The sequence below is a fragment of the Gopherus evgoodei genome, unplaced genomic scaffold (genome assembly GCF_007399415.2).
Source record: "Gopherus evgoodei ecotype Sinaloan lineage unplaced genomic scaffold, rGopEvg1_v1.p scaffold_129_arrow_ctg1, whole genome shotgun sequence".
NCBI classification, from domain to species: Eukaryota; Metazoa; Chordata; order Testudines; family Testudinidae; genus Gopherus; species Gopherus evgoodei.
The window spans coordinates 38,372-109,416 of NW_022059792.1; the positions used below are offsets into that span (position 1 = coordinate 38,372).

General features: G+C 42.2%; 2 protein-coding genes and 1 non-coding gene across 7 annotated transcripts; 2 read left to right on the forward strand and 1 right to left on the reverse strand.

Moving 5' to 3' along the window:
• Positions 1–1,704: 1,704 nt before the first annotated feature.
• On the reverse strand, positions 1,705–1,786 carry TRNAS-UGA. Its single transcript has one exon. It is a non-coding gene; the product is annotated as a tRNA-Ser (tRNA).
• Positions 1,787–23,821: 22,035 nt separating this feature from the next.
• Positions 23,822–55,141, forward strand: LOC115639804 (splicing regulatory glutamine/lysine-rich protein 1-like). Of its 3 annotated transcripts, none has more exons than XM_030542779.1 (9): positions 23,849–23,955; positions 32,459–32,582; positions 32,874–32,989; positions 38,337–38,501; positions 39,846–40,024; positions 40,664–40,794; positions 41,913–42,027; positions 46,660–46,779; positions 54,573–55,141. In XM_030542779.1, exons 3-9 carry the CDS (start codon positions 32,927–32,929, stop codon positions 54,886–54,888), a joined length of 1,089 nt encoding a protein of 362 aa, XP_030398639.1. In that variant the 5' UTR covers positions 23,849–23,955; positions 32,459–32,582; positions 32,874–32,926; the 3' UTR covers positions 54,889–55,141. The 3 variants fall into 3 exon arrangements, with proteins under 3 accessions (XP_030398641.1, XP_030398639.1, XP_030398640.1); XM_030542780.1 differs by lacking the exon at positions 23,849–23,955 and adding an exon at positions 28,673–30,134; XM_030542781.1 differs by lacking the exon at positions 32,459–32,582 and having other exon boundaries at positions 23,822–23,955.
• A 3,936-nt stretch (positions 55,142–59,077) lies between these two features.
• LOC115639806 lies at positions 59,078–65,947 on the forward strand. Of its 3 annotated transcripts, XM_030542784.1 has the most exons (5): positions 59,078–59,196; positions 59,289–59,343; positions 59,426–59,479; positions 59,796–59,894; positions 65,553–65,947. In XM_030542784.1, the coding sequence occupies exons 1-5, from the start codon at positions 59,179–59,181 to the stop codon at positions 65,561–65,563; spliced, it is 237 nt and encodes a 78-aa protein (XP_030398644.1). In that variant the 5' UTR covers positions 59,078–59,178; the 3' UTR covers positions 65,564–65,947. The 3 variants fall into 3 exon arrangements, with proteins under 3 accessions (XP_030398644.1, XP_030398642.1, XP_030398643.1); XM_030542782.1 differs by lacking the exon at positions 65,553–65,947 and having other exon boundaries at positions 59,796–60,708; XM_030542783.1 differs by lacking the exons at positions 59,426–59,479; positions 65,553–65,947 and having other exon boundaries at positions 59,796–60,708.
• Positions 65,948–71,045: the final 5,098 nt, after the last annotated feature.

A 71,045-nucleotide genomic window follows, 5' to 3' on the forward strand; every position in this document is an offset into this window, starting at 1 on the left:
GCAGGGCAAGAGGAGGGGAGGACCATGCTTATGCATGGCCAGCAGACAGCCACAAAGACCCCCGGCAAGGCTGCTCCCTGCCATGCCAAACACCCACTGAAAGTGACCCACAGACCAGCATGCAGGGCGACTGCTGATGCTCTGTGGCCAACATCAGAAGAAGGTAGGAAAGCAGTGCCAGTCCCCTGGTGTGGCCTCTGTCTGTTCCCACTCACAGTGCTCACTTTTGCAGTGGGGCAGGAGATTTTACCCCAAGAGGCTTTTCCCCAGCCGGCGAGAAGCAGAGAAACACCCAGGCTCCTAAGGTGCTATTTACCAAGCCCCCTCAAGCACAGGGACAGGCGCACACTTGGAAGAGGGAAACTGCTCTACACGCCAGCCCGGGCAGCCGCCCATTATCTTTGGCAAGTCAGGAATGGCAAGGGCTTGACTAGAAGCACCTGTGGTTCATGCCCAAGCCTTTGTGACACCCAACCCCCAACTCCTTCCCAGGACTCTAGCTGAAACCAGAGCATTGGTCTGAGCGGCCAAGAAGAGGTTCCAGCCCTGAAGGGAGCAGGACTTTCAGCATGAAGGTAAAACTGCAGCAACACAACCATGAAGAGACTTAAACCCTAAATCTCCTGATTTGAAGTCAGACATCTTATCCATTAGGCCAGGGAAGAAAAGCCCCTCCAAACACTTCTTTAGGAAAGGCAGACACTGTGTTTCTCAGGTCTTCTACTGAGTGGGGCCGAGACTCTCTGGGCACAAGAAGTAGAGTTCCCAGCGACATGTGAGAATTAATTCTATGGAGCCAGGTGCAGGACTTTAGCAGGGAGGCTCAGGCATGGGGGATTGGGGTGCAGTGGACGGGCTGGCTGTCTAGGTGAGGAGATTTAGTGACCCTCAGGTGCAGGTTGGAGAAAGAGGAGGATGAATTGGCAGTGGTGTGGAGAAGAAGAGAAGGGGTGGAGGCTCCTAGCAAGCCTGGCTAGCTCAGTCAGTAGAGCATCAGGCTCTTAATGGGAGGAGCCAGGGTTTGAGCTGCTGTCCAGGGACTCAGCTTTTAAGTTGCCTTGTGTGCCAGGAGCCAAATGATTCCTGGTGGTGCCCAGAGCCATGTGTGGGACAGAGAGGCTGAGACTTGTGGCACTTGCTCTGCGGCAGGGATCCTGGCAGCTCAGACTCAGGGAAAGCTTCTGCGCTCAGAGGTGCTGACTTTGAGAGTTCCCGGGCAGTGCTCAATGCCTGCTCCACCTCAGGCCCTGCCCCCAAACCATCAAATCTCTTCCTACCCAACCCTGCCCCACTTCTTTCTCTCCTCACTCCTCCAGCACACCCCATCAATGGCCAGTGGGAGGCGCTGAAGGAAAAGAGGAGGAGCTTATCAGCCAGGCCTGCCAGCAGGTGGGAGGTGCAGGGGCAGAGATGGCTGCTGGGCACCTTTTTTTTTTTTTCTCTCTCTGTTGCTTCTGCAGCCCCCATGGAGTTGCTGACTTGGCTCCTTTCGCACGCTAGAGAGAGAAGCAGAACCAGGGCTATGGCTGATCTATGGGGCACTAGGTGAGTGCCAAAGGCTTCAGGTGCTGAGAAGTGGTGTCCCAGGCATCTCTATGAAAGGAGCAGAACAGGATTTACTTGGGGTGGGGAGAGAATTGAGAGTGTCTCAGGGGGTTGTAGAGAGGTATTGCCCGGGTTAGAGAGTAGCTAAAACACAGGCCGCACTGTGAGCAGGATTTGAACCTGCGCAGGGGAACCCTATTAGATTTCAACTCCAACGCCTTAACCACTCGGCCATCACAGCTGTAAGCACAAAACTACCCCACTGCCAGAGAAACTGGTAAAGAATCACAATGCCCAGGCATGAAGTCATCTGAACTACAGAATTCCCACCGCAAACCTGGTTCCCAAAGCACGGGGGGGGATTTTGGGTTTGTTCTCTTTGCTTAGCCAGGTGCAGTCGCACAGAGAGCGCGTTTAAAAGTCTCCCCTCCCACAGAACGGGAATGGGAAATGATTCTCAACTTCAAGCTTGATGTGAATGAGGATGTCTGGGCCACAGGGCCAGGGACTGATCTTTGCTAGAGAAACCAGTGACACACAGAACCAGGCTAAGGAAAATGTTTCCTGGAGTCAGTAACTGGAATAGCAGCAGTATTGTGCAGAGAAATGTCTCACAAGAGGAGTCAGCGCATTGGTGGTTCAGTAGCAGAAGTCACAGATACAGCGGGGGAGGTCTGTGGATCGGGAGTGAGGGGCACTGGCAGAGCAGTGAGAGGGGAGCCCAGGGCTGGGATAACAGGGGATGCAGGTCAGGACAGGCAGTTCTGCGCTGAGTGTTTAGAGGTGCCCTGTATCTGCCCTTTCTCTGCACCGTCCCTGCTCCCAGAATGCACCAGGTCCTGGACTGAACTCTTCCGCTGCAGGCTGAGCTGGTTTCGTTTGCTGTGATCCTGTTGGATGGGCAGGGGGGGAAGTGACAGTCCCAGCCCAGAGCCAATGCCGCCCTGTCACCCAGCACCTTTGGCCCCAGATCCACACAGCCTAGTAGAGAACTCAGCAGGGCAGGTCAGCCAGGAGCTGTGCCCTGCCAGGCGCTCAGGGGCATCTACCCTGCAGCTGGGGGATCTCCCCAGCGTGGTCCATGGGAGCTCACGCACTAATGGGGTAGCGGCAGCAGCCGCGTGGTGGGTTGGGCTGGTGACCCGGGTCCATCTCCTGGGGTTGGCTGGGTTCATGCTCAGGCGACTGGCCCCAGTCACCGGCCGAGCCCCCCAGCCACGCTGCTGCTGTTAGCACACTAGCCTTGGGTGGAAGCTGCTGGCTGGCTGGACCCTGAGGGTGGATCCGGCACTAGGGCAAACACTCCGGCCTGGAGATTCGTTGCTGAGATTCCTGGGAGCTCTCCATCCCCATGGCTTGTGTGGCTGCCCCCCGGGGCCCAGCAATGGCTCTGGAGGGCGACTCGCATCACCTGGGGGGAGGTGATCCAGGCAGTGGGCAACCGGGGGGGGGCTGACTTACTGATAAAATTGGTCTCTTCACTCCATGGTGCTCGGCGGCCTGGGTCAATACCGACACCTCCCAGGAACAGGTCGGGGTTGAATGGGGTTAGAATTTCCCTCCAAAGCGATTTTAGGGTCTGATCCTGCAAGTCCGCCATGTACCCAGTACAGGATGGGTCCAGACACCTCACTCGATCCAGTGCTGACATGTACAGCAGAGAATTGGAAGCGGCAAATCGGGGGGTCATATAAAGAGACTAGAAATACAAGAAATTACTTTTGAAAGGAGAAAAGAAAAAGACGACATTCCCAAGCTGTTTAATAGGGCGAACTGCCCCTTGCAGGCTGCAAAGGGAAATCTCAGGGGTTGTGTTCACCTGTTCCCAGGGCTGTGTCCTAAGACAGATTTGTGGGAGAAAGGAAATCACCACCGAGAGAGGGGTTGGGCTCAGTGTAGATTTTTGTGCTTTGGTAGGAAATTTAGGACCTGGGACTGGAGCCTTAAAGAGGGAGCGGGTGAAGGCTCCCCTTTGCTTTCAGGCTGAAGGAATCCTGGGTTTGGTCAGTCCATCCAGGGGGTCACATCGCTCCCAGGCAAAGAGAGGAGGAGAACTCCCCCCACAATGACACATGCAGATCCGGAAGAAGAAGAAAGAGACAAGAGACCAGCAGCAGGTGAAGGTGACTGAGGAGGGGAATCCCTTGTGCATGTTACAGAGCACTTGGGAAGCTGTGGCCATTCAAACACACTGAGCTTTACTAACGAGCAAGGCCAGACTGCTGTGACTCAGAGAAGGGTTTAGGTGTCATAATGGACAAGCAACTCAGCATGAAATCCCCGTGCGATGCTGTGGTCGTCCTTGGATGTACAGGCAGGAGAACAGTGACTAGATATAGGCACTAGTGTTATCTCTGTAAAACATTGGTCAGACCAACACTGGACTTTTGCACACAGTCGTCCTGGCCACATTTTAAGATGAAGAATGAAAAATTGGACGGGGGTGCAGAGAAGAGGAAAAAAAGCGCTGAAAAGTTGCCTTCCAGTGCGATACAAGAGCTAAGTCTGCTCAGTTTATCACAGAGAAGACCAAGAGGTCACTTGATGACAGTGTGTAAATCCCCTCCCAAAGAGAAAATTCTGGGTACTGAAGGGTTCTTTAACCCAGCAGCAAAAGGCAGAACAAGAACCAGTGGCTGGAAGTTAATGGCAGAGAAACTAAAATGAGAAATAAGGGACACATTTGCAATCGGGTGATTAAACATTGGAACAAAGTACCCAGGGCAATGATGGATTCTCCACCCCACATGGGGGTGGCAAGAGGGGACAGGGGGGGCTGAAGAAAGTGCTCTTGGGTGAGATAGAACACCATTTCTCTCTGGTGCTTGGCTGGTGGTCTTGCTCTCATGCTCAGGGTCTCCCTGATCTCCATTGCTGTGGTCAGGAAGAAATTTCCCCCAGCTCACACTGGCAGGGATGTTGGAGTTTTTGTCATCCTCTGTGGCATGGGGCACAAGTCACTTGCCCAGATCAGCTGGGTACATCTCACCAATCAATTCCAGTGCAGGGGCCTCCAGTATTGGTACCCCTCTGCCTCTCCTATGCTCCGGCCTTGGCTACACTACAGAGTTGCAGCGCTGGTGAGGGGGTTACAGCGCTGCAACTTAGGATGTGGCCACACTTGCAAAGCACGGCCAGCGCTGCAACTCCCTGGTTGCAGCGCTGGCTGTACAGCCGGTCGAGCCTCGGGTGTAGGGGATCCAGCGCTGGTGATCCAGCACTGGTCAGCAAGTGTGGACACCCACCAGCGCTTTTATTGACCTCCGTGGCATAAGGAGGTATCCCAGCATACCTTAGAAGCCTCTCTGGTAATCATGCACACTCCACTGCCCTGGGCTCAGCTGACCCCTCCTTTAAATGCCCCGGGAATTTTAAAAATCCCCTTCCTGTTTGCTCAGCCAGGTGTGGAGTGCAATCAATCATTCAATCAATCAGCGACCATGCCTCCACGCCCCAAACGAGCCCCAGCATGGAACAATTCAGAGCTGCAGGACCTCATCAGTGTTTGGGGTGAGGAGGCGGTGCAAGCACAGCTGCGCTCCAGAAGGAGAAATTATGATACCTATGGGCAGATATCGCAGTTCTTGCTGACAAGGGGCCATGAACGGGATGCGTTGCAGTGCAGGGTCAAAATTAAAGAGCTGAGGAGTGCTTACTGCAAAGCCCGTGAGGGAAATCACCGCTCAGGAGCTGCCCCCACAACCTGCCGTTTTTACAAGGAGATGGATGCCATACTTGGGTGTGACCCCACTGCCAATCCGAGGACCACGATGGAGAGTTCAGAGCAGGGAGAAGTGGGGGAGGGTGTAGAGGAAGCCGACAGTGAGGCTACTGGCGTGGAGGGAGACACCCCGGAGTCCCAGGAGGCATGCAGCCAGGAGCTCTTCTCAAGCCAGGAGGAGGCTAGCCAGTCGCAGCAGCTGGAAGTTGTTGGTGAGGAAGAAGCTGCGGAGCGTGTTCCGGGTAAGCAGATTTTATGTTTTGGGAGAGGAGGGTTGGGGTTATGGCTGCCTGCATGCATGCCTAAATGTGGAATAGCCCATTGATTTGCTCTATCACGTCTCTGTAATCGGTCTCGGTAATCTCTTGAAAACTTGCAGCCAGAGCGTGGGCAATGTGCTTGCGCAAGTTTATGGGGAGAGCCACCGTGGTCCTTGTCCCGGTCAGGCTAACTCGTCCGATCCACTGTGCAGCGAGGGGTGGGGGGACCATGGCTGCACACAGGCAAGCTGCACAGGGGCCAGGGCGGAATCCACATTGCTGTAGAAGACCCTCCCTCTCTTCCCAGGTAACACGCAGCAGTGATATATCTGGCAGTAGGAAACCCTGTTGAGAATTTAGGGATACTTGAGTGCAGGGCGCCAGGTTCGCGGTCCCACCCCCCAGCCCCGCGGTGCACTCCGGTCACCCCACCACCTTTCCCAGCATGTAGCTATCCCCACGGTGCGCTCCGGTCTCCCCTCCCCCTTCCCAGCAGGCATCCAGCCCCGCGGTGCGCTCTGGTGTTCCCCCCACCCCTCCCAGCAGGCATCCAGCCCCGCGGTGCGCTCCGGTGTTCCCCCCACCCCTCCCAGCAGGCAGCCAGCACAGCTGTGCTTCCCCCCCCTCACCAGCAGGATGGCATTAACGTGGCCCTCCCCCGGCAGCAGCTCGCCACCTTCCTGTTCACTACTGTCCCCTGTGCAGGACACCAGCTACGTCCTGTACCCAGTGCAGATAAACCCCAGTGACCCATCGGTCAATTCCCCCTCCCAAGGGGAACTCGGGGGAAAAACACTCACCCCATTGCTCGCCATGACTTAGCTTCCCTGGCCTCTCTGTGTTATGTGAGGTATGTGCGAAGGATGCTACCAAAAGTCTAAAAACTCCTTCATTGTGTGATAATAAACAATGTAGCCTCTGTGTATTACATGGTTCTATCTTTCTTTTTTCTAGTGACCTTGACTAATGCAGCCGGATCACCGGCCTCACGTCGATTGCAGAACTTGAGAAGAAATCCCAGAAAATCAAAAGAAGAATTGATCAAATCAGTTATGAATCACTACAACAGAGAAAGTAGGAAGACACAGGAATGGAGAGAGAAAATGTATGAATGGAGAGAGAAAATGCATGAGTGGAGGCAAACAGAAAGCAGGAGAAAGGAATTGGCTAGCAAAAAAACCTCAAAGCAGATGATAAGCCTCCTGGCTCGCCAAACTGAGTCTTTCGAGTCTCTCGTAGCCATGCAGGCAGATATGTACCGTGGTAACCCACAGCCCTCCCAAAGCTCTCTTTCTTGTTCCCCAGTATTTGCACAAAACACCTTTCTCCAGCAGCCAGTTTCTTATTACCCCCATCTGCCCCCCAACACCTGTACGATCACCTACCAGCCCTGATAACTATAATTCTTACCCTGTGCACTCCACCCCCATTACCCTGCAGCATAGTAATCCTGAAGTGCAGCAGACATTAAACAGTAATCCAAATAGGACATATTCAAACCTCTGAATGTACAGTCCACCACCCTAACTCCCCTTGCCTTTTATGTACTGTATGTTGAATAAAGGATTTTATGTCTTTTTCAATACGTTTTATTATTGCAGGAAGTGGTAAATTTTGTACCCCAAGGTAGAACAAAGCACAGCAAAGGCACCAAACATTACTGTTGGCTCTCAGCATCAAATTGCTCCCTTAAAGCATCCCTAATCCTTGAAGCCCTTTCCTGGGCCTCCCTATTAGCCCTGCTCTCTGGCTGTGCAAATTCATCCTCTAGGCGTCGAACCTCGGAGGTCCATTCCTCACTGAATCTTTCACCCTTCCCTTCACAAATATTATGGAGGGTACAGCACGCGGATATAACAGCGGAGATGCTGCTTTCCCCCAAATCTACCTTCCCATAAAGACAACGCCATCGGGCTTTCAAACGGCCAAAAGCACACTCCACAGTCATTCGGCACCGGCTCAGCCTGTAGTTGAACCGGTCCTTGCTCCTGTCAAGCTTCCCTGTATACGGTTTCATGAGCCACGGCATTAAGGGGTAAGCGGGGTCTCCAAGGATCACAGTGGGCATTTCGACGTCCCCTACCGTGATCTTGCGGTCTGGGAAAAAAGTCCCGGCCCTCAGCCTCCTGAACAGGGAGCTGTTCCGAAAGATGCGTGCATCGTGCACCTTTCCAGGCCATCCTGAGTAAATGTCAGTGAAACGCCCACGGTGATCCACAAGCGCTTGCAGAACCACGGAGAAATACCCCTTGCGGTTAACGTACTCTGATGCCAGGTGCGGTGGTGACAGAATAGGAATATGCGTCCCATCTATTGCCCCTCCACAGTTAGGGAAACCCATTTCTGCAAAGCCATCCACAATGTCCTGCACGTTCCCAAGAGTCACAGTTCTTCTTAGCAGGGTGCGATTAATGGCTGTGCAAACTTGCATCAGCACCATTCCAACGGTGGACTTTCCCACTCCAAACTGGTTCGCCACCGATCGGAAGCTGTCTGGAGTTGCCAGCTTCCAGATTGCAATAGCCACCCGCTTCTCCACTGGCAGGGCAGCTCTCAATCTTGTGTCCCTGCGCTGCAGGGTAGGGGCGAGCTCAGCACACAGTGCCATGAAAGTGGCTTTTCTCATCCGAAAGTTCTGCAGCCACTGCTCGTCATCCCAGGCTTGCAGGACGATGTGATCCCACCACTGAATGCTGGTTTCCCGAGCCCAAAGGCGCCGTTCCACGGTGCTGAGCACGTCTGTTACTGCCACAAGCAATTGAGTGTCTTCAGCGTCAGGCGTTTCAATATCATCGTCTGACTCCTCACTGTCACTTTGCAGCTGAAGGAATAGCTCCACTGCCATGTGTGATGTGCTGGCAACATTCATCAGCAAGGTCCTCAGCAGCTCAGGCTCCATTTATAACAAAAATCTCAGAAATCGCGCTGCAGACTCACAATGCCGCCAAACTGCTCGGAATGTGTTGCAAAGCACCACGGGGCGTTGGAACAGGAAGCGGAAAGACCCGCACACTTCCTTCCCCTTCCCACAAGCCACAGTGTCAAAATGGGACGAGGTGCTCTGTGGGATAGCTGCCCACAATGCACCACTCCCAACAGCGCTGCAAGTGCTGTAAATGTGGCCACACTGCAGCGCTGGTAGCTGTCAGTGTGGCCACACTGCAGCGCTGGCCCTACACAGCTGTACGAACACAGCTGTAACTACCAGCGCTGCAAAACTGTAAGTGTAGCCATACCCTCCATCTGTGGCACACAACGGGATATTCTCCTAAAGTCTGGAATATTTTGGTTTAATCCCGGTGGTTGGGTTCAGTGCAGGGGTGACTTTGTGGCCTGTCACGTGCATGGGGGTTAGACAGGATTATTTAGTTGTCTTGACTGGCCTTAAAATCTAGACATGGATGTTCTGGCTACAATGTTGCAGTGTCTGACCCGTGGTCTCTCCAGCTCCCAGGGGCCTCGTTCCAATCGAATCCCAGGCCAGGATTCAGAGACTGGCAGCTGCAGGGCAAGGCAATGGGGGCTGGTGGGAGTCACTTTGGGGCTGTCACTAGCCGCAGAAAACAGAACCTCTCCAACATCCCGACTGCTGCCATCAGGACATATGGCCATAGAGGAGCCGGGTCAGCGCCCCCCGTGGAAGGAATCAGGGAGGATGGAAACCCCCAGGATGGGGAGTTGTGTGTTTCAGGCATCTTGGTATCACTCAAACACATGCATTGTACCCACACGCAGAGCCAGTTCATGCTGTAAAACCCCCAGACCCACGAGGGACGTGTTAATCTCAGCACAAGTTCTGCTTTAACCCATTAGAAATAACCCTGTAATTATTGTGGCGTCTCAGTGCCAGAGGACGCCAAACCCCTGAGCTGTCAGTAGAGGGCCAGGTGTAGCGTCACTGGACACTGTCAGTGCTTCGGCAGCGAGGCCTTGTACGTGCTGGCCCTGGTGGCTCAGACACATGGCTAGGGAAAGGGGAAGGTTACACACATCCCCAGCCGGAGCCCTCACCCCTTCCTGCACCCCAACCCACTGTCCAGCCCGGAGCCCCTTCCCCTACCCTGAACCCCTCATTTCTGCCCTTCATCCTGTTAGAGCCCTCACCCCCTCCCGCATCCTTACCCCCCTGCCCTAGCCCAGAGCCCCTTCCCATGCCCTGAACCCCTCACTCCTGGCCTTCACCCCCCTTTAGAGCTGCTGTGTCACTCTACTGGCTCTTTACCTCCAGCACCCACACTTGCCTTGCGAGCTTTGGCGCTGGCAGGCAGATGCGCACGCTGCTAGGTAGCAGCCTTGGTAACAGCAGACGTGTCTCTGTGGCGCAACGGGTCTTTGTGTTTTGCTGTTAATTGAAAGGATGGTGGTTTGAGCTCCCCCAGGGATGGCGGTAACCCCTTGCTCCTCAAGACCTGCTGGGAGCCTCAAAGGCTACCTTAAACCCATCTCTCTTGGCCCAAGTGGTTTCAGCTCAGGCCCGAAGACTGTGCTGGATGCAACTCAGAAATCCATCTCCCAGCACCCATGCCGGAGGCTTAGGCTTAATCCTCAAAGTTGAACGCAAAACCTTCAGCCAGGCGTGTTTTGCTCCATTCTCGCCTCCGCCCAAGCGGCAAGGGAGAAATGTAGGAGAAACACTGGCTAGAAGATGCCTCCCTCTCACTTCTCTGTAGGCTGTGACATTATTAATATCAACTGGGACCATATAGATCATTGCTGCCACCACTATTATATATTTGCAACAAATATTGTGCAAAAGTTGTAGTGTGAGGTGTCTATGAAAAAGTTATGATTTGCTGGTTATAATTATACTAGTTGTATGTGTGTACCATTTTTGTATTTGAAATTATGAATATGGGCTATGTACTTGTATCTCAAATGTATTTGATTTCAAGTAGCCTGAGTAATGCATTTGGTCAGGTTCTTGAGAAAGGACTATTCTCAGTAAGTGCCCAATCAAGAAACGTTTCACTGACAATGGACTTTGGAAAATGCCAATCCACATCTGAGCTTTCCTGGGAACATTCAAACTAACATGTAAACAATGGCCTAGGCCTGCAAATTGAATCATGCATGGACATGTGACCTGCCCATGTGACCCCAGACTCCATCTTGCTGCTGTCATTTTCCTAGGTCAGCCCTAGGACCAATCCTATTCAACTTATTCATAAATGATTTGGAGAAAGGGGTAAACAGTGAGGTGGCAAAGTTCACAGACGATACTAAACTGCTCAAGATAGTTAAGACCAAAGCAGACTGCGAAGAACTTCAAAAAGATCTCACAAAACTAAGTGATTGGGCAACAAAATGGCAAATGAAATTTAATGTGGATAAATGTCACGTTGGGAAAACATAACCCCAACTATACATACAATATGATGGGGGCTAATTTAGCTACAACTAATCAGGAAAGAGATCTTGGAGTCATCATGGATAGTTCTCTGAAGACGTAGCAACAAATTGACACATATGACCCCAAAATGAGATCATTAATACACTAACCTGAGGAGAAGGACACTCCAACACTAGCAGGGAGAGGAAATACAAAAAGGGAAGAGGGGAGAAACCCCTACTGAACATGCATTACACCTAGTGACGGCAGCAGAGCAGATTATCGGCTACACAACCCAAGAACGGGATCTGCATGTTGCTGTAGACAGATCAGTGAAAAGCTCCCCTCAATTCACAGCCGCCAGCAAAAAAGTTAACATCAAGTTAGTATTCATAAGGAATGGGCTGGAGAATAACACCGAACATTTGTATACAAACCAAGGGGGAAGCCTCCAATACCCTTGGACCACCCTGCCTACTAGAGCGCTGCACACAGGATATTTTATATCTATCTTTGAGAACTGGGGAAGAAATGGGTCTAAAAAGAAACATTTGCTAATGAGAGAAAACCACCCGAATATGAAGAGATTTTATATTAAGTGAGAGTAATGGGACAGTGGAAGTTCAATTAACAGACAGCAATAATTCCCCCACACACACACCCACACCCATACCATTCACATGGCAGCAGGGAGCCCTTTGAGGAGGTGCTTTAAGAGGGTATGTGAGGGGAGTGTGGAGCAGGAAAACTTCCTGGCAGCGGGAAGGAGGCAGAAGCAGGGGCAGGCAGGTGACTGGCAGTTGGGGGTAGCAGTAGCCAGGACTGCATAAGCTTGTGCTGGACAGTCTCCACTGCAGACTTTTTCCTCCTGTCCCCTTCCTCGCCAGCAGAGAAAGGCCACCCCAGCCCACCCCCGAGGCAGCTGTGTCTCAGGGCTCTGCAAACTGCACCCATTAAGCCCCTTCTCATTTGGGGAATGATTCAGGACAATTTCCCAAAGAAAGGAAGAAAATTTGCTGCAGGTCAAACGGGTGTGAAAATATCCCAAATCTGAGATTGTTAAATTAACATTGGAGAATTAAAGAGAAAATGGGGCAAAATCTGAAAAGGAGACTAGAGAAAGTGTCAATAATTGCTCCACCAGCACCGACCACTCATGGAGCCCTTGCTGCTTTTACAGCTGAGAGGAAACTTTCTCTCTCTGATGCCTGGCCATGGTGGAACTGGTGACCCAGTGAAGCTGACTTGAGGCTGATGCAAGGTAAGCAAAGCTGAACCAGCTGCCCAGGGTACGGGGTTGGAAGTCAGAATGGGGGGCTGGGCCTGGGTTCCCCTTGTCAGGGACTCTAACCCCAACGGCAAAGTTCGTTGTCTGACCGCAAGAGAGACAGGCAACACCAGCAAGGTCCGATCAAAAGCTCTTTATTGACAAGTGCACGCATCAATAGAGAGCAGCTCGTCTCCAGAGAGAACCAGCCCCCTCTTTACATCTTAGTATAAGCCTATATAGACAGTTCCATCGCGTCATAAATTATTCACTGGAGCAACCCACCCCCTTCTTCTAACAACTAGAAACTAGACACCTTTAGTATACATGCATGCCTAAAGTTAGAGATGTAGGGGAGTTAAAAACAAACAAAGAACAAAACCAGGGAGTGAAAACAAGGAGGCTGGGAAACTAGGGCTCTTATCAGTTCTTCGAAGGAGCTGCTCGAACACAGCACATCTGGTACTATGCCAGGAATGCAGCTTCTCTTTTATCTCACTTTTTCCCAGCGCTTGTGAGACATGCTGCTGCTTCTCAGTGTTTTCCACTCAGGGATTACCCACAAACCTCTGTTAGCCTGACTTTGGTCAGGTTGGCATACCTGGTTTTGTCTGCTATATCTTTATTCAGGCCTAACACCCTACATCAGTGGTTCTCAACCAGGGGTACGTGTACCCCTGAGGGGACGCAGAGAACTTCCATCAACACATCTAGTTAATTGCCTCATTTTACCACAGGCTACAGAAAAAGCCCCAGCAAAGTCTGTACGAACTGACATCCCCGCACAGAGTGACTCGTACACACGGCTCTGTGCCCCAGGCACTGACAGGGGAGCGCAGGGCTCACACCCCCGGGGTGTATGGATAATTCTCAGGTACAAGGAGACGGTTGCCAGCCCCGCGCAGTCCCCGGGCGTGGGGACAGGCAGCTGTTTCCAGATCGGACACTCGGGGCCCACAAGTGACCTGCTGCCTGACACCAGCTCCTGGACTTGCCTCTTGGGCAGGAGACCCCCCAGCCCCTCCCCCACTCTAACCCCTAGCCCCCCTTCCCCGAGCTGGGGGAGAACCCAGGAGTCCTGGCTCCCAGCCCTGCCCACCCCCGTGTTTCCATAGGGCTCCACCCAACGCCCCCCCCCCCGAGCGGGGCAGCCCCGCGGGGCACATCGGGGGGGCACAGACGAGGCCGGGGGGAAGCAGGCGCCCGGCAGCCCCCACCGCACTGGGGGGCGCCGCGCTGCGGGGGGCGGGGCCAGGCCGAGACCCGGGACACGAGAGTTCGCGTCAGGAGCCGGAGCTTGGGGAGGGCGGGGCCGGGGATCTCTGGGGGCGGGGCGGGAGGTGTCCGATTGACCCAGGGACCCGCCCTCACCTGGGCTCGAGAGGACGGAAGCGCCCCGGGGCAGGCTGGGAGTTGTAGTTCCTGGCTTGTCTAGCAGCGGAAGTGACGAACGGTTGCTCGGCAACGCGCCCCCTCCCGGTGCACACTGGGAAGCGTAGTTCTCCCTCTCACACGCGGCCTCTATTGGAGGAGGGGCCGTAACTCGTCAGTTCGCCGCGCCCCTCCTCGCTCCCTGATTGGCCGAGAGAGCGCGGGACAGAGACTCGGCGCGTGGGGTGAGCAGGACAGAGTTCAACCTGCCCCCCTAGTGCCTACTTTCTATGTTGTCTCCGCTCCGACCCAGAGCGGCCTCTGTAGCCTGGTAACCGGAGTCGGGGCTGCGGGCTCCCGACGCGTCAAGTCCCTTGGGCTCAGCGACTATAGGAAAGTGAACCTGAGTCGTCCCCCGCCGACTGTCCTGGAGCCTGACACTTCCCTGAGCTCCCCAGTGAGGGGAATTTCCTCCTCCCTGCTCCGCCTTCGCCTACTCTGGTCTCAGTCCTGAACCCCCCGGGAGGGGACTCTCCTCTGAACCTACCCCCAGTGATGGGAGCCTGCTCCCACTCTCATCCCTCAGTGAGTGGAGCTGTTACCCCCCAGTCCCTGCACGATGAGGAGGGCCTCGTTTCTTACCCTCTCTCTGGGACTAAACTAAAGGCCACCCCAGTGGGGGAGTCTCCTCTCTACCATCCAGCCCTAAACCTCACTCTGGTGATGGAGTCTCATCTCTGTTTATAAAGAATATAAACTCAGAAGTAGTTCCAGGTTACCAGGTATCATATCTGTCCCTAAGCCCACCAACCACTTTTTGTTGTTTTACAGTCTTGCTTTCCTATTTTTTTTGTGTTGCTCTGTAAAACGTGTACACAAAGGGGAAAGTGATTATCACTTTAAATAATGAAACTGGCCTTACACTAAGTGTTGTGAAATGATTACAGAACACAAGGTTGAAAAAAGAGGAAAAATAACTAATCTCTTCTAACTATAATAGTCTTGAGTTCTGTGTGAATGTGTAACCACAGTACGTAAAACATTTTCACACATTAGCTTGATTTTTTTGATGGTTTGAGTTTAATGTGACCCTTTTAAATATTTGCTGGGCTTATGGGTGGGACTTCACAGCAGCAAATAGGAAAAGGAAGAAGGCACTTTTTCTAGATGACATCTCTGTCCTTTGAAACTGAAAGTATATGTATCACTGAATGTTTGAAAGCTATAAATAGGGATAGAGGGTAGGGAGAAATAAGGATACTTCCATCAAAATATATTGGACTAGGAAATTTCTAAATGAGGAATGTTTAAAAAAAATCCAAAATGAGATTTAAGATCTTATTGACTGACACATACTTACAATACAATCTTCTATATTCACAGGGAGAAACTTAAAATAGCCTTAACGTAGCATTTATATGCTATATTTTATTTTAAAATTGCTCTACAGATATTTGCAAATAAGCATGAGTTTTCTTCCAAATGTAAGGTTGGATGCAGTTGTTGATCTCATTTATTATTGTTTTATATTGTAAGATTTAAATAAAGTGGATGCTCCTTTCACACTATAGAGAAATCTGTTTATGCAATAAATAGTATATATTTAAAACTTAAATTGAACTGAAATCCAATACCACAGCAAATCTTAATTTACATGTGCATGTTAAAAGGATTTAAACCTCAGCTATGATGGATCCATTCTGTGTTCAGAAATGTTGTGGGATAGAGGATATGTTCTCATTTTTCTGTAATTTTATTTTAGATTTTATTTTATTTAAACCTCTTTTAAAATAAAAATAAATACATAATCTAGTGCCAAATGGTACTGGAGTTCCAATACTTGACATAGTTTGAAATTAATATTTTAGATAAAATTGAGGCATTAAACTAATTTCTCTTGTGAACCAACAATAACATACTTGTTGACAATTAAAATTAAAATAAAAAGTAGGCTTTCTGAACACAGCAGTCATTTGAAAAGCACTTTTTTAAACATTAAGACAAGCACAGGGAATAATATATATATGCATTAGTAGCAAAAGCATATTTAAGAAAAAGTCCTTTGAGTTAACAAAGTGACAGCAACGAAGGTCAGACAGGAATTGAGTACAGATTGTTAAGAATACTTTTCTGATTTGTTTTTGTTACACATTTATTGGGTTTAGATTTTAGAATGGAATTACATTTCCAAGAATCTTCCTCCAAGCTTTTAAGAACAAAAAAGTACACATTATGAATAGTAAAGGGTCACTGTTAAGCAGTTTGGGTTCAAAATATAAGACTATTTTAATATTTTTTAAAACTTCAAGTGATGTTAACTTTTATTTGAATTTACAAATTTAGGTGTAGGAATTTCAACTGCAGTGTGGCAGCATGGTACTGCACCTGAAAAGAAGAAAGTGAAATTGACTCAAAAAAGTGGAGCTGACTATTTTGTCTTCAGTTTCCAAGTAAAATAAATAAATCAAACAGAAATGATGATAAAGTTAGATTTTAAAATTTTATCTGGTTTTAGTTATCTGAGCTGTTGGTGCATAGATAAAAAAATTACTTTAAAAAAAAAGTTTCATTGTTTTAATTTGACAGAGTCCGTTTGAATTCCCATACTTTCAGATGGAATTCACAATATTGGTTATCATTGGCATAGCTGCAGCTCTGCTACTGTAGTGTTTATAGTGTAGACATACCCTTGGTTCAAGTCACATCTTGTGTAGCAATATGGAAAAGATTGGGTGGCATATTGCTGAAATCTCTGAGTGAGGCTTTTTCAGATTTTATTTTAGGGGAATATAATCAAAGTATTTTTGTTTAAAAAATAAATATGTGAATGCTTGCTGGCAGGGGAGTAGAGAAGTGGGGGGGAATAAGGGGAAGATGAAGGTTTGGAAGTGCAAGAAGAGGTGGATAAATGGGGATGGGTAGTATGGGATTTGAGAGTGGTTGAGGGCTTTGGGGAGTACGCATGGGGGTGAGTGGCAGAAGGGCTGGGGGAAAACAGGTATAGGTGACTGCTGAGCTCACATTTTCCCCTTCTGTATATGTGCCAGGATCTGAGTGGTCTGAACCCCTCTTTCTACCCCTCATGTGAGCTGGAATCTGGGAGTCTGCTCCCCAGTGGGCACTCTCTGCCCCCTTTGTCTGCCAGCACTGGGCCTCTGAGAGTAAATATATATATATATATATAATTTTCCTTTTAACATCATCTGTGGACAATATATTCCGCGTACCAGGACTTCTTGTGCTAATAGACTATTTATGGGTCCTAGCATCTCCTTCAGTCCAAGACTGTGACTTTTCGTTTTTTAATGCCAGTACAGTTTGTACCTGTCCACAAGACCCAAAGGCTTGCTCACACACCACAGACTGGCTGTCAGCACTCCTCTCTTACCCATTGAACTCCCTGCTTTTAAGCATTGGTAGTAGTGAGCAGAATCTTTTTACCTCATTCCATTGTCTGCCTTAGGGGACCAAATGGCTTCAGGGGCTTTACTTCCCAAACAGGACCATCCACTACCTTCCTTCTCTCTGTTTCTTTCCTCCTGCGTTATTATGGCAGAGCAAGCCAAAGGTTAAGAGGTCCCTATGTGAGGAGATCCCCAGAAAATACAGAGGAGAAGCTCTGCCAGACTTGGTCCCAACCCACTGTTGCTTTGCTAAGGCTCAGTGTTTGTATGGCTTTTAGTAACCTCTACATTCCCTTGCAGCAGCTGAGATTCCTCTGGAGACACCACTACAAAATCTGTTAAGTCTTCTTTAGCTCTTGAGTCTCACTAAACCAGACCATTCACACCAATCACGACTCTTTGGGGTGAATCTGAAAAGCTACCTGATCCCTTGCTCCAGTCCACCTCTGTAGGGCGTCTGGTCCCATCCTAACCTCTTAAGGAGGTAAATGAGTCACTTGGCAAAAAATAGAATATCCTTTTTCCCCATGAGAAAGATCTGGGCTTTTAAGGACGTTTCCTTGTTCTTTCTCTTCACTTACATTTCAGATGATGATTAGCCTGCTTAGCTGAAGACCCCTCTGACAGCAAGCTAGGTCCTCTAAGGTAATACAAGAACATCTTCCTTATGAGTGTGACTACACTCCCATAAAAGACAAAAGTAAACTCTAAAAGCCAAAATGTCACCTCCTTCCTTCAGTTCTAGCTCTTCTCCTAAAGAATTGGTTTTGGATCACAATAATTCTGAGAAGCAGGAGTCTCTCTTTCTCTCAGCTGTTTGTGACAATAGGGAAGAAGGCAGTAACTCCATAGAGTAAATGTGCATGTGCAGGCTAAAGCAAATGCATAAAATTAAATCAGAATTCACCTTCTTCCTTCTTTCTTCCATTTGGGAAACTCCTGACAAAGGAGAAGTCTCAGTCAAAAAGTTCTTCAGTTCTTCAATTTCTTGATCTTCCTTAAAGTTGATGCAGCAGTGACGTCCCTTGCAAAGATTGTGGTAACTCCTGCTAAGGGGAATTTCTTCCTAACCGCTCTTCAACAGACTAGGTGATAGAAGAAACACTTAGAAAGAAACTTCTTCATTAACTCTTAAACTGATATTTTAAAAATTGTCCGATGGAGAATCTTGGTAAATTACTCTTACTGTTAAGAATTTATGCCTTATTTCCAGTCTGAATTTTTCTGGCTTCAGCTTTCACATACTCCCCTGACTCCACCCTGCAGAATTCCTGTGCTTCCCTGCTGAAAATGACAGGGAAGCAAAGGGAAGCCGCAGCTGGGGGAGGAGATGACTATGGGTGCAGTTTTGTTTTTTTTGGTGGGGAGGGGACAGGTTGTCCCCCCAAACAAAGGGAAGGCATGGGGAGGCACACAGGTTTATGTGCCACTGCCCCTCGCCCCTCCAAAAAAAATTCTGCAAGCGCAGAGCTGCCCATCTGAAGGAGGCTTCCTCTCAACTCCGCTGACTCTGCTGCTCTATGCCACCTCTGCAGCTGAACGCCGCCTCTGGGGTCCTAGTGCCAGTTGTTCTCTCCTTCTGTGTGCTGGGAGCCTTCCTGTTTTCTGTGCAACAGTGAGTGTCCATGGTGGGGCTGGGTAAGGGAGGTGAGATGAGGGAAGAGAGGGTGGAGAAAAGAGGCAGTGGTGAAGGAAGGGGAGAGGAATGGGGAGGAGGGGGATGGAGAAAGGGATAGGGGAATTGCAGGAGAAAAGCGAGAACCCATCATGCAGCGTCCCCTCAGCAGCAACTGGGCCTCACCTGTTAAGCAAGCCCATTGAACCCTCTACACTTGGACTCTTCTCAGCCCCCCGACACCCAGACTCCCACCCCACTGATCCCCAAGCAGCTGCAGCTGGACTCCCACCCCATCAAGCTCCACTCCCCCAGCACCTGGACCCCCCCCATGGAGTTCCCCCCACCTCCTGCTGAGGCCCAATCACCTTCACCTGGATCCCTTGCAGGGTCCCATTGCCCCTGCACCCGGAACTGCCCCAACAAGCCCTTGTGCATCGAGATTGCCCCACATAGAAGCCTCTCAACCCACACCTGGATCCCACCCCACTAAGCTCCTCCACACTTGGATCCTGCTGGGCTGAGCTTGCCTACCCAAACCTCATGCACCTGGCGCAGAGCTGCAGGCCCAGCCTGCACTGTGTCTGGGTCAGGTGCAGCCTCACTGCCAAGTTCCTGCACCGAGGTAGGTGAGGGCTTCAGGGTGATCTCCCACCTCAATGCAGTCAGTGGCCTGTGCTCTCCACTGCCATGCTGGAACCACATTTATTTATTGACAAATAAAATTTGCAGAATTTTAAAATATTGTGTGCAGAACTTCTAATTTTTTGGCACAGAATTCTCTCAGGAGTATTTTCCATAAACCCGTGTTGATTTACATTAATTACACTGTCTTCCTTTAGTTTCTTACTAATCAGGTTACAGAATCAACCGCTCCATTATCTTGTTCAGGATCGATGTCAGGCTGACAGTTCTGTAATTACCTGGGTCATCCTTTTACCCTTTTTAAAAATCAGCATAATGTTACCTTTCTTCTGATCTTTTGGAACTTTTCCAGTGTTCCAAGGCTTATTGAACGCTCCTCAGCAAGCTCCCCAGCCTGCTCTTTTAAAACTCTTGGATGCAAGACTTTAAAATGTCTAAATGAGTGAATTGGCTAGGGTAACCAGACAGCAAATATGAAAAATCGGGACGGGGTGGGGGGTAATAGGAGCCTAAATAAGAAAAAGACCCAAAAATCGGGACTGTACCTATAAAATCGGGACATCTGGTCACCCTAGAATTGGCTTCTCTATCAGCTTTCCTATCCTTTTCTCTATCAGCTTTTACTCTTCTAATAAGAGTGATTCAGAAGATAAAAAAGGAGGTGGCAGTGGTCATGGATCAAATAGTCCATTGTACTCAGACCTAGTGGAAGATTGCATGGAGGTTTCTGGGACATCATCTTTCCTAGAGGCCTGCTTATGTATTCCTGTCAAAACTACATGAACCTAACAGCGTGGTGTTAGCAACAAACCCTAAACAAAATAAGAGAGTCCTCTAAAGCAGTGGTCTCCGAAGTGGGGTGCATGCACCCCAGGGGGTGCGCAAAACAATCCGTGGGGGGGGGTGGCAGGAGGAGCGCTGCCGGGGGGTGGGGAAGGGTGGCCGGAGGAGGGAGAGAACGAGCAGGAAAACTTCCCCCGCCCCGACAGGGCCACCTGGAACACGGGCTTTAGAGCCCTGGGCTAAGGGGGCCCCAGGGTCATGGCCTGCAGCTCTAAAGCCCCTTTCGGAATGCGGCCCTGAGTCCTCTGGCCCGTGGAGGAGCAGGGGCAGCCGCACAGCCAGCAGCCGGAAAGAAGCAGCGCTTTCCCCTACAGCCCACTTCATCAAGAGCTTATACTCAAATAAATTTGTTAGTCTCTAAGGTGCCACAAGTTTTCTTATTCTTTTTGCAGATACAGACTAACACAGCTGCTACTCTGAAACCTGTCAGAGTCTACTGAATCTAAAGCATTTTGGGGTGGTGACCCAACCCTCCCCAAAAATCCAGTAAATCTCTAGTCTTTAGGGGTTCAAAGTTAGCTGTTTAAATGTGAAGCAAGAATACACTGATTTCTTATCAATTTCATTCCTTCCTTAAATGCCTTGGTCACCCAAATTCTCCATAGCCAGGTGGTTACATATTGTGTCGCAGAAGCTTACTCAGCTGCAGATAAACCAGTTCCAATAGAGCTCAGAGCCGAGTCCACATGTTTCTCTGTATACAGTAACTCCTCACTTAACAGTGTAATTATATTCCTGAAAAATGCGACTTCAAGTGAAACGATGTTAAGCGAATCCAATTTCCCCATAAGAATTAATGTAAATAGAGGGGATTAGGTTTTAGGGGGAAAAAATTGCCAGACAAAAGGCATTATATACATTTTAAATAAGCAATTTAATACAGGTACTGTACAATAGTTGGGAGGTACCCCTGCCTTATCCAACACAGGCACAGCCCACTGGCACTGGAGATGAGGCAGGCAAGGAGGCTGAAGGTGCTGCAAGCTAGGAGAAGCACGTTGCGCAGCAGCAGCAGCTTCCCCTACTCTGCAAGCACTGGGGGGATGGGGGGCTCAACCCTCAGCCCACCCACTCCCCCCTTTCCTCCGAGTCCCCATCCTTGACTTGCCTCTTCTCCCCCCCCACTTCCCCTTTCACTTCCCACACTGCGTCCTTGCTCCTCCCCCTTCCTCCCCTCCATTCTAAAGCCTTAAGCCAGCTGGTTGCCTGGGGCAGGAGGGAGGGGGAAGCCTGCACACCGAGTCCTCACTCCTCCCCCCTCCCTCCTGCCCCCAAAATGCTGCAAGCTAGCTTATTACCGCAGGCAGAAGGCAGGGAAGGGAGGGCGAGGTGCACTGAGTCCTCGCTCCTCCCTCCTGCCTGGACAATCAGCTGGCTTGCGGCATTTAGGGGGTTGGAGGGGGAGGGAGGAGCAAGGACTCGGCACTCAGGCTTCCCCTCCCTCCACCCGGTCTCCTGCCTGGGGCAATCAGCTGGCTTGCGGCATTTGGGAGACAGGAGAGGGAGAGGGAGCCTGTGTGCCAAGTCCTCGCTCCTCCCCCCCTCCACCTCCTGCCCCCAAAACGCAGCAAGCCAGCTGATTGCTGCTGGCAGGAGGCGGGGGAGAAGGAGGAAGGTGCTGGGGTCTGCCAGCGAGTGGGAGGCACTGTGTGTGGAGGGCGGGCAGGGGGGTGCATAGGGAGGCTGCCAGCTGTGGAGAAAGCAGGCAGCCAAACAACGTAAGAGTGGAGCATTGCACAACTCTAAATGAACATGTTCCCTGACTGTTCAGCAATGTAACAATGAAACTATATTAACCGGGACGACTTAAAATGAGGAGTTACTGTATACCATTCTGCTTAGGGGTATGCATTTTTCACAATCTGAGCAGCATAGTTATGCTGGCCTAATTATCTAGTGTAGACCAGGCCTACATTGCTCCGCAGGAGCATTCTTTTGTGGGAAGAAGGGGAAACGTGCTTTTTTCTGTTCTCCTAATCTCTCACTCACATATTTATGTTTTCTTCCCTCTTGCGGTGTCCCAAATGCCTCTGACTGGGGAAGAGATCAGATCCAGAATGGCAAACTTTTCATCTAATGACTATCTTTCTGGAAATGACTCCTCCACTCCAATCTACTCATGCTCTGAAATTTAAGTGCGCCTGGGTCGCTATGTAATGATTCTTCAGGTTCATTTACATAGTTAATATGGTGAAATAAGGCATTTCTGTTGAGAACTTTATGTTCTGCTAATTAGGATTTAATAATTGCACACAGTTCTGGAAGTACTCAACTGGAGTGAGGACTTAAGGGGTGTAAGCAACCTCAAGTGCCTCATGGAAGGTCTGAACTGTTCCAGTATTTGCAGGAAGAGAACCACTGTTTAAATATATCTGACAGGGGTAGAGGCCAGTCTCAGAAAGGAAATAATCAAATAGCAAATTTTTCATTGTTGGCTGCTTTATTAAAAGACATTATCACATGAGCTTCTTCTGGGTCTTGCTGAATGCAATTCGCAAATCCCAGTAATATCACATTTTGTGCCTGTTCTTAGTCTTTTAAAAGTCTGACATACCGCTAATCTACTTTTTACATAGAGAATATAAAGTAAATATTTGTACAATGGATATAAACCCTGTTTAGACAACGCTTCTGACAGATATATTTTAAAATTATTTTAACTGATTTCATTGTGCATAGTTAGGCTTAAAGGATTATATTTTTTTATCAGTACATGTCGGCAAATGTCAATTTCACCCTTGGCATGCAAATATTTTCCTTAATAACAATGAACATGTACAGATAAGCAAAGTTAGAAAAATGCTGCTTGAGAACTTATTAGAGTTTGATTTAAGAATATTTACTTTGTCAATATTACATGTTAAAATACACAATTTGTTTTTTCATTACTATAAAGTTTTATCTTTTTTAATATTAGCATCTACTAAAATTAAATAAGTATTGTCAACCACCCTATAATTTTCCCAAATTGCAAAAATTTTAATAGATTAACATTAAAGAAGCTTAAAAATTAACATCAATATTATCCCTCAAAATTGTTTTTTTAGAAACTTTAATTTCTGGCAAGTCTATGCATAGTATATGGTATACAGATATGAACTTGACTGGTCAAGACCATGGCATTTAGAAGAAATAAGGCTAAAACCTTGATTAATAGGGTGTCTAATGAATATGCTGACAGATATTTCTTGTTTTGTCTTCAGTGTTTCACCTTAATCTGATCTGTGAGTTTTTTCATGACAAGGTTATTACATACTTTAATACACCGTGCTAAAGTAGCAGATAGAGCCCTTCTTTCCACCAGTAAGCTAAGACCAATTTTCCTGCTATTGTAGAACATTTTTTTATTAACAAGAATGAACAGGGTCTAATTAAGGGCATAGACACAAAAGTCAATTAATATGTGCTGATGTCTGGAGGACCCACTACAGATCACTTAATTTTGTGCTCTACAATAAGTGAACAAAGGCTATTTGGGAAAAGAAAGATTAAATGTTCTCCATGTATTGACAAGTGTGCTATAGTTCAATTCACATTATGATTTTTGGATTATATTGATAAATGTTTTATAGCAGGTTTTCTAAAGGCACTAGTGCTTCATTAATGGAAGACCTCATAGCTATACTCTGCCACTATTAAATCCTTTCTAAGAGGAAGATAGTTCAATTGTTGTGTGTGTGGATGAGAAATGAGTGATTCAGTTAATTTTTTCTATAGATGTCTTCCTGTGAATGTGTATAAGTAAACTAAAAAAGACTTTTGAGGAAAACTAAAATCTGTGTTTTCATAACACTAAGTGATTTTTCCTTTTTATTTTGCAGCAACGCTCCTCTTGCTTTTTCCTCCAAAGTATGTTATATTAAGTTTCGTGAAGCATCAAGTGTTGGTGTGGCCCAGCATCTAACTAACACCGTTTTTATTGATAGAGCTCTGATAGTCGTACCCTGTGCAGAAGGTTGGTATTTCAGACATTCTTCTGTAATGTTGGTCTTTGTCCTATATGTTAATTGCCTTTAGCTTTCCCAGAAACTGGCAAGTAACTGACGCCCTTCTTTTTATTTTTCTCCCTCATCTTTTTGTAAGCAAAATTTTAGATTTGAAAAAGGTAAAAAGTATAAACTGTTAAAAGAAAACGTAGTAAAATATGTTGGCTACACTTTTAAACATCTTTTGTATACATTTAGCAGTAACTATGCATAAGCAAAATTAATAAATTAATTTAAATTAGTAGTTTTTCCATACTTGTATATGGAAATACTTGAAAAAAATTTATGAAATCAGACTGCTATCCTCCAGTCTGATCCGCATGAGTAGACCCTCATGCCTATCCAGAGTCTTCATTCACGTCAGTATGTTCTTGCAAAGGTGAGGGAGTCTCCCTGCACAGATCAGATTGGAGTTCAGGGGCTAACTGTGCTTTGCTTTATTGTTGTTTTTAAAAAGTTTAGTAATCCTTTTAGTATATCTCTTAAATTATAACATAATAAGTTAAACTGCAACTTCATTTGAGACTAGATTTGTAAAGGCGTATATAGGAATTGTTGCACTCAGCATTGCAATACCTAACTAGTTTAGAAATCAGTCTCTTTCTCTAGTGAGATTTAGGCACTATGGAGCCCAAATCCTTCAGAAAATGAGACTGAGACTTCTAAATGAGCTAGGCATTGTAGTGCTGAGTGCAGCAATGCCTGCATGCATTTTAAAATCTGAGCTTTAAGCTAAATTTAGATAAATTATTTAATCAAATCTTTAAATAAAACTTCAGAACTGGACTACCTTCAGGAATTCCAGTTCTAATGTTAAGTACAGACATGACTAAGTATTTTGTCAGTTTAGGTTTCTCCAGTAGAAATATTTTCAATGTTTATGGTTCCATTTACTACTTGAATATAAAATGTTCAAGTTATTAGTTAAGCGCTTTTCAAATTGTGGTCTTGATACTGCAATCTGATGCACATAGACAGATCCGTGCACATATGCAGTGCCCCATTGACTTCATTGGGATGCCATGTGGCATTTAGGCCAGGCCTACACTTAAAATTTATATCAGCATAGCTACGTTGCTCAGAGGTTTGAAAAATCCACTATAGCTATGCTGACCTAACCCACTCTGACGATGCAGTTAGGTTCCATCAGTCTAGTGACTGCCACTCAGGGAGGTGGATTACCTACAGTGACAGGTAAAACCCCTTCCATCGCTGTAGGAAGTGTCTACGTTATGGTACTACAGCAGCATAGGTATAGTGCCATAGCTATGCTGCTTTAGTGACTGTAGTATAGGCAAGCCCTAAGTGTCTGTCCACAGAGATCAGATTGTAGGATCTGGACCATAAATCCATAGAAATCACTTTCTTAAACCAGTGGAATGCAACGATCTTTAGGTGTACATACCAGTTGTCTTCCCTTGCACAGGAAATCAGAGTGAGCTAATGTTAATCTGCAAAGCTAATACGTCTGTTGAATGCCACCACTAACCAAATAGTCAGTTAAGAAATCTTAATTGATCTTTTAAAAAAAATACCGTTTGGCTCCACGAAGTCTGTTTTTTGGTTTCTTTGGGTTTGTTAACAATACCCCCGAGAGAGCCTTATTTTGGCACAGCAAACATACCAAGAGTTGTTTCTTGAGTTCTGTGTCTACAGCAGGGGTGGGCAAACTTTTTGGCCTGAGGACCACATCGGGATTCTAAAACTGTATGGAGGGTTGGGTAGGGAAGGCTGTGCCTCCCCAAACAGCCTGGCCCCTCCCACTTCCCTCCCCTGACTGTCCCCCGCAGACCCCTGACCCATCTAAACCCCCCCCTCACTCCTTGTTCCCTGGCTGCCACCATCTTCCCCCCCCCCGGGGACCCCTCGCCCCAACTGTCCCCCCCGGGACCCCACCCCCTATCCAGCCCCCCCCGCTCTCTGTCCCCTGACTGCCCCGACCCATATCCACACCCCCACCCCCTGACAGGTCCCCCCGGGGACTCCCATGCCTATCCAACTGCCCCCTATCTCCTGACTGCTCCTCGGGACTCTCTGCCCTTTATCCAACCCCCGCTCCCTGCCCCCTTATCATGCCACTCAGAGTACCAGGATTGGCAGCCGCGCTGCCTGGCCGGAGCCAGCCATGCCATCATGCTGCCCAGCAGGAGCTTGCAGCCCCACTGCCCAGAGCGCTGGCAGCACTGCGAGCTGAGGCTGTGGCAGAGGGAAGACATCTGGGGAGGGGCTGGGAGCTCAGGGGCCAGGCAGGATGGTCACACAGGCCAGATGTTCCCTGCGGGCTGTAATTTGCCTATCTCTGGCCTACAGAAATGATCCATACTGGGATGTCTGTAGCAATCTGAGCAGAGCAAGCAGACTTTCATGGATCCCTGAAAGTATTTTTTTTAAAGGTTATTTAAATCTTATTTATGTGCTACAATGCCCACAACCATGTTAATTTGGGCATACAGCACATATTTCTGAGCTTCATGGAGTATAGATTTTGATTTTTTACATTTACCTTTAAGTCAGGGAGAAAAGAATAATACTGTATCCAATTGAAACTGCAAAAGGAATCCAGGTAGGCAGAAGATATCTGATGAGCATTGATACACTTGAAAAGGTCCCACAAGATCATTTGTGAGGATGATCGGGAACAATTTTAGTTTTTGTGTCTCATCTAGAAAACTCAAACACTGGTTCAGTACTGCCAGAGAGGGAAGATTTCTTCCTAATGAATCAACACCACTTCTTGGGTTTTCCTTGTGATGGGGTCACAATCTAAGGTGGCATGGCAGCAGGCAGGTAAAGGTGAATTTTTCTGTGTCTCTTGGTGATAAATAATATTAGAGGAAGAATACAACAGAAGTTAAGAGAACATATTTTTTACCTCCCCAGTCATGTTCAAGCCATTTCATAGCTGACAGAAGCAATGTGAAAGCAGGACTATTATTGTATAGCAGTTTGTTTACAAGTCACTGTGGACTCTACAGAAAAATATAGAACTTGTGTACAACTAACTGAATATATGATTGGGTTGTGGGACAAACCCACTTGAAAATTTCACATCATAAATATGCTGTTTCTATACAACTTCATTACAGAACCATTCATGTTAGTTTGTAATACTATCTGTATTGACGATAGTTTAACGTTCCAAGGAGATGTGTGCTGATATAATTGGCTCTGGAGAACACAGTGCAATTTTTGGTGATATAGCTGTAAACGTGATTGATACTATGGGCTGCTGAAGCAGTATCAGCCGTGTTCTACTGCAAAGTTTAAATTCTGCCGTTGGCCAAAAGTGCCATTTCTGAAAGGCTTGGTGTACAGAAACAAAGCTTTATGAGATGGATAGAAAAGAGAAAAGGATGCAGAAAGCTCGGTTTAAAAAAAATAAACAAATATAGAATGCCTTTCAACATGCAACCTTAGTAGTGTGTGAAGAGGGAACCCCTAAGCATTGAAAATAATGTTCATTTTATAACATTCATATATGTACTTCACCATTGCTACTTTATTAACCAAAAATGATATTTTAAATGAAGTAAAATTCCATTTCACTGTCAAAATGTTACCCTTTTCTTTGTTTGTGCATCACAGGTTTTCTGGGGTTATTTTTGTTTATTTTTTTTGTTTTTGTTCTGTTTGTTTTTCAAATGTTATACCTTCAGAAAGCAAAGGTTGAAACGTAACAAAGATGTTGCCCTAACCATCATTCTAAACTTTATGTCCACACTTTCTGGTAGATGGATTTTGACTATTAATTTGGTTTTGTATGTTTTCTCTGTGTGATATTTGTGCATTATTAGATGACTAGACTGGCCAAGGCAGACCTGTTACACTTGCCTGAGTTAGGCATTGTTTGCCATGCCACTAAACCTGCCGTCAAGTGAAACCTTCATGGGGGAAATGAGATCGAAGTCTGGCCCGCTGAAGATGGACGCCCTGTCTCTGTTTTTTTTTTTTTTTTTTGCTTTCCTTTCTTTTTTTTTTTATTTTGTCCCTTTTTTTGTTTTGTTTTTTGTTTTTGCTGAATCTCTTTCACTTCTACTTGTGAACTGGTTCTTCAGTTCTGTAAAAATGGTGTTTCATAAAGGGTTCATGATGTTTCATTTTAAAGTTGACTTTCTGAAGCTGTTTATAAGGGTGGTGGATGGTATATACACCAAGTGTTGAATTAGGTCAGCTAAATTCTCTGTTGTAAACTAGGGATAAACACTGCGTTAGAGATATGTTTAAGCATCTTAATTCAACTATGACAGGCAGATCAGTATTTGATATCTGAAGACTAAAATAGTGATGAAGATATATCAGCTCTCAGATGTGTGTGTTCCTTCTTAGACCATATTTTCAAAAGTACTTCTCTGAAAAAGCCAGCTGAAACTTTCTTTCTTATTACTTCTTTCTTAAGAATCTAGCTTTTCCAAACAAAGTCGTGGCTCTTAATCAGTCTCTTTCTCATGATCAGAAGCACAGTTTTATTTTAAGCTGTATAACCAGCACAGCATAAGGTTTTTGTATTAATTTTTATTATGAAGAAGTTAAGATATCTGTTTTGGAATGACTTGAGAAAATTTCGAACATTCTAGAATTTTTATTCACTGTGGATGAAATTCTGACTCCATTGACATTAACGTAGGTTTAGCCATTGACTTCAGTGGGTTTGGGATTTCATGTATCACTGTTATTCAAGAAAAACCTTTACTACATGTTAGTGTAAATGGATTATGAGGCTTTGATGAGAGAGTGTTCTGTCAGATATGTTGTCTTTTAACCTTGCTATATGTGGGAAGATGGAAACAACTTTTTGTTTTTGTTGTTTTTTTTGTTGGGGGGGAGTGTTTGTTTTTTAACATTTACACATTAGAATGGCATTTTCATTTAGATGCAACAGGAAGGAATTTTCTAAGAAATGGTTTCATTCATAAGTTTGTATTTCCCAGTGATTAAATATATTAGGAAAATAATTTATTCTTCTTATCTCCAAATTAGATATAAGCATAAAATGTCTTTGACTGAACATACTTGTTCATCACTGAAGCTAGTGTGTTTGTTTTTTTTTAATCATCCAGCAGTTTATAGTACAAAACACAAGGAAACTGATCCCTTCTGAACACTTGCACAAGGATGGAATCTTGTGACTAATACACTATAATTTTACTGATATCAGGCCTAATTGTCATTTACACTAACACCACTTTACATTGCTCTGGCAAGCCATGTCTACACTACAGAGCCAATGTTATCATAGCTATGCTGGCATAGCTCTTAAGTGCACTTGCAGAGCACACTGATAGGAGTTTTCTCCATGTGTGAGAGCGCCACCTTCTTGAACAGCAGTCTAACTAAAGCATTTTTTGGTCAGCATAATTGTATCTACACTGGGGCTTTTGACAGCATACCTGTGTCGCTAGGGGATGTGAATTTTTCACACTTCTGACACATATAGCTATGCCAGTATAAATTTGAAATGTAGATCAAGCTGCTGATCCACTGAAGAGTCTTAAAATGGATGTAAAAGTAATTTACACCCCACTTAAGAGGTCTCTTTGTAATGCTAGAACAGTGTAAAGGGGCCTTATTGCAAATGAAAATCAGATCTGTCATTTATTACTGAACACCCAAAGGTCATTAAAACTATTTTAAGGCACCAGCATAAAGTGAAATAAGTCAAGAAATAGATCTATGAAGTTGAAATGATACACTTTTTAAATAAATACATATATTTGGGGAAAGCATTTCAGTTCAACTTTTAAGGCTTGACTTCACCCATCCCGTAGCAATATGTATTAAGAAAAAGATGCGAGCCTTAAACTTAAATGTCTTAACAGACATCAGATTGTGCAATAGCCTAAATGTTGTTTATATTTTTTCTGGGTTTGTATTCCATTTTTATAAAAAAGATTAAGAAAGGTAATAAAAATATGTATTTACTCAAGAGCATAGCAGGTTCCTTTGGAGCTCTTAAATTGGTTTTCAATGCTAAATAATCTGATCAGCTTTTTACTAGAGTTCACCGCGGTGGGGAGTGGGGGAAGAGGAAACCTTTTTTTTTTCTTTTTTTTCTTTTTTTTGGTGGAAAATTTCTGAAATTTCTAAACTGTTTCCATTTTTCAGGGTTCTAAATTGATTCATTTTTGGGGACAGTTTCCACAGCATTTTAGTATGTGAAATTTTTGTTGAATATTTTTGAGCATGAGTTTGATTTTAAAAAATCAATAAAAATATTGAAGAAACATCTGCAGAACCCAGATATTGATAATTTTTCATGAAAAGATCTTTGAGAAAAAGCCACTTTTTTAAGTAAAATTGTATGGAAAAACTTTGACCAGCTCTACTTAATTTTTTTTTAACATAGATGAGAAACCAAAAATATTAGGGAAATTTCAATAAAAAATTTCAATTTAAAATGCATGTTATCCACCTGGCAGACTGCTATAAAAGTTTACCTAATGCAGTTATGAGTCAGCAAGTTACTTTAGCATGCACCTAATTGTAAATGTATGAATAGCCCCATTGACTTCAGTGGCATTGTTCTTACGCTTGAAGTCTAGGCGCATGCTTAAGTACCTTTCTGAACTGATGACCCTCATTCAACTAAACATTTAAGCATGTTCTAAATTCAGTCCTTATTCAACAAAGCCCTTAAGCATGTTAAGCATCTACTTAAAGTTAAGCATATGTTCAAGTGCTTTCAGAATAGGGATAGATTTAAGTGTATGCTTAAATTAGGCATGTGCTTAAGTGCACTGTGGGGACTACGTTAGAATGCAGCATTACTACTAGCTTCCTGTAGGTGGATCCACCCATGTAAAGTCCCATTGACTTTGTGGGATTTTATATAGGTGCCAAGTGTAAAGACAGGAGGATATCTCTGCAGGATTAGGGCCTCATTGCTCTGTAATATCGACCTTCATGGTTAGTTCATGTTTCAACAGCACTTTAAAAACATAAATCATTATTTCCCCAAAATCAGCTGTGTAAATGTATGCCTAATCTGCATGCACAGTTACTGTGGTTATGTTGCTAACTATCTGTTCAGCAGCATAACGGACAATTTGTGCAAGCAAATACCTGCTTTTTCATGAGCAGTCATGCAAATCAGGCATTATAAGTTCACATGCTATCACATGTCTAAATTTAAAACAAGGCCTGTAAAGCGCTATATTCATGCTAAATACAATTTTGGCTTTAGATCAGATATGTTTTTTAACAGTTACGGAAGAAGTTACTGTGAAGGTAATTTACAGACACTAATAATTTGATTTTATTTTTCTCTTTAAGCAATGCGGCTTGGTCTGTTGTACATTATGGACCAAAGTTTCACAGAATGTATCTTAAAGTTAAATAGCTGTTTTGATTAATAGCAGTGCAACGTAAATTCTAGATGAAATTGTGTTTTTTATTTCATTCGGCATCTATTCACATTAAAATTGAGTTTATTTACGTTTATTTTCTTTTGGACTGAGCAACTCAAATACATTCTAGAGCTTCAAATTGTGATGCATATTTTCAAAACGTTCTTTTAGTCAAATAACTCCCGTGGGCTTTAATGGGAATTGCACTGCCAAGACTTTGCATAGTGCTTTGAAAATTTACCCTATATTTTACTTTTAAATCAGGAGTCCTTTTGTATGTATTCATTATAAACTCCTGAAGTTAGAGATCTGTAATGAAAATGTATGTGCAAATTGAAGTACTACCAGAAGAGTACTGTTATAGTATTTATAAAGTTCATTATTGTAGAAAGCCGTTAACACCTCTAAATTGCATGAGGTAATGTATGAGGGCTGTTTTATGGTTACTTTGGCAATTTGGTGCAGATTAGGAAGTCCTGAATTATTTAGTGTGATTAGGAATTTTCTCACAGTTTTTCAGTTCACTGTTTAGATTTTGTGGCGATTTAATTCCCTTACATTGGAAATCAGTATTTGCATTTAGCAAATTGTTTTAAATATTGTAGAGTTTAATACTCTGAAGATTTCTTAGCCCAGCATTTTTGTTATAACTATACATATAGCCATCATTCATTTTATTCAGATGAGAAATTATTTTAATAAACTATTGGCATGACAACAGCGGGAGTTTGTTAGTCACAATTGCAATATATATTTTTTATGAAAGTGTAGTGCATTTAGAAGACAAACGTAATTGAGCAACTATCTCAGTAAATTTGCAATTAGACGACAAGAGACTTAAGCCTCTTGTAGTCCCAGTTACATTGAGACAACCTAGAAGGAGAAACAGTGCACGTCTTCTTTTTTTCCTATTGTCTCTACCTGCAGTACAGAGTTTGTATGGGGTCATTGGTCATTTTTATATTTATTTATTTATCAAAAGCAGGTAGCAGCCATAAAACAAAAGGGACAGATTTCAATTAGCACATACTTTCTTTTTTTTTAACTAGTTTGGTTATTTGCCATTTCTGGGGATTAAACTTTAAAAAATGTTCTTCTTTTCTGTATCTGATGTTCTGTGTGCTATTAGTGATGCAGCCTACACGAACGGTTGTCATGTGTAACACAACTTTCGATCACCGCGAAAACACCGCCCTGGGAAAGCGTCCATGCTTGATATCGTTTGGTTCATGAACATTAAGTTTCCAGTACAGGTGACCCATAGCTCAAAGTGTTAAATAATTGTCTACATTATTCAGTTTTTAAAATAATAATCCATTAATGAGATTGCTAGTCTTTGAAGTTTTGCTGACTTTTGTTTTTCCTAGTAGAGCAGGGTAAAAGGAAAAACTTAAGTTCTTATTTGTTTTTTGTAAGGATCTGGTAGATAGATTCATTTTTCTTTACTATTGTTTTTAAGTGCAAGGGTAAATTGTAAAATCATAAAAAGAATAACATTGGTTTGGTGTTCAAACTTTCTCTAACACTTCCATTTGCTTCTCCAGGTAAAATCCCAGATGAAGCCAAAGCCCTCTCTTTATTGGCTCCTGCTCCTACTATGACAAGCCTGATGCCTGGTGCAGGGTTGCTTCCTATACCCACACCAACTCCGCTGACTACAGTAAGGAAAATTTAATCTCTTTGACTTGGAGTTAATAACCTGTTTTGTTTCTTCTAGCTCCCTCCTTCAGCCCAACCAAGAATTCTCCCCTTCTGGGTTGAGAGAAAAGGAATAGCCCAGTTCCATAACATCACATCCTACCTAAGTTGGAATATCTCAGTCCCATGACATCACACCCTACCTAGTAAGTCAGTGAAGACACTAAATCCCTCTGTCTTGATTTTTCTCAAGAGGTCAGACTAGAGTATGGTCAGTACATTCACGCTGTTTTTCTTTATTTCCAAATTCCTATTCTGCAAAGTACTGGACTAGATTCTGTCTTTGATTACATCCATCTTAGTTGAATGGGTATAGATAGGAGCAAAATCTGACCCAATGCGTATACTACCAACCATTCCTCTTCCCCAAATAATAATAAAGTTTAAACACATTCAGTCTTTTGGAAGGCTACAATGCCACATTAGGATGCTCAAGCACACTCCCCACAATGACAGGGGCTGTTGCACATTTGTCTCAAAATGCTATCACTGCAAAAAAAATGGGAGGCTTTTATATTTTCTAGCTTCTACTTATTGCATATTCAACTTCCCTTCTGTTTCTGCTAACTCTTTCTGGCAGCAACAGGCTACCATCCCCCTTCCCTCTCCACCAGGAATGGAGGAATAAGCAGACCTTCCTTCAACAAAACTGGGCTTAATGAGTCTTCCCTCTGTTCCCCTGTCATCAGCCCCACGTTATTTGAGGAAAGGAGGCCTTGAGCTGCTGACCTTGCTGCAGCTCTGCATTCACCAGAACTGTTATTGATACCATCCTAGATTTCTGCATTGTGTGTTTGACAGCACCACTACAGACACTGGCAACAACAGTGTGCCCTTGAATGGCTCCTCACCAAACTCTGTTATTGGCATCATTACCAACACCTTCAACTTCTTGGTTTGATATTGATCAAACCTCTAGAAGAAATGAACGTTCTAAGGTCTCTTCTTCATATACAAAATGGCATAAGAAAAGCAGACTTGGCTAAGGGCTCAGGCAATAGTTTTAGAAACATTGGAAAGGACTCTTTTCTTCCTTCTGGTAAGGATTATTCCTTTCTAGAATATGATGATTTCTGCCCTATTAGTCCTTGTGGACAATGTGAATATTCATAAAGAAGCAGTAGTCATCAAGCCACTAGTTAGACATACATGATAGATTCCTACTGGCTTTCTGCAAACTAATATGCACAGAATGACACCAGCTCATCCTAGTAGTTTTATTAGGGACACGGTAGTATTTTAAAAAATTTCCTTCTAAAATGAAAAGACAAAATTCCTTAAAAATTATTAATAGTTCACTCCTTTTGTAATTTCCTGTAAACAGGGAAATTCATTAGTCAAAAATGTTGTTACTGACATTTCAACGACTTGTGCCCATAAATGCCCCTGCTCCAGCCATAAATAATCCACTGTTCGGATTTTAAACCAGATTAATCTAATCACCTAGCACAAATTATCCCTGTTTATTATAAGTCATCTTCCAGAAGTTAACTGCTCACTTTATCTGTGCTTTAGGACTTTAGCCAAGAGAAAGTATTCAACCTTCAGCATTTTAAATAATTCTTTAGAATCTCTGCCCAATTCTACTCTCAGAATTTTCTGTTATTAAAGTAATTCAGGAAGAATTTAAAAGACATATTGAGCAGTACTCTGTTGCAGCCTAAAATAAATTCAGGTACTAATTTTTATACCACTGAGAATGATAGAATAGACCTAGTGCATAAACTGATCAGGAGTTATGACATTTGTTATAAATACTTCTTCAATAGCAAAGAACTTGCTTTGTTCTTTGTGGAGAAGATAATGCTTAGACTTGGACTCAACTGGTCAACTGATTTTACTAACCACATAATGTTATGGCATCTGTCATGAGAGATCACTTCCATATTTTGGAAAGGAAAGGCATTATTGCATTTTGATGCTGCAGAAAATGATTGACTATTTTTTGTAAGGAAAACAATTTCTAATTTAATTTATAGTTGAAGATAGTGAGATAGTAAAGAAATTTTGTCCAGAGGATATTGGCTTGCATAACCTGTTGTGTGCCTTTTCCACTTCTCTCATTCAATTAAAAGCTTGTCTAACCTTTCCTTTGAGTGGATGGATGTAGTTTGTTTAGAAAACATGCAGATTAGAAAGTAATCACACCTATCAAAATGAGGAAACTTCTAACCCCTTGCTTCAGGCTTTGCAGATTCCAGCTTGATTCAGCATCTTCCTTTGTCATTCAGTCTAAGCAAGGCAAATATTTCTGAGTCAGAGATTTTTTTTTCCCCCTATAGGTGGATGGATGTAAATGTGGATGTTTTAACATATTTTAAGAAAATTTATCATCAACATGAATGTGGTGGTTGTGTTATTTCAGTTTTAAAGATTTGTTTTTAATATTGTCAGTGTCTGTTTGGGAAACCAGATTTGCTATAAATAGCGCTCAGGTATTTTCAGACTCATGTACGAGAGAAGACCATTACCCATAGCATTTTTATCTCTGGTAATTTATAGACTAAAATGAAAAGAGTTTCCAGTCCCCAGAAGTGTATTTATTTTTCCATTGCATGTTCAGATTAGATCAAAAGATAATGTTTGTACTTCATGGTCCAAGAGATGCAGACAAGGCTTTCATCTTGGGGCCAAAAGACCAAACACATCAAGACATTTGATAATAGCCTTTAATAGGCCGAGAGACTACTTACACTAGCTCTTGGTTCCTTGCATATAGTACAAGCACAAAATATTGACCTTTTTAAATGCTGGGTAAAGGACTGACAGTTGTGCTTGTATAAAACATTTGACGATATTTGATGTTTAGAAAATTCCTAGTTCTGTATTCTTTATGGATTCTCCAGAAGGTAAAAGGAGTGAATACAAGCCAAAGTGAGCTGCTGTTTGCCAATGAATACATTCTGGCAGAAGAGGAAAGAGGGTGAAATTAGGTGCCAGTGACATAAAACTGGAGAATCATTAAATTTAAACTAAAGCTTATGATTTCCATTCTGGATCTTAGAAATCACCTCATCCCTGCATTTTGAATAAGGGGCAGATCATAACTACTTGTGTTTGTAACTTCAGTTATCAGCTAGTATTTCTGTGTTACTTAAAAAGTAACACGGACGTTTATACCGTATGAAGATTTGGAAATAATTCTAGAAGTCTGAACCAGAGACTGACATACATTTTTTCTTATCTCTGGTTCAGGAACAGTAGTTGGGAAATCTTGAGAATATTTTTTGTACTCCAACAACAGATATTTAGTCCTGGCAGCTTAGAATACAGAAGATTTTAAAAGTCACACTGTTCTGATTACTATCTCACTTATTGCTCTTCAGTTGTGGCATGATTTTTGCAGCTGATATCTTGAAGAGCTGCTAGGAAATTATATAAATAATATAAATAGGAAATAAACTAGGAAATTCTCAACTTTTTCATAGCATACATTACATCGTAACGGAGTGTGTGTCTGGTAGACCAACTCCTCCCATCTCACCAGTCATAATCCTATATACAATTGTGCAGCATGCTTACATGGAATGCTCATATTAAGAAAGTCTTAAGTACTTTAATTGTTTGGGAGTTTTTTGTTTTGTTTTTTGTTTTTTAAAGCAATTAGTGTTTTGTCTGTTTTGGAAAAAATAAGTAATTATCTCCTACTCTTTGTTTAATTTCTTTCTGTCATCTGTCCTGTTTCCCACTCTTTCCCCCAGTCAGTTATATGTGTTTCTCTTTTGCCTGATCATCTTCTCTCCCTGCATGTGATTTTTGTTGCTGCCTGTTCCTCTTTGTTACGGGCATATGCTGTTTGGCCTTTTGGTTCATTTCTCTGCCCCCCTGCAGGCTTGTCCTCCATTTCCAGAGGTGTGCTTCCTGGTGGTCCTCCTCCCCACTTGCCTGGTTTCTTTGTTTCTTTGAACATTTTTCACCTGGTGAAGGGCTCCCTGCACCTCTCGTCCTAGTGCATGGCACTTCCGTTTCCTGAGAGCAATTGCTCTTTACTTTCCTCCTCCTCTTCTTTTTCTTATGTTGCAGTAACCCCTGGTGAATGTAGCTAGACTGTCACGTCTTTGTTTTTAGACACCTGGACTCATGTAGAAGCAATTGGAAATAAGGAGGAAATGGTACCATGTCATTTACCACCTCTCTGTTGCCTACAAGCTAGTGCTTTACAGTACACAGAATTGCCACATTATGCTGTTTGAATGCTAGAATTCCAGGTTTTCCACCAGCATAAGGAATATGAAAATTTAGCAATTGTCAAGATACTTGTTAAAATCACTTTGGAATTCAGCTGTGTGTATGTACATAATGAAAAGCGTGATAGTTGTTGGATTTTTAAAACCTAATCTCTCTCAATTTCCCAGGGTTAGAAACAACTGCAATATACTAGCTATGGAATTCTGTTTTCCAGTGGTACACGGTGTTCATCTACCTCTTCGGTCTTGCTCAAGATCCATCACTGGTCCCCAACACTAAGGGCTGCTTCTGTAGTTCTGGACCAGGACTGAATAAGAAATATTTAGACCTCAGCCAGTTTAGGTCCCCCCTGAGCTGTTTCACATTAGCAGTGGGTCCAAGCTAGAAAAACTTTAGGCTGAGATTTCAAATCATGTAGAGGATTTGAATGCCCATTTTCCTTTAAAATTAAGGAGAACTGTGTGTCCAGTTATTCCCAATGAGCTCTCCGTGGCACCTGTAAAAATTGCAGCCAAAGCATTAATCATAAGAAACTCGTTTGTTGAGCAATATTAGTCTTTCCTCCTCCAATTTGTCAATTTTTATATTAATCTAGGGAAAAAACTCAAATCTAAGCACGTGTTTCACAAAAGAAAATGTAGACTGGTCTCTTTCTCTACAGCATAAGATTTGGGAGGGAATTATGTCATTCTTGACAACATAGCTATGGAATTCTTGTTTATTGTCTCATGCTAGGAAGCTGCAATTGACACAAAGTAGAAAGTTGCCTTTTCCCTAGATGCTAATTCTATGTTTATTAATATCATGGGCATAAATGTTCATGTTTTATATTCTGCAGGGGAATTCTGCCATTATCTTTCTGTTTGATTATGTTATAGCATCACTGGCCAAAAAGCTCAAATAAGATGGTGACTGTGGCCAAATTCTGGAACATTTAATATATGAGAGGCTAGATTTGGGGGATAGAATTTTTGTAAGGTGAGGGTTTAACTGTAAAAAATATTGTCTCTGTCTCTATACTGAATTTGTATTTTGTTTATTACCCAGATGTACTTGGGATAAAAGCCTTGCTGAGACACACAATCTCCCATTTGTTTATAAATCATGTTCTATTTTTTTAGCTTAGTGTTTCACTTAGCACATTGGGAGCTATACCAGCAGCAGCACTGGACCCTAATATTACAGCACTTGGAGAAATACCACAGCCACCAATTATGGGAAATGTGGATCCTTCCAAAATTGATGAAATTAGGAGAACAGTCTACGTTGGAAATCTGAATTCTCAGGTACCGTCCTTTTTGTCAAATTTGAAGTGTTAAATGTAGTTTTTAGCCCATGTCATTGTGCATTTATAATCTTAAATTGTTTTGAAAAGACCCGTATGTGCATAATGAGTTTGTTCAACATGGTAAAAATAGAAGATAATGGAAGATAAAAATAGAAAATAATTCAAACAAATAAAAGAAGATGCTTTTGTGGTTATTAGTTGTGCTGTGAATACTGCTTGGGAAATGGTGGGGGGTGACAGGGAGAAGACAGCCTGTAGAATTCACTGCTGCAAAGAACAAATACTGCAGATTTTGATGGTTTTTTTCGCTGTGTATGCTGAAATAATGATGATCTGCATCAGAATATAATAAACTGATCACTTAAGGGATTATGAAGGAATTAGTGTCACCTCCCCCATCTACTTGCAGCATTGCTCTGTAGGATAGGTGGATTGTGGGGAAGGAATTTACCTTTTTCTCAAGTATGAAATGATTGGCCATCACAGGAGGTTCATCTTGGGGGACTTGTATAATCTAGTATGAAAAGTTGTCTGTATCCATAACAGGGAAATGAAGTCCTCTTCCTCAAATGGCCAATTATTTATCAGAGGGTTATTTAAATATGAAAATGCCACTCCGTCAAGAGTAAATGTGGCTTTTGTTTTGTTTGCCTAACAATATACCTAAGTAGAAAGTCACTACAGTGATGAGTGCCATTCTAAAATCCTGGATGGATGAATAGATAGAAACAACATTTAAAAAAAAATACTATTTTGATGCATTTTCAATCAGTATATGTAACACAAATTATTCAATTTGAAATATAAAGAAATTCCTTTTTAATTGATGATTTCAAATGAACTACCCTGAATAAAGCAGATCGTATGGAAATACGTTAATTATTCACAGGTATGATGAGTTCAGGGCTTGCAAGATCCTTTCCTTCATTTCTACAGGCAGTTGGAGGGGGGAGAGGAGGATAAGCGTTGATTATTTTAATTTGTGGATTAACATACCTCTGTTAAAATGGTTGATCCAGAAACAACTTTCTTTCTTTTTTTTTAATAATGTAATTTCCAAACATCACCCTTTCAAAATATCTTTGTACTAGTGGCACCATTTTAAATAGAAGCAGACTTTTTAGATATGTGGAGAAAAAAACGTGATCCTTCCTTTTCTAAATTGGCTAGTTTTCCAAATAACTTTATGGGGAAGAAAAGAAATGTAAAAGTTTTGGTTCACGTTGCCTTTGACAAATGAAATCTTTTTTCTAATCTCTGAAGTTCTTAGGTTACCTGGTATGTTGGATAAGTGTTTTTCATTACATATTTTACTTCACCTGCGCTTTTTGACTTTTTCTAGACTACAACAGCAGATCAGCTGCTTGAATTTTTTAAACAAGTTGGAGAAGTGAAGTTTGTGCGAATGGCAGGTGATGAGACACAACCAACACGGTTTGCTTTTGTGGAATTTGCAGACCAAAATTCTGTACCTCGTGCTCTTGCCTTTAATGGAGTTATGTTTGGAGACAGGCCACTGAAGTAAGAAATTAAACAGAAAATATCCAAATGAATTCTGAACAAAAGATTCCTCAGTATCTTTATAAATATGTCTATAATTATGGCTCTCATCTTTGCAGGGTACTGCTTTCTGTAGTCTTTGATACCTGTTGTTTTCATTTTCAAGAGTGAAATGTGACTTCCCCTGGATAAGAGTATAGTGTAGAACAGAGCAGCCTATATTAATATTTAATCTATGAGGGTGAAATCCATCACCATGTAGATAACTCACACTAGGCTCTAATTAAACCCTAAATGTGGTGCTTATGTGGTGAATAGGTTTCATGATATAAATTTCACCTTTAATAAAAAATATATTAAATTTCTTACTCTTGTATTGTTTGAAAATATGCTTGTATGCCACACAAATATGGGCATCACCATGTGTATTAATTAATTAATGTATTTATTCAAGGTAAAAAAGGTTTTAGGCAATAAAAAACAGGTATTACATGTAAATACTTGGTTTGTGTTGGTGATTATAAGGAAAAAAAATATAAACATGCTAATTTTGGATAGGGTGCAGTATATATTTATCTTGGTTTTTTATTTTTTTTTATCAAGTTTTTAAAAAAGTGTGCACGAGCGTAAATTTAAAGCTAGGTTTGTTCCTTACTTTAGAATAAATCACTCCAATAATGCAATAGTGAAACCTCCTGAAAGGACTCCACAAGCTGCTGCCAAGGAGCTGGAAGAAGTGATGAAGAGAGTAAGGGAAGCCCAGTCTTTCATATCGGCAGCTATTGAGCCAGGTAAATCCATTATGTTCGCTAGTTAGAATGAAACATATCTCAATCTGTGTATCTTGACATGCATTTATAGAGCATTTTCAGACAGAGAAAAGGACTCCTCCAAGATGAGCAATATTTGTCTTTGGTAAAAGTTGAATAATCAAAATTATTTTCTTACGTGACAAGCCTGTGGATTCCAGGTTCCTTTTCAAATTTGTTTTGACATATTTTATTATCAAAGATTTGTTCAGTGAATGCTGACAATAGCTTAAAACTGTGAAGTCAATACTATTATAGTACCTAATAATGCTTAATGCTAGTGCTTTTTTATGTTCAAAGTGCTTTACAGACATTACATTTTTCACTCTACCAATTCTTTGTTGTCCTCTGCTTGTCATTAAAGAATATGAATTTGTTTATCTTTTTTTTTAAAACTAGTAATTAAGATAACAATGAAGATTTTTTATAGACCTTTGAGATGTTTCATTATCATTAACAAACTTAGACGCTGCATAATTATCTGCCTTGGACAGAACTGGAAGACACAACACTCTAAAATTTCCTAGTTATTTCTTTAATACTTTAAACTACTCAGATGGGACCTGATTCACTGCCCATCAAAGTCAATGGGAAACTTTCCATTTACTACAGGGTTTTTGGATCATACCTTTACTTACTTCTCCAGAGGGTTGTGAGGATTAAGTAGTTAATATTTATACAGTACTTTAAGTGCTGAGTGTCATTTAAATTTTTGTGCACATTTTCAAAATTACTACTCTCTGAATTTTGTCTATTCTCAGAAGTTTTTTTTTTTCAGAAAAAGTAATTTATATAATTGAATAAGCCAAGAAGAGAACATGTTGTAATCTTGTGCATTGTGGCAGCAACATAAATCCCATTCCTTACTCAGCTAGCTGTTTATAATTATCTGGTTTATGTGTACTGCTGCAGGATGGCTGCACTCAACGAGTATATGCAATGACTTTCTTGGATGTTTCTGAAGGATTTTTGCAAAGAAGGAAGATGTGCAGAGAGTAGGCCCATTGCACTATATGTGGTACATTCCACTTGTGCCAGATTGCTAACTGGGATCTTTAAATGTTCTGAGTTTACACTGCAAAGTGGTTTTTTCCTCTCAGAGTCTGGAAAGAGCAGTGAAAGAAAAGGCGGTCGATCTCGTTCCCATTCTCGTTCAGAGTCCAGATCTAGTTCAAAATCCCGATCTAGAAGGAAAAGATCACACTCAAAACGCAGGTGAGAATGCTTTCCATTTTACACTAAGAGATTACACTGTGTTTCTTGATGGCAGTAGCTTTTGAGACTGTCTTTGAATTCTGAGCCAAGAATTGCTGGAAGAGATTTATTGAACTACCTGATACTGTTGGCTGGAAAAAAAAAAAAGAACTTTCTGTGTTTGGGCAGATTTTCATTCCTCAAAACCAGATAACTGTCATGGAAAAGCTATTTTGGTATAGTGTTGAAAAGATACAGAACTGATTTCAGTTAGCACAGATGAAGATAAAATGCTCACATTTTAGTAGCTTGATTTGTTGTTAAATTTTGAAAGGTCTGGATTTCAGAATGTGATACAATTAATTGCTTTGCTGGTGGACAATGTAGTCAGATTTTTTTTTTCTATTGATGGCCTGGATTGTTCGATGATTTGGTAGTTTTTACTGGTGTGATACTCCTAGCATCCCAAAATTATAAATGTTATTTAACGGACTCAGTCTTAAAATGCTTCTGACACAACCACCCCCCCACACACACGTGCACCAATTCTGGCTAAATTTTTTCATACTTAGCCCCGCTATTTTGGTCTGAGAATTTGTTTTGATTTTTTAATGTTTAAAATATGGCTAGGTTCTAAATTCCAAGTTATCTAAATGTGGAACAAAACTTGTCTGTATTCTCTTAAAAAATTACCTACAAACTTTTTTACCCATAAATAAGACAAGGGTAAACTCTTGTTATCTCAATTATGGAAATGTCTCCTGAAATCAGAATTCCTGTTCTCTGAAACTTAGAAATATCCCCATAGCCATTTGGATAATCAGAGTTATGTACCCACTACTTCAGATAACAAAAGAGTGAGAGAAATTTAGCATAAAAGTGAGTGTAAAGTAACCTTTTAAAAAAAAAAAGTTATTTCCTCAATATTGCATCATCAGTTGTGTTATGCCTCTGAATGCAACTACCAGAACTTCATCGTAGGCAATGTAGGTGACCCACGGGGACTCACCACATCCATATACTACCAAAGAGAAGCGATTTGTCAACCGCTGAAGGGTTGGCTTTAGTTTCTTGTCTTGTTCCAGTAGGTATAACCAGAGATTGTGTTCTGTGATGTTGGAAGATTGAAGAATTATTTTTTTACAATCAATTACTTGCTGATTTTCTATTTGAGACAGTCAGCACATAACTAGACAACTTTTTCTCTTTAGGCAAGCTTTACATGTGTCACACTACAATTTTCAGATTCTTTTGTCTATGGATAACTCAGAGCTGACTATGCTTTAAGAGCCAAATTCTCATTTGCGTACTTCAAAATTAGATACAGGTCAATAAATGTCTGAATCCAGTGCTTTGCATGATAGTATGATGGATTTATTTTGCAGTCAGTTCTGGGGACTTAATGAACTAAAGATCATTCTGATCCTGGCGGAGAGTCAACAGAAGTTTCAGAATAAACCTCCCTCAGTCATTCTTTGCTTCTTGGTGGCTTGTCATCCCCAAGTTACTTTCATCTCAAATTCATCAATCACAGAGGCCTTATTCTAAGTGAGCTGAAATTAGTTGACAGACTATTCCACATTAATATATGAAGAACAGCTGTAGGCAAAACGACCCTAACCTTTCCCCTGGTATACCCTCTTTTGTGTATGCATCTTGAATTGCAGAACACAGGCAGTGCTGGCATTTTGTGCATCTTTTTTGTTCCTCAGGATTTAGACAGTAATAAATATGAGTGCTTCCTGTCAACCTCCACTTTCCTTGATAAGTTTAGATGGGGCAAGGCAACTTGAAATTCGTCCCTAAAATATCAGACTCAGTAGAACTGGTCTGGAATTTTTTGATGAAACTTCTTTTTTGTCAGATAATGCTGATTTGTCAAATCCTAAACTGTTCATGGGAAAGGGGTTGATGAATTTTTTTGTTTTGAAAGAAAGCCTTGAAATTTTGACATTTTCTAAACAAAAGTTCCCTTTTTGGGGGTTGACACAACATTTAATTTTTAAATTGAAGTTTAATTTATAGGTTAAAAAAAGGAAAACTGGAAGTTTGAAATTGAAACAAAGCATTTCAAAATTCATTAAATGAATTTGTCTGATCCAAACCTCCTCCTCCCCTAACCTCCCAGATTTTTGGTTTGCAAACATTTTCAAGATTTTCGTCCTGATTTGAGATAGGAAACTCAAAATCTTGAAAATTCTTCTGGGACAAGAACAAACAAACATTTCCTGCTCAGTTCTAGTATAAAGTTTTCTGAGCAGGGTATGCTTTTTTCAGAGTTAGAAGAAAAAAGGTTCAAATCAGTAAGTTATAATTTATTGAAAATAATGTGGAGAATATCACAGCATGTCATTTTCTACACCAGTCTGAGTGCATACTGAGTATGAGTATGTTTATATGGAAGTAAGTCAAGCATGTTTCTACTTGAGTGCACATTGGAACAAATCTACTGTCATTTATTTTTATGATTTGGTATTCAATAAATGCATGTACTGTATTGGAATGTCATATATACAGACTAAGAGAGAATATTTGGCATATGACAATATGGTATAAAGGATTTATTAGCATGGATTTGAAATGGCCATGTTATTCCCAAGTGCAAAGCCACAGATGGGTTGGGCAGATAATCCAAAATGAGGACTACTGAAACTTTATATCACACAATCATATGTTTTGGATCTGCCACCTTTTACAGAGAAACTTGAGAGGTTTCAGAGAGTTTTTAAAAGTATGTTAGTATCAAGGCTGGAAAGCCAAGCTCGATTAAACCTGTAAAGCCAAATTGCTTTAATTACCATGAGCCAACTGAACAGGACTTGGAGGGAGGGGAAAATGTAATTAATTTTTAGAAGATTGTAAAAATTAAGTGCTGTGTCCATCAGTATGTGTATACTGCACTTTTTTCTAGCCCTGATGGTGCCAGATGTAGGACCTTGAATTTGTTACTGGTCCAGAGTGAATATTGCCTATCCTGTATCTCATACTGGGATGACTTTGGAGGGAAAGGAAAGGGTGCAGGGTTTAAAAAAAGGGAGGGGGGAAAACCCCCTCAGAGATTTGAAGTGTTCAGTACTCCCAGGATATGGTGAAGGTGGAGAAAGTATGGAAAGGTTGGAAATGTCAAACACAAGAGAAGAAGGGAATGATAAAGGAAGAGGAGGGAAGAAGACAAAATAACATAGGAAAAGAGAGACAGAAAATGGAGAGGAAAAAGAAGATAAATATTTACCCAACATAGAAAAGTCATATTGAAAAAAGACAAAAGATAAGAATCATGGTGGTAGAAAGGGAAAAATAAAGTTAAGGAAGTTAAAAAAGAAAAGTACAAATGCAAGGGAGAAAAAATTCTACCTAATAGATACTGTTCATGCAAAATGATACAGTTGTGTTGAAAGGGATGGGAGTGTGAACTGGGTGGGGATAGAAATTCACCTAGAATCAGCCGTATCTGGCTGTCTCTTCTCTCTACTGGTCTTTATGTTGAATAACATTCTTCCTATTCTATTTCTGCACCCCATTTTTTTTCTATGGTTATACCTATGCAGACTGAGACCAGTACTGGAAAACTATATTCTGATCTCTCTCTATTTTTTTTTTTTAATTGACAAATTGGAAAGGCTTAGGAAAAGAGCTGAAAAAATGGTTTGAGATCTGGAAAACATACATTATATTGGGAGACTTATAAAGCTCAATCTCGTTCGCTTATTCAAGAGACGGTTAAGAGGTGATTGATCATGGTACCTTTAATTGGAACTACTTACTTAAGGATATAGTGGATTCTCGATTACTTGATGTGTTTTAAATCAAGATTGGATATTTTTTCTAAAAGATATGCCCTAACAGAACCAGAAGTTAGGAACTTTGATGCAAGAATTGCTAGATAAAATTTTGTGGCCTGTGTTATATAGGAGGTTGATTCTTTCTAGGTGTAGAAAATGCAAAAATTAAGATTGCCTGTCCACACATTGAATGATTGAAGAAATGCAAGAGAAAACACTAATACAATGTTACATTTAATAATTTAAACATACAGGATTAGAGTGATCCAGAATCTTGATTCCTGTAGTATTGTAACTAAGCCATATTATGTATATACATACAAAGGTATAGATTTAACAGCAGTATATTGTAAAATTAAATTGTTTATTATAAAACTATCCTTACATTAAAATTCAAATAGCACAATTATACTTAATTGCTCCAGTGGTAAAAATATGTTAACTGAGCAGGCATAGTTTCTATATTGCATGCCAGCAGCATGGACTGATTAGTGCAAATTAATTTTGTATTAAACGTCACACCCTCGTTGGGACGATAATCTGATGCATTAATATTTGACAGTATATTCAAGGAGGTTTAGTTGCTCTATGATTCATAACTCTGCTTTTCCTGACATTTCTGTGTGTTATTGCAATGTCATAGCAAAGAATGAAGAATTTTTTTAAATGGTATATTGTTTTGAAAGAGGTGGGACAGCCTGTCCAAATTTAAAATTTGGAGAACTGTGAAAAAGTTCACTGTGGGCTAGGCATAATAATTAGATGAAATAACATGTATTTAATTTCCATGGTTTATGTATTTTTCAGTTGTTTCTTTTCTGAAGTCTCAAGGTTAAATATAGTATTTATTCTCTGATGTTGTTTGCTGCAGGAGTAGATCACACAACAGATCACTCTCTAGTCAGAAGGATAGGCGTAGATCCAAAAGTCCTCCCAAAAAACGTTCCAAGTCTAAGGAAAGGCTGAAGTCAAGAAGTCGTTCTTGTTCCCGGTGAGCTGTCTTTGCTAACAGTTGGTGTTATTATCTAGTTCATAGCTCTGGAAAAACCTTTAAAAAATTTAGACTGCAGGTAAAAAATGAAATCTCTAAGCTATTCTGTCTTGAATTTTCAAATTATTTCTGTTTTATACCTTTGTGAAACTAGTTTCATGGCTGTAGAAATGTGGAGATTTCCATGGTGTTTGAAATAATGTTTATTTCCCCAAGAAGGAAACTATGCAAAATAAATATTATGCTTTAAAATTTTCAAACTGGGGTCCCTAAACTTTAGGTACTGAGCTTCCTCAACTTCCACTGAAGTCAGTGGTCACTACAGTTGTTCAGCATCATTGAAAAAAGAGAGTTTTTTGTTAAATGCCAGACCTTAGGCAACCAAGTTTGAAAATTTTAGTGTACATGACAAATTCAACTGTGGTGTAAGTGGGCACAAATTATAACTCTGAAGTTGTTCCAGTGGTTTAGACTAGGGTTGAATTTGGGCTCAAATCAGCAAGTATTCACAAAACAGACATCCACCGTGTGTGTGTTTGCGCGCGCGTGTGTGTGTGTGTGTGTATATATATATATATATATATATATATATATATATAATATTTATTTCAGGGTGGTTGTTTTCCCTCCTGTAAATAAAAGTATACATCTTTGTGTTATGAAATATGTACTTGTTACCAGCCTAATCCAAATCCAGTTAGTCATGTTCAGTCCCCTTGACTATCTGGCTTGGCCAACTACAGGATTCCATCAAGCTAATTCTCCATCTTATTGAACAACAGCATAATTCTCATACAGAGGCAATCCATCACTCTGGGATGGACTGTTGAATATCCACATCAACAGGTACTCATTAATGCAACTTATTGGATAGAAGTTTTGGCGCCAGAATGGTCTTTAGTGTCCTGCCTCCATCTGGCAGAAGCATTTTTGTATACTCTATCTCAGGGGATCCCAAACTGTGGGTTGAGACCCCAAAATGGGTCGAGACCCCATTTTAATGGGGTCACCAAGGCTGGTGTTGGCCTTGGGCCCCAGCAAGTCTGAAGCCCAAGCCCCACTGCAAAGGGCTAAGGTTACATGGGCCCACCCGCCCAGAGCAGAAACCATTGGGCTTCAGCTTTGTTTCCCTTCCCTCCCCTCCCCCCCACACACCTGAGGCGGTGGGGCTTGGGTGGGCTTTATTTGTGTATTTCGGTCCCCCCTCCTGGGGTTGTGTAGTAATTGTTATTGTCAGAAGGGGGGGTCACTGCAGTGAAGTTTGAGAACTGCTGCTCTACCTTGAGGTGCTTCAGACTTGCTTTTGTAGGTACTTTGGCCTCTTCTCTCTCCATGACACACTCTCCTCCTCCAGCATGTCAGAGAGCAACACACCTCAATGGTGGAATTGGTTGGGCCTGATCCATTGATGACTAGCTCCTTCTGGCCACAGGGTATTTGCGCTCTCCTGCTTCTGGATGGTATGTCCCATTGGTGTGAGCAGTGGTCTTCACAGGCTCTTCTTAAAAGGTGTCCCCACCAGAGCCTTTTGCCACTGGATCTTGATCATCTGAAGGCCTATGTGGAAAGAACTTTGACCAAACGCTTGGTCTGGTGGAGAAAGATAGGGATCGTGGGGCCATGGATGGACTTCGTCTGAAGGGAGCTCTAGCTACACTTATGAGCCTCCTAGAGTAAGTCCTGTACTGGTGGCCAGAGCAGCTTAATCTTTCTCAACCAGTCTAGCTATCCTGGGCTTTGTAAACCTATTACTGGCTCCTCTTATTGTGATCTCTTCTGGCATTTATCCTCCCGGAGTTCTTTCTTATCCCAAAATTTCAGTGTATTTGATTTGAGATATTTATGCAATCACATAAGCTTTTCATTGGGTCTCTTTTTGGAGGGATCATCCCAAATGAGCCCCACAGCCTAGAGGAGCCTTCAGATTTCATCTGACCCAAAAACAAAAACCAACAAAGCTAAACCAGCCAATTCTGCAAGATGGAACAATTGCTTCCAAAAGCTCAGTGGCTAAAAGATTGGAACATTTTCTGAAAAGTGATTATGATGCCTCTTCAGCAACCGCTGCTCTCAGATGACTACTCCTCACCAGAGACCTTCTGACTCAGAAATCATTTTGTTGTCAAGACATCGACAAGTTCTAGATGTTCTTGTAGAACTTGAGAGGAAGAATCTGTGGGAACTTGGGTACTCCAAGCAAATACTGGATGTATTCCTCCAATCCAGGAAGGATTGTATGTGTCAGGCCTCCTAATGTGTCTAACTTGTCTTCAAAAATCGATGTGTTGAACACAACCTTGGCTCATATTCAATAACTGTCAAAATTAGTCGTCGTCTTTGATAGATTAAGTAAAGGTCTGAACCTCAGCCCCTTATATATTCATATGCAGGCTCACCAAGGCAGTAGCAAAATTTCATTCTCCAATCAAAGCTTCTGTGGCCATCTGGAAGCTGAATTTTTTTGGTTGAACTAAAAGAGCTGCCCTTGGAACCAGTGGGTGTTTCCTCATTTTCTTTTCTTTCTGTCTTGGTTCTGTCCCAATTCTTCTCATTCTGGGGAAGTTAAATGTCCGACAATCCATTAAATATTAGTTGGACAGAACAAACTCTTTCAGGAAAAAGATTGTTCTGGCAAAACTGGCCTCATAACTCAAAACTGGCCTCATAGCTCAAAAAGTAACCATCTCCAGCTGCAAAAGAAACCATCTGCTAGTGGCTATAAGTAATAGATGTCTTATACAAAAGATGGTAAAATCCTTCCATCTATTATGAGAGCCTATTCTACAAAATCTATATCCACTTCTCATGCATATTGAAATTGTTTGTTACAAAGAAATGTGCAAAGCAGCACCCTGGATATCTGTCCGCTCTCTCACAAAATATTGCAATGTGGATATCCCATTTTCCTCAGGTACAGCATTTAGTCATCAGGTTCTATAGTCTACCATGCTTCCATGAGCCATATGCTTCTGTTTTCTTCCTCCCTTTCTGCATTTTGGGTAGCTTGCCAACTCCTAATAGCCTAATCCAGACTGTCTTAGTCTCATATAGATGCAATTCATCAGTGTTGCCTTTGCCTGTAAATTTGCCTTTTTATAACAGGGAATCCATCAGTCTGTATATTTTTCCCTACTTTGTTAATATATACGTTAACTTCCCTTGTTTAAAGTCCAATAACAATTATCCTGGATTTGTGGCATATACGACATACCACTACGCTATGTCACCTTGCGCTGCTGCTTCTCCCAGGCGGGGTCGAGCAGCAGGTCCCGGTCCCAGTCGTCCTCCTGCGCCATGTAGTCGCCGATGCTGATGCCGCTGCCGAGCGAGCCGGGCCCGTTGCCGCCGCACTGGGCAGCGGCATCAGCATCGGCGACTACATGGCGCAGGAGGACGACTGGGACCGGGACCTGCTGCTCGACCCCGCCTGGGAGAAGCAGCAGCGCAAGGTGACATAGCGTAGTGGTTAAGAGCGCCGCCCTTTGATACGGGAGACCGGGGTTCAAATCCCAGTTGGTACCCCTAACGCGTCACCTGCCTACCTCAAATATGAAAGCAACATGAACTAGGAGAGTCATATCGGCTCGGACGTCACCCGGATTAACAAGGTCTGCACCAGATGTTGAGGAACCAGGACAATCTGACGATAAGTGGGCTACTGGAACAAACCATTCATGGACGAGACAAGAGAACCTGGAATTGATGGAATGCTACTATAACAGTAGACCTAATGAGAGGGGATATATGAAACGTATGAGGGGACTGTGGATAGACAAAAGACCTACATCCACACTTACTGAGAAACAGCTAGTTACCCAACGCTTCAACATAGTAAAGAGGAAGCTGCTCTCACAGCTTGAGATAGACCAACTCCACATTACATCCCAGACTCAAGAAGGCCTGGAAGAACAAGTGGATGTGCAGCCCACTCCTGAAGCTGAAACTTCACTGCCATCCCCTCCATTGCAGAGCACAGCAGCTGATATGAGGCATAAGATCATGGAGAAACTAACTACAGTCAATCCTCGAGACCAATTACCAAGGCTCAGTGGAGAAGTACCATCAGATAGTATGTTAGAAGATGCCAATAGAGCCCTCATGACAATCCCTACTACCACCATAACTCAAACCAATGAACTGGTATACGCTACAGCCTCTGTAATCCTGGAGATGCTTGGCTATACGATCAAGAAGAACAACAGTATGTTGTACCCACCCTGGAAAATGAGGTTGGAGGATAAGACCAAGGCGACTCAGAGAGAAGTTAGTCAGCTGGTGGAACTACAGAAGGGTGTAGAGATTAAGGATAAGACTCGGCTACTGAAAAAATACAAGGGCCTGACTTCATCTGAAGCCCTAGAGACTGCTAAACAAAGGCTCACAGCACTGGCTACCAGGCTAAGGAGATACACTAGAGAAGCAGAGGCCAAAAAAGTAAATGCCTTGTTCTCTAAAGAACCATCTAAGGTGTACTTCCAATTACAGTGCAACAACACAATAACAGCAGAGCCACCAGCAGCAGAAACTGAACAGTACTGGAAGAACATATGGGAGAAAGAGAAGACTCATAACACCAGTGCAAAGTGGCTGCAGGACCTGAGAACAGAGCACAGCAATCTCCCAGAACAGAAACCAGTTACCATCACAGTAGAAGACATCCAGCAGCGGGTCAAAAACATGAAGAGCTGGACAGCACCTGGACCAGACATGATCCACACCTACTGGCTAAAGAAACTAACAGCAGTGCATGAACGCCTAGCAGCACAGATGAACCAGCTGCTGGCAGCAGGCTCCCACCCAAACTGGCTAACACAAGGAAGGACAGTGCTGATCATGAAAGACCCCTGCAAGGGAATAGAACCATCCAATAACCTGCCTCCCCACAACATGGAAAATCCTATCAGGTATCATAGCCGCCAAGCTACAGGACCATATGGGCCAATACATGAGCGCAGTTCAGAAGGGCATTGGGAACAACACCAGAGGCTCAAAACACCAGTTGCTCATAGATAGAGCGGTCACCCAAGACTCAAGGTCTAGACAGACAAATCTGAGCACAGCCTGGATTGACTACAGGAAAGCCTACGACTCAATGCCGCACACGTGGATCTGTGAATGTCTGCTGCTATATAAAGTCAATAGGATACTAAGGACCTTCCTCAAGAACTCAATGGGACTATGGAAGACAACACTGGAAATCAACTCAAGGCAGCTTGCACAAGTGGCCATCAAGTGCGGCATATACCAAGGTGATGCACTGTCTCCACTGCTGTTCTGCATAGGCTTAAACCCCCTCAGCCAGATAATTACAAGGACTGGATACGGGTATGGGTTTAGGAGTGGAACTACCATCAGCCACCTCCTCTACATGGATGACATCAAGCTGTATGCTAAGAATGAACAAGACATAGACTCGCTAATCCACCTGACGCGGATTTACAGTGAGGATATCGGGATGTCATTTGGACTGGAGAAGTGTGGCTGGATGGTAGTGAAGAGAGGAAAGGTAGTCAAGACTGATGGGGTAGAACTACCAGCAGGCCACATAGCAGACATACAGACCAGCTACAAGTACCTTGGCTTCCCACAGTCACATGGAAACCACGATGAGGAGGCAAGGAAGACAGCAACATCCAAGTATCATCAAAGGATAAGACAGGTCCTGAAGAGCCAGCTCACTGGGAAAAACAAGATCCACGCCATTAACAGATACGCCCTGCTGGTTATCAGATACCTTGCCGGTATAGTGAGCTGGCCAAAGGAGGACAAGGGGGCTGCCGATGTGAAGACCCAGAAGCTCCGCACAATGCACGGAGGTTTCCACCCCAAGTCCAACACCCAGAGACTGTATAACAGCCGGAAAGAAGGCGGGCGGGGCTTGGTGAGTGTCAAAGCCACTGTCCTGGACGAAACCCGAAGCATCCAGGAGTACATCAGTAAGATGGCCCCCAAAGATGAGCTGCTGAGAGAATGCCTGAGGCAGCAGCAGACATGGGAGGAAGACCAAGCAGAAGAAGTGCCATGGCAAGACAAGATCCTGCATGGGATGTACCATCGACAGATAGCTGAGGTGGCTGACATTGGGAAATCCTACCAGTGGCTGGAAAGGGCTGGACTAAAAGACAGCACTGAGGCACTGATCATAGCAGCACAGGAACAGGCACTGAGCACCAGATCCATTGAAGCAGGGGTCTACCACAATAGAGAGGACCCAGGGTGCAGACTGTGCAGAGAGGCCTCAGAGACAGTCCAACACATAGTGGCAGGATGTAAGATGCAGGCAGGAACAGCATACACTGAATGGCACAACCAAGTGGCTGGCATTGTGTACAGGAACATCTGCACAGCGTATGGGCTAGATCCTCCCAAGACCAGATGGGAAATTCCACAGAAGGTTGTGGAGAATAGCAGGGCTAAGATTCTGTGGGACTTCCAGATCCAGACGGACAAGCTGGTACTGGCCAATCAACCAGACATCGTGGTAATAGATAAGGACCAGAAGACAGCGATGGTGGTAGATATAGCAGTGCCAAGTGACAGCAACATCAGGAAGAAGGAATATGAGAAGCTGGAGAAGTACCAGGGCCTGAAAGAGGAACTAGAGAGGATGTGGAAAGTGAAGGCCAAAGTGGTCCCAGTGGTGGTAGAAGCACTCAGGGCTGTGACTTCTAAGCTGGGTGAGTGGCTCCAACAGATCCCAGGAACAACATCAGAGCTCTCTGTCCAGAAGAGTGCAGTGCTAGGAACAGCTAAGATACTGCGCAGAACCCTCAAACTCCCAGGCCTGTGGTAGAGGACCCGAGTTTGAGGAAGACACATACCACCCATAGGGGTCAAAGGGGGATATATATATAATTTTTTTTGCGTGATGGAGCAGTTTAAGACTAAAACTAACAATTTGAGCTTCTTTAGTGAGTTCCATGTGGGTATCCTGCAGCAGGGGTTCTCACAACAAAATTTTTGGTGGCCTCGAGTGTAGCCGCCAACTCTTGCTGCTGATAGCTCTTACAATTTTTCCTAAAATACTTACTTAACTTGAGGGGGGGAAATTAAATATGCACATATATACATCCAAACCATTGTACTCTATTTGTGTAGGGTCCCTTTTTTGCAGACTCAATAAAAATTATATACAGTTGTCTCTATTCTTTACTGGACCTACCACAAATGGAAACACTGTCTTATAGTCCATTTTAGGGTGATGGATTCCCTGTTACAGACTAACATGGCTACGCCTCTGATACTTCTCGTATCTCCAAAAACAGCTAGGAGTCTGGTAGCACCTGAAAGACTAACAGACTTATTTGGGCATAAGCTTTCATGAGTAAAAAAACCCACTTCTTCAGATGCACGGCTTGTGCTCAAATAAATCTGCTAGTCTTTAAGGTGCCACTGGACTCCTCGTTGTTATGAGAAGAAACATTTAAAAGCCAAATTAAAAAAAATCTCCTTTCCCACAAAATGCTGGAAAGTCTACTTCAGCAATCAGGTTCCTACAAATGTCCGTAGGCTGTATACTGCACTTACTCATAGTTCCTATACTACAATGTCATCAGTCTAAAGATTAATTGTTTTTTTCTTTTTTATACCTCTGCCTTCAGCTGCTGCAGGGGGGGGAAAAAACTAGATTGTTAGGAATGAGGTGGGTGGGATATTTACATTTTGCATAGTTGTGATTATTTTTGAAGGCGAGAATTATGAGTTTTGTTGAGCATTTATTAGTAGGGTAAAGGAGTGAATTCAGCTTTTTATTAGGGTCATTTCAATGATGAATGAATGTTTCTTTTTCATAGGGACAAGAAAAAAGACAAAGAAAACAAAGAAAAGGTCAAGGAAAAAGAGAAGGTCAAAGAGAAGGACAAGGACCGAGATAGGGAGAAGGAGAGAGACAGAGATAAAGAAAAAGAGAGGGAGCGGGACAGAGACAAAGAGAGAAACAGGGACAAGGATAGGGACAGAGATAAAGAAAAAGACAGGGACAAGGACCGAGAGAGGGACAGAGACAAAGAAAAGGAGAGGAACAAAGACCGGGAGAGGGTCAAGGATAGGGAGAGGACAGGGACAAGGAGAAAGTTGGGGAGAAGGACAGGGACAAAGAGAAGGAGGTAGTCCGGGACAAGAAGGAAACGGACCTGGAGAAAGAGGGGGACAAAGAAAAGGATCGGGAGAAAGAGGGGGAAAGGGAGAAGGTTAAGGAGAAGGACAGAGAGAAGAAGGAGGGTGACAAGGAGAAGGACAAAGTCAAGGAAGGGGACAAAGACAAGGAGCGGGAAAGAGAAAAAGAGAGGTCCAAAGAGAGCGATGATAAAAAGAAGAAAGAGAAGAGATCCAGAACACCGCCCAGAAGCTACAGTTCTCTAAGAAGATCAGTAGTAATAAGCTCGATAGTATTCATCACCATGCAATTTTGACAGGTTTCCACGCCCCTTTTAGGGCTTATGTCCCGCCTTCCCACTCCCCGTTTCGGTTGGCGCCGTCGGCCATTTTGAAAAAATGTGTGTGTATGTGTTTGACTAGGGGAAGTGTATTAAATATCAGGGTGGATTAAGAGAAAAGTTAAAAAATATTGAAAACTAGGTTTATAAAGGGAATTTACTAAGGCAAAACCTGTTTGGTAAGCACAGGATAAAAAAGCATTGAAACTATTCAATACCAATGTAGGTTAAGAAAAAAACATTATAAACTAAGTTTAAAAGGATAATTAAGTGATGCAAAACCTGTTTTGTAAGGATGTGTGTGTGTGTTTGACTAGGGGAAGTGTATTAAATATCAGGGTGGATTAAGAGAAAAGTTAAATAATATTGAAAACTAGGTTTATAAAGGGAATTTACTACGTCAAAAACTGTTTGTTAAGCACAGGATAAAAAAGGGATTGAAACTATTCAATACCAATGTAGGTTAAGAGAAAAACATAATAAACTAAGTTTAAAAGGATAATTAAGTGATGCAAAACCTGTTTTGTAAGGACATAAGCAAAAACTATAAAGAAATACTTAAAAACTAGGTTTAAAAAAAATTAACCAAGGCAAATCCTGTTTGGGGTGCCCTGAGTAAAAAAGTGAATAAAAAGGGATTGAAACTATTGAATGCCAACATAGGTTAAGAAAAGCTTTTTAATATTAAAAGCAATACAGCTAGGTTTAAAAGGGGAATTGACTGAAGCAAAACCTGTTAAGTAAGCACATGGCCAAAAACTATAAAGGGGTACTAAGAAAAAGGCATTTAAAAACTAGGTTTAAAAGAAAATGTACTAAGGCAGTGTAATAAAAGTGAATAAAACGTATTAAAACCAGTCAATACCAATGTAGGTTAAGAAAAAACGAGGTTTAAAAGGAAAATTGACAAAGAGAAAGCCTGTTCAGTAAGCCCAGGGTAAAAACTCTATAAAAAAGTGGCTAAGAAAAATACAATAAAGCTCAGGGTAAAATTAAAAAATGTTTACCTTTGCAGTCTTTTTGTAAAACGAGGCAGCTTTTCCGGTTTAACCCTAGTAAATAAAACACATTAAAACTAGTTAATGCCAATGCAGGTTAAGAAAAAACGAGTTTTAAAAAGAAAATTGACCAAGGCAAAGCCTGTTTGGTAAGCCCGGGGTAAAAAAGCATTCAATATCAGTGTAGATTAAGAAAAAAGAGCAAAGATAGAGAGCACGCGGCGGAATCAGAATGAGACAGAGAGAGAAGCAGGCAGAGCGTGTTTAGTAAGCACAGGGTAAAAAAGCATTCAGGTTACAAGACAAGAAAAGCGAGGAGAGAGTCCGCTTTGCAAAGAGCAAAGATAGAGAGCACAGGGTAGGATTAAAGAGAAAGAGAGAGAATTGTTACCTTTGCCCGTCTTTCTGTAGAATGAGGGAGATTTCCTGCTTCTGACCCTCTCACACTTGTTATCAATTCCTTTGGATCGGCCCAATCGGAGGTGGTTTTACAGCAGCGTCATAGAATTCATTTCCCGAACCAACCAATCCTAGTGGTTCAAGAGTTTAAGCAAGAGCCAGCCCCCTCCTTTCCCCCTCCCCTCCTCTCTCCCCCTGCCCTTTTAACTGTTTTTTTCTTATCTAAAGAAACAGACCCCTAGCATTTTCCCGCCACGTAGCCCTTTTACAAAGAGTTTTTATAAAAGTTAAAACCATAAGCTTTTACTAATACGCCATTTTTAACACATGTTAAAGTTACCTTAGTTTTGCAAAGGAATAAAAAAAACAACCCCTTTGTATGTGTTGTAATAAAAAAATATGCAGAAGCACCCCAGGTTAATAGTAACAAACAATTTATAAACCCCTTATTTTGTAAACCAGTAAATTAGAAAGACAAAGAAGCAAAGCGCCTGTTAGCAAAGCAGCCTCTGTGAGTTAGTGGATCAGAGATAAGAAGGCTGCTTCTTTTTCGTGCTTTTTAACAAACACAAGTTACAACTACATTAAGTTTTGCAAAGGGAATAATGGCTTAAAAAGACAAACCTAAAACACATTTCTTTTACATTTGTGTTGTAATAAAAAAGAGCAGGCAGAAGCACCCCAGGTTTTTAGTAACAAACAGTTTATAAACCCCTTATTTTGTAAACCATTGGATTAGAGAGAAGAAGAAGATTGCTTCTTTCCCCACTTTTTAACAACAAAGAGAGGTAAAAGACATGCCAAAATGAAGGCACAAGCCTTTGGTATAGGTGTTTTCTTAAAAAAAGAGCATGCACAGACAGTTTAGGATTATAAAAGTAATGTATAGTGACAAAAAAAAAAGTTTTTTTCCCTAGGTTTTAGACTAGCGCTGCTTATTTTTTAGTAAAAACTGTGAAGCTGCAGCAGAGAGCCCTGCTCTTATCTTATCTAATCAACCAGACCCTGTAGCAAAAGCTGAACAACACATAGCAAAGCAGTCTCTGTGAGTCAGCGAATCAGAGAGAAGGCTGCTTCTTTTTCAAACTCTTTAAAAAGTTACATTAAGTTTTGCAAAAGGATAAGGACTCGAAAAAACAATTTTTTGTATGTGTTGTAATAAAAAATTATACAGAAGCACCCTAGGTTTTTTAGTATCAGGCGGTTTATAGTCCCCATATTTGTAATCCAGATGCCTCTCTCCCCCCACCCCCCACCCCCAACTGTTTTTTCTTATCTAAAGAGACAGACCCCTAGCATTTTCCCGCCACGTAGCCCTTTTACAAAGGGTTTTTATAAAAGTTAAAACCATAAGCTTTTACTAATGCACCATTTTAACACATGTTAAAGTTACCTTAAGTTTTGCAAAGGAATAAAAAAACCAGTTCTTTTGTATGTGTTGTAATAAAAAGTATGCAGAAGCATCCTAGGTTTTTTAGTAACAAACAGTTTATAAACCCCTTATTTTGTAAACCAGTAAATTAGAAAAACAAAGAAGCAAAGTATTTTGTTAACCATTGGATTAGAGAGAAGAAGATTGCTTTTTTCACTATTTAACAAATAAAAGTGAAAAGGAAACCTGCAGACCCATAGCCTTTATTTAGGCATGGGTGTTTTAATAACCCGTAAGTGTGCAAAAACAGTTTAGGGCTATAAAACTAACGTGTTGTAACAAAAAAAGGTTTTTTTTAATTTTAGGCTAACGCGAATCATTTTAAAGTAAAAACAGCAGGCTTTTGCAGCAGAGCGGCTGTCAGCAAAAACAGCCTCTGTAAGTCAGTAAATTAAAAATAAAAAGAACAAAACGTAAGAAGGTCTTCATTTAAAGCAAAATAGGTATTAAAAAGCATACTAACTTACTTACTATTAAAACTAAGCTTTTTAACCATTAAAGTTTAAAAGCTAAAGTGTGTAACCAAAAACCTTCCCGCCTTTTTTAAAAACCGACTAAGACAACTCCCCCCCCCCTCCGCCCTTATCTAAACAGCCAGAGCCTTCGGCTTTTTTTTTAACCCTGTAACAAAAGCTATATACCGTTTTAAAATGTGTTTTTAAAGTAATACCTAATTTTTAACTTATTAACAATGTAAAATAAGTTTTGTAAAAGTTTAAGGTGGTTTATTTTTAAATTAGCAGTTTTGTTTTAAAAACCAAGGACGTATAACATATTTAAAAAATACAGGTTGCAGTTTTTAAAAACTTTTTGGTTACAAAGCTGTAAATAGGTATATTACCATTTACAAAGGCTTTTTATTAACTGTTTAAACACCTTGACTATAAAAAATAACATTGTTAGCCATTAAAGCTAAAGTATGTGGCACCCCCCAAAACTACACCCGCCTTTTTTCCTAGAAAAGGGCCCTTTACACACCCTGTTTTTTTAAAGAAACACCTTTTTAAATATTAATTTTGGGTGTGGGGGGCAAAACCTTTTTTTTAAAAAAGCAGGTTTAAACCTATAAATAGGGGGACAAAAAAACTGAACAAGGCTGTTAAAGAAATATTGCTAATACAAGACTTCTACCGTTATGAGGAGCAACAACATGGTAAGAAACCTTACTATAATTTGTATGGGCCGCCAAAATATTATAACAGCGTTATGCTTAGTTAAAAGCCAACATTTTTTTCTTTTAAATAGGACGAGAACTTTTTTCTTGACATTCCAGATGCCGCGCTAGAAGCTTTAAATTTTGGTAAGCCAATTAATATGCTACACAAGTATAATTTATTTTTAAGAAAAAAAAGGTTTTAAAAATTTTTATTTTTTTAATTTAGAACAAGATGGAAGTCAAAACCCCCCAATAGGTTTTCCTGAAATTACAGACGAAGGTGTGAACTGTTTTTTAAATATGTGGTTTTTTTAAAATTGACGTTGGAAATAGTGTGCATTTTAGTGGGTTGTTTGTTATTGTTAGGGAAAAAAACCCTTAAAGGTTTTACTGTACAAAAACTGCCGTTGTACAGCCCCAAGGGGGAATGTAAACTAAAAGAGCGCTTTATTTTGTACATTATACTTAAACACGGTTTTTAGCCCCCTTATTGCAAAAACGTTTTTAAAATATATATACATTTGGGGGACATGTTTGTTGTTGTTAGTAAAAAAAACAAACCCCGTGCTAAAAAACATTTTTATGTGTATCGGCAGACTTATCAAGCGTTATTCCTCAAGAAGAAATGTTGAAGGGAAGAGCGCTTAAAGGGGCCAAGAAATTTCCATCTGAGGCAGCTGCAGTCGGAAGCAAGGGTATTAAGCACACCGATTTTGAACAGCCCTGCACGTCCAAATCCCTTATTGCCCAAAGCCCGCAACCTTTAAAGAGGGGCAAAAAATTTCCCTCTGAGGCAGCTGCAGTCGGAAGCAAGGGTATTAAGCACACCGATTTTGAACAGCCCTGTACGTCTAAATCCCTTATTGAACAAAGCCAGCCGGCATTAAAAAAGGCCAAAAAGTCTACCTCTAAAACAGCATCCGTTCTCAGGGCGGGGGGAAAGGGGCTCAGACACCCCGCTTTTGAACCGCCCAAAGCTACCTCTACAACTTTCAAAAACCTTGGTAAGCGAGGCGGAGGCGGTAAAGCCCCTCGTTTTCAACAGACCTGTGCCTCCCCGACCCAATCAGCTTTAAAAATAAACAACTCTGTAGAAGGAACCGTGTCCAGGGGTGGGTTCGAGCAGGGTGAAGAAGTTAACCCCCAAGCTCTCGGAACCCGCAAAACCCTTGCTACAAATAATCTTCCTGTGGGGCTGGCCGCATCAGTTGCTGCTTGTAACGAGCTGTTTAGTGTTTGTTCATCTTTAAAGCGTTTAATAGATAAAAAGTTTTCAAAGCTAATTCTTGAGGTATTTCAAAAACAAAATTTTCCAGAAGAAAGGGTTGTTTTAGACCAAAAAATAGCAGACACCCGGGCACTAATTGAAAAGGTGGAAAGCGCGTTAAAGGGGGAAGGAAGAGGGTGACTACACATGAAACCTAAAAATGTAAAAAGGGATTGGAAAAAAAAATGGAAAAAATCTAAAATGTTAAGAAGGCTTTTGGCAAAAAGAATAAAAAAAGCCAAAGCTATTTTAAAAAAACAACCCCCAACCAAGAAAGGGAAATAGACCCTCCCACCCCTTCTTCTTCTTCTGAAGGTCCAGATTCCCCCGCTCCTGATACACCACCAGAGGTGTATTTGGAGCGTGTAAGACATTGGATAAGACCCCGAAGAGAGTTTAACGCATATGAATATTTTCAGGAATTTCGTTTTGCTAATTTGGACAGAATAACGGGGTTCACAGAAGCCATGGCGGCCATCGACTTTGCTATTCAAAATTTGCTAGATGATATTAATAATCAGGTGGGTCCTGAAGATTTTGTACAGCTACGCTTAGATGCCCTGGGGCTAAATCACCCGCTCTTTTCTTTACGGAGGCCTTGGGAAAATTTAAACGCCATAGATTTTTTAAATAACATCATTAATGTGTTGCAAAGTAATGCAGAGATTGTGGGGTCCGGAACTTTACGCCTGGTTGTTACAATAATTAGAAACAGGCTTGGTGGAGTTGGGTCTGTAAGACCCCTAAAAACTATTACGTACAGTAAAATTATTGAAAAAAAAAGAAAACATTTAATTGATTTAAATAATCAGGGTAACAACTTATGTTTTGCCGGTAGCGTGCTGGGTCTTTTATCAGATAAAAAACTTACAGATGCAGAGCTTTTAGAGGGGGCCAAACACCTTCATCAGGAGTTGGGGTTTTCGGACCAAAAAATGATTAGCTTGACAGACGTGAGCTCTTTCGAAGAGCGCTTGGGGGTAGCTATTACCGTTTTGTATTATGAAAATGGAAATTGGTGTTTTTTTACAACTGGGGGTGTACAGCGTTCCCAAACTGTTTTTGTTTTGTTACATAACAAACATTTTTACGGTATTTTAAATATTAAAGCCTTTATAGGCGCCCCGTATTTGTGCAACTACTGTTACGCTCCCTATAGCCACAAACACCAGCACGCCTGTAAAAACCACTGCCGTACGTGTAATAGCGCCGAGTGCCTCGAAGTGGCCGGTGAAAAAAAAAGATGCCCCAAATGTAAGCTGTTCTGCAGGTCTGACGACTGTTTAGAAAGGCACAGCGCTTTGGCGACCAGCGGTAAAGTTGATTGTAAAAACAGAATTTTTTGCGATAAATGCGGCTTCTACATGGTTAAAAATCACCAGTGTAGAAGCAAAAAGTGTCCCCAGTGCCATCAAAAAACCGACAACATAGAGGGTCACGAGTGTTATATGCGTAATATTTGGTCTCCAGAAGAGGGAAAGGATTATGTGTTTTATGATTTTGAATGTATGCAGGAAACGGGGGTACACGTGCCAAATTATGTTTATGCTTTGCATTTAAATAAAGAAACTAGCTGGGAATTTAAGGGGGAAGAATGCATTAGCGAGTTTGTTTTAACCTTTGTAGACAAGCGCTTTAAGGGATACACTTTTATTGCTCATAACGCTAAAGGTTACGATAGTTATTTTATTCTGAGGCAGTTAATTAAAGAAAAAATGGCTGTTAGCACCGTAACGCAAGGGGGAAAACTTATTTGCGTGACGGTGGTAAACTCAGCCATTAAATTTATAGATTCTTTAAATTTTCTCCCCATGAAACTTAGCAAGTTACCCAAAGCTATGGGGTTTGAGGAAGCGAAGGGGTACTTTCCGCACTTTTTTAACACCGTTAAAAATCAAAACTATGTGGGACCTATGCCCGAAATAGAGTACTTTGGAGTAGACTACATGATGCCTGAAGAAAAAAAAGAATTTTTAAACTGGTACCAACACAACCGCCAAAACAGCTTTGATCTTCAAAAAGAACTACGCTATTATTGTCAAAAAGATGTTGAAATTTTGCGAGAGGCTTGCGACCGGTTCAGAAACGAAGTTATAAAAATGACAGAAAAGCAAATTGTTAAAAACCCCGGAAAGGATAATGAGGAAGTGGTTACTAAGTGTATAGATCCCTTTCAGCACCTCACATTGGCCTCGGTTTGCATGGCCATGTACCGGTTTAATTTTTTAAAGCCGCAAACCATAGCGCTTTTGCCGTTAGACAATTACCACAAACAGCAGAAGAGATATTCCACGCCGGCCATTCAGTGGTTGATGTACGTAGCCCACACTGAAAATATATACATTCAACACGCTTTGCAGGGTGGCGAGTTTAAAACTGGGTCCTATTTTTTGGACGGTTACGCCGTTATAGCTGGTAAACCCACGGCCTTTGAATTCAACGGGTGTTTTTTTCACGGGTGCCCCATTTGCTATTGCGAAAATGATTACAACCCGTTGCTTAAGGCAACCTACGGACAGCTGTACAACCGAACCATTATTAAGGCTGAATTTTTAAAAAGCCAGGGGTTTGAGGTAAGGACCGTGTGGGAACACGAGTGGCAGGCCATGCTAGCAAACGATAACCGGGTGGAAAATTTTTTACGAGAAAAAAAGCTGCCACAGCCTTTGGTTCCTAGAGACGCCCTTTACGGTGGTAGAACAAACGCCATTTGCCTTTATTACAAACCGCAGCCCGGGGAGCAGGTTCATTACTACGATTTTACCAGCCTCTACCCATTTGTTAACAAAACTAAACAGTACCCCGTGGGACATCCCGTTATTGTGTATGAGGGTTTTGGGGATATCGGCCAGTACTTTGGCATAGCCAAGGTTAAAGTGTACCCTCCAAGAGGTTTGTATTTTCCCGTGTTACCATACAGGGTTGATGGTAAACTAATGTTTCCCCTGTGCGCCCTTTGTGCAGAAACAAAACAAAAGGATCCCTGCGGGCACTGTCAGGAGGAGAGGGCTTTAACAGGTACTTGGTGCACAATAGAGTTGGTGGAGGCTTTAAACAAAGGGTACAAAATCGCTGAAATTTATGAAGTCTGGCATTTTAACCGCTCTTCAGATGCCCTGTTTTCAGACTATATTAAAACACACCTAAGACAAAAACAAGAGGCCTCGGGGTTTCCTCACTGGTGTACGGACAAGCTTAAAAAAGAACAGTACGTTAAAGAGTACCGTGAAAAAGAAGGTGTGTGTCTGCGTCTAAACAAAATTAAGGTAAACCCCGCAAAAAGACAAATTTCAAAGCTGTTTTTAAATTCCTTGTGGGGAAAATTTGGTCAGCGAACAAATTTGACTAACACTAGTATAGTAACGGACCCGGACGAGCTCTTTAAGTACGTTTTTGTACCTTATTACGATGTGTCATCGTGCGAGTTTATCGATGATGATACAGCCGTAGTGTCTTGGAAGTACGCAAAAGAACACTGCACCCATTCCAGCAACACTAACGTGTTTATATCGTGCTTTACCACCGCTTATGCTCGGTTAGAGCTTTACCGCTTGTTAGATCGTTTACAGCAGCGGTGTCTTTATCATGATATGGATTCTGTAATTTTTGTAAGTAAAGAAGGGGAGTGGAATCCACCCCTAGGGGATTATTTAGGAGATTTAACTAGCGAAATACCCCCAGATGAACACATTGTGGAGTTTGTGTCCGCGGGGCCTAAAACATACGGGTACAAACTGTCCAGCGGTAAAACCTCTATGAAATTAAAAGGAATCACACTTAACTCAGGAAACAGTGAAAAAATTAATTTTGAAAGCTTAAAAGAACTCGTCTGGGATTACCCCGCGGGAGAGGACCCAAAAGAAATCGTAATACAGCAGCCAGGAATCGTAAGGGTAAAAAAACACTGGTTAATAGAAACAAGAACTCTTAAAAAAAACCAAAAAGTCATTTATGACAAAAGAGCTCTCGAGGAGGCTTTTAAAACTTTGCCGTACGGGTATTAATTATTATGAAAAACCACGTTCAGTTTGTTCATCCCTTTTCCTGTTTGCTTTGTGGGCCCTCAAATTCTGGAAAATCATATTTTATAAAACAGTTGTTAGAAAATGGTCATAAACTGTTATCATGTATGCCTGAAAATATTGTGTGGTGTTATAGCTGTTGGCAACCGCTGTATACAGAGTTGCTGCAAAAATTTTCATGTATTACATTTTTGGAAGGTTTACCTAATACTTTTAATGATGAACATTTATTTCCTAGTAATAAAGTGAATATGGTTATTATAGATGATTTAATGGAGTCTGCTTCTGAGAGTGGTGAAATTGAAAAAGCCTTTACAAAATACGTACACCACAAAAACTTAAGTATTATGTACATTGTGCAAAATATGTTTTGTCAGGGAAAAAAAGCCGTACAATTAATTTAAATACTAAATATATGGTTCTTTTTAAAAACCCCCGCGATAAACTACAAGTCACCACTTTGGCCCGGCAAATGTACCCTGGTAAAACACAATTTTTTTGGAGGCTTCTGAGGACGCTACCAAAACCCCTTCGCGTATCTGCTGGTGGATTTAAACGCTTCAAGCGCCCGAAAACCTCAGGTTAAGAACAGGTCTTTTCCCACAGACCTGGCCCTGTGCATACCCTTAAAAAAAACCCATAAAAAATAGTTATTATTTATTAATCTTCCATTTTAAAAAAAATCGCTACCCGAACAAACATGTCTTAACCGTGTGCAAAAAAACCTGGCTCTTTTAAAATTTCTTATCAAAGCCAAGCCGCCTCAAAGAAAGGCTATTCTCTGTACGGCGTCTGACGACCTAGTAGCGGCCATCTCAGAAATAGCGCTTAACACTTTAAAAGGAAACATTCCTCTAAAACCTCGACAAATAAGCATCCTTAAAAAAACCGAAAAATTATTAAAAAGCTAAGCGATAAAAAGCTATCCCTAAAAAGAAAAAAGGTTATTGTAAAACAAACCGGTGGCTTTATTGGCCCTTTGTTAAGCTTTGCACTTCCCCTGCTGTCAAGCCTTTTAATTAACAGATAATGGAACACGCCGAAAAAATGTACCTTATTCCTAGCCACCAGTTAGAACAAATAAAGCGGGCTTCTAGCGATGAAGAAAATATCAGAACCACAACCAGTCGCCAATTGGATTCAGAAATGAAAGACATTCTTCAAAGAACCGGTTTATCCGACTACGAAAAGGCTAAACTCTACGAGGCGGTCCTGCAAAGATACCTGGTATTGGCCAAGCGTGGTGAGATGGAAAAGACTAAAATAAACCTTTTTTTTTCCCCTGAGCAAGAGCAAGAGCAAGAGGAGCTTCAACCTCCTAACGTTCAGGGGGATGTATCGGACTTTGTTATTCAGGAGGTGTTGGAGGGGGTAAATCCTCGCTATAAAAAAAAAGCTGAAATATTGTTAAATAAGCTTAAACAGCGTAAAGATGTGTCTTCTTGGGCTGATAAAGGCCGTTTTGTGTACCGGGGGAAGGCGATTGAGGGGTCTCACATGCTTGATTTAGTCAGAGGGGTAACCGGCTCTTATTCTTTCGCTAACAAGAGGACTCCTAAAGGGTGGCATGTTTTTATGAAAGCCTTGGCAGAGCTAAACGTGCCTACGACCGTCGTAGGGCATGTTACCAATAAACAATTTTTAGAGCGTCTAAAAATAGGGCTAAAGCCGGTCAAGGCCACAAGTAATGCCGCCCCTTTTAAAAGCGTCCCTGTTAAAAAACGAAAAATCGACTGGTTAACAATGTAAAATAAAAGACGTAAACAAAATTTAAAATTGTGTTTTATTGATGCACCTCTTTAAACACACGACAAGATAAACACGTTTGAACATGTTGAAACATGCTTAAAACAGGTCTGGGCATGCCGGGTCTTTTTCCTTTTACAAATCGCACCACCAAGCGGTCATTTTCTGGTAAATCATCGGAGTACAATTTTAAAATACAATCAAAAGATAAACCCTTATTACGTTGTTTTTAAAAAAAAATACAATGATAACCGCAGGTTACAGCTAGGGGGTCCTGTAGTTGTCTCTGATGAAACACAACCTCATCACAGTTACGGTTTAAAAAAGTCATAATAGACTTAGGGAAAAAGTTACTGTCTGGGGAAAAACCGTAGGAGTCAAAAAACTCACCGGGCCCACGTTTCGGTAAATAAAGGGCCAGCCAATGTTCCCCGGGTAACTTATGGGGGTGGGTGTTAACAATAAGCCCCAAAGGTCTTCCGGACACAAAACTTTTCGGAAGCAAATCGCTAGAAAAAACATCTAAAAAAGAAGGGTCCTTTGATAAAATATCTCGTAGCTGCACAGTGTTCATGATTACATATAGTCAAACAGAACGTTTCTTCTATGATTTACTTCGAGCACGTTATCAAAAACCCCATACACTATCATGTTAACCGTAGAGGACAAAGCCGTTGCAAACCGAATTTCCGCTCTCAGGTTTCCAGTTTTAATTAAAGAATAATGGTCGGCGCACTCCTGATCCGGGGTCAAATCAAAGGCGTACAGCGTATAGCCCTGGGCAAATTCATCGCGGTTAATTAAGAGCGATCGATCTTTTACATATTTTCCAGTAGCCTGCACGAGCTGCATATACTCCCTCACGCAGTTTCCATTTTCAAAATCAGGTTGTAGGGGTTTTGCTGGCACCTGTTCGCCATCCACATACAAGGCCACAAAATTAATGTTATAATGTTTAAAGTTAAAAGGGTTTTTAATGTAGCTGCCGCTGAAGGCGTCGTTATCTATAAAACCGATTACTAGCTGCTTGGGTAGCTGCCCCCAAAAAAAGGTTTTCCTGGTTACTGACACGACTGCCGGCCGGTATGCTAAACACCTTATGCTTACCCGGTCTACGGGATACTTAGCGTTGGCGGTCATTAAAGCTTCAGCCATGCCCCAAACGAACTCCCGGGTTACTTTTAGCACGATTTTACAAACAAGGACGCCGAAATAATGTGTACTTTATAATTCTCGGTTTTCAGTGCCCGCTCATGAGGCAAAAAACATCTTTGCTACGTGTTAGTTTAATTTTTAAATCCACACCGTTTAGCAGTAGATTTTCTTGAAAAAAACAAATCGCTGTGTAAAGGTCCCAACAAATCCAGCTTCCTGCTGCCGGCCGTTAGTTCGGCCCTGCGTATAAACCCCTCATTGGCCTGGCCGACCAAAAGGGTGCTTTCGTGGCCCTCTGCCGTGTCTTTATAAAATCCGCCTGTCGAAAACTGCGTAGCGAGGGTGTCGTGGCTGTAGTTTAAAATTAGCTCTATTAAGGCTCTGTAAGGGTAACAATTGTTGCTCTGGCTAATAAGACGATCGCCTAAAGTAACATCCAGCTGGTTAAATAGAGTGGCGATGGGGTAGTTTGTTAGGGCCACCCGGGCATCATCATCAATGTCTGATCCGTCTTCTTTTATCACCTTGCAGCACACGTACAGCAGCGTGTTGTTAAGGTCTAAGTAATGATCCCCATGTCCCGAAATAAAAAATTCAAGAGGGGCGTTTACCGTTAAAGCGGCCAAAGGAGGCACCTCTACGTAAAAGCTATTTTCAATACTGGTTTGTGTGGGGGCTATTTGAAATAAATCCAGCTCCGATTTGGTGCATTCGTCAGAGCCACAATGAATAAAAGCCATTTTAAAATATATCCCTTTTATCGCGGGTAACGCGACGCTTCCTCTTCTTAGGACGCCTTTTTGGTATATGGCTAAGACCTCTTCTCACAGCTTTTTTTTTTTTTAAGGGTCTAGGTGGGCCTTTAAAGGGCTGGCGCAACGCTGCTCTTTTTCCTCTCATTACCACTAAACCGGAACCTTCCTGTGCTCCTATTTTGTTTATAACTGCGCTAGACACGTGATTTACGACGTCTCTGGTTATATTTTTCGCGGCTGTTTTCATGTGGGGTTTAATAATGTCAAAACCTCTTTTTAAAAATGGCACGGCTTTTCTAAAAAGGCTGCGAAATATTCCTCCTAAACCTGCCCCGTACATAACGGGTAATCCTTGATATCCTGGTAAGCCATAGCCAGCTTGGGCTTTGTAGTAGTTTCTATACAAAAAGGGGTCCCCGTAGTTTTTCATAGTTACCATTCTTCAGCTTTTTGGGGACGCAAATGTAGTTTAACAATTACCTTTCCAAAACTAAATGAAACGTGTTTATTTTGATCCGTCTTTATTTCAATAGTAATGGTTCCGATGTGCTGCTTACTTACGGGGACGTAATGCGGTTTGTCATACGTTATTGTAACAAATTCGTTGTTGCTACCGCGGATGGGAACACAGCGCAACAGCGGCACATAGTAGTCCCCTACTAACTGATGTTCCACTATGTCGGTGTACACATATAAAGAGTTAAAACCCCCCGTAATGTCTGCGGGGTACGGTGCAATCCTACACGGATGATTTGAAAGCATTCCCAGTATTGTTGCCAATTTACCACCCGTGGAAAAAAAGTACTTTACATCGTTTGGTTTTAGCTGAACCCTTCTAGTCACAGGGTTGTAAATAACGTACGCATTTGGTTTTTCGGCATCTTTGTCTATATTCTTGTTGATGACTTCTATTAAATGGTGAATGCTCGAATAATAGCCGGCATCCAAGTAGTAGGTTCGAATTTTTTTTTCCGATGCTAACGTAAATGCGGTATCGAAAAGAAGCGTGTTCCAAGAGTGACAATAATGAATTTCCGATAAAGCGACATCCCAACGCCCTGTTAAATTTAAAGGCTTGGCTAGTTGTATTGTAAAATTGGAACTAGTATTTTGAGGAAAAGCCCCCGCTGAGGCGTTGCTTGGTAATGTCATGTAAAAACTTTGTTCAGTCATTTTTTATTAAAGGTCCTGCACTTGAGACGCTTTAACCCAACTATTAAATTTTTAGGCCAACCTTTCCATTTTACAAAGAAATATTTGTTTCTTCCCCGACCTTCTTTTTTTAAAATTTTTTCTACCTTGTAAAGGCGGTCCTGGTTAGGGTTTACTTTTTGTAATTCTTCAGGATAAAAAGACCCCACAACTTCCTCCCCTTCATAATCTTGTAATGCATACACCGGTCTTTGTCCTCTTAATAAAACCCGTGACACGATAAATATTTCATCGGTAAAGGTTTGCTGATACCCCTTTTCAAAAGTGCCCTTCGTTTTAGATACTCTTACGTGATCCCCTTTTTTAAAAACCACACGTTGCCTCTTTATTTTAAAACTACCCCCCGTAGACGGTTTCCACACGCTTAGCGCATTAGCTTGTGTCACGTCAATTGGGCGCCCTCTGATAGTTCTGTGATAACTTCTGTTGTAACCGTCTATGAAGGCCTGCAGCACATCAATGTAGCGAAAGGTGTTACGGGCGGTAAAATACCTCCACATTTTTGATTTTAAAGTTCTGTTAAACCTCTCCACAATTCCCGCTTTAACTTCGTTATTGGTAACAAAATGGTGTACTCCATATTGCTTAAACAAATTTTTTAAAGCTTTGTTTAAAAACTCTTTTCCTCGGTCTGTTTGTAATTTTTGAGGCACGCGCCCCTTTGAAAAAATAGCTTTAAACGCCTCTGCCACCTCTTTTCCTGTTTTATTTTTAGGGTTACCGCCCAGGCGTATTTAGACAAAATATCTATCACTGTTAAAATATATTTACGGTTGTCATTGTCTTTAGAATAGGCGGCCATATCAACCAAATCTGCCTGCCATTGCGTATCCACATTAGACACCACTGTTTTATTTCTTTTAAATTTAAGCCTTGCAGGTTTATGTAAAGCGTAAGCATCTTGATCCGCAAGCCAGGCGGAAACCTGCTTTTTGCTTAAGCTTTTACGGTGTCTTTTAGCGGCCTGAAATAAGGGTGTTATGCCCCCAAAACTACCAACTTTTTCGGGTGAGTAATAAATTTCTTTAGCAGCTTTGCCATGCTTACCCCCGTCTTGCTTTAAAACACTGTATACACAAAAGTTTGTTTCTGCTTTTGTTTTTATTTAACACAACAACGTTTATACACATTTGACTTTTAAAGCAGCAGTAAAGTAATATACGATACAATTACATACATTTTTAACGGTTAAGCAAAATAATATAAAAATTGTAATACATTTTTTTAACAATGCATTTTAATTAACATATATTTTTTAAGCCTCTAGGGTCACAACCTTGCATGTAAAAAGTTTTATAATCCATTTGGCGAACCCTGCTACATACCGCTCGGCCAGTATAGGGGGCCACCTCTTTTGACAGGTCTACCAGCAAGGCCACCGGGTCAGATGATTTTCCAACCTCCCTAATCATTTTAACAACTTTGGTTAGTAGTTTCAGTGGTTATGTTAAGCTTTTTCAGTTTGTAGCCTCAGCTATAATTACATTTACCAGCTGGGCTGCGTCAGTTTAGAAGAAATACGTCTAAGCTGTAAAATACTTCTGAGCGATCCCAAAAGATACAAGGGTGACTAAAAGGGTTGGACTTATTTACAGCGCAGGCTGCACAGTTTTCCAAAAGGTTGTTTGTTCAAACAGTGGTAAAAGGCTTTTACTACAACCGCTCTAACAATATCAACCATAACTGCAT

Coding starts and splice junctions, on each gene's coding strand:
- LOC115639804 (XM_030542781.1), top strand. CDS start 32,927: ATGACAAGCCTGATGCCTGGTGCAGGGTTGCTTCCTATACCCACACCA. Junction 32,990..38,336: donor CACCAACTCCGCTGACTACA/GTAAGGAAAATT, acceptor CTATTTTTTTAG/CTTAGTGTTTCACTTAGCAC. Junction 40,795..41,912: donor ATCGGCAGCTATTGAGCCAG/GTAAATCCATTA, acceptor TTTTCCTCTCAG/AGTCTGGAAAGAGCAGTGAA.
- LOC115639806 (XM_030542782.1), top strand. Junction 59,344..59,425: donor GCTAGAAGCTTTAAATTTTG/GTAAGCCAATTA, acceptor TTTTTAATTTAG/AACAAGATGGAAGTCAAAAC. Junction 59,480..59,795: donor TCCTGAAATTACAGACGAAG/GTGTGAACTGTT, acceptor GTGTATCGGCAG/ACTTATCAAGCGTTATTCCT.